This window comes from Colossoma macropomum, unplaced genomic scaffold, assembly GCF_904425465.1.
Source record: "Colossoma macropomum unplaced genomic scaffold, Colossoma_macropomum, whole genome shotgun sequence".
Classification (NCBI taxonomy): domain Eukaryota; kingdom Metazoa; phylum Chordata; class Actinopteri; order Characiformes; family Serrasalmidae; genus Colossoma; species Colossoma macropomum.
In genome coordinates, this window is record NW_023494792.1 from 33,339,203 (window position 1) to 33,405,077 (window position 65,875).

At 39.3% G+C, this 65,875-nt stretch overlaps 2 protein-coding genes across 2 annotated transcripts; one reads left to right on the forward strand and one right to left on the reverse strand.

Annotated features, from left to right (window-relative positions):
- Positions 1-38,071: 38,071 nt before the first annotated feature.
- Positions 38,072-41,833, reverse strand: LOC118811173. The gene is made up of 5 exons (XM_036575343.1): positions 41,728-41,833; positions 40,974-41,635; positions 39,507-39,882; positions 39,120-39,299; positions 38,072-38,629 (listed from the first exon to the last, which is right to left on the reverse strand). The coding sequence occupies exons 1-5, from the start codon at positions 41,831-41,833 to the stop codon at positions 38,355-38,357; spliced, it is 1,599 nt and encodes a 532-aa protein (XP_036431236.1). The 3' UTR covers positions 38,072-38,354.
- Positions 41,834-54,930: 13,097 nt separating this feature from the next.
- Positions 54,931-60,249, forward strand: LOC118811353 (tumor necrosis factor receptor superfamily member 11B-like). Its single transcript, XM_036575513.1, has 4 exons — positions 54,931-54,968; positions 58,289-58,622; positions 59,012-59,155; positions 60,196-60,249. Exons 1-4 carry the CDS (start codon positions 54,954-54,956, stop codon positions 60,198-60,200), a joined length of 498 nt encoding a protein of 165 aa, XP_036431406.1. The 5' UTR covers positions 54,931-54,953; the 3' UTR covers positions 60,201-60,249.
- The last annotated feature ends 5,626 nt before the right edge of the window (positions 60,250-65,875 follow it).

Sequence of the window (65,875 nt, forward strand, 5' to 3'; positions counted from 1 at the left end):
TATTTACATTGTTGACCCTTCTTTTTTTAAAAAAACTTCTGCAATTCGCCCTGGCATGCTGGACATCAGCTTCTGGGCCAAATCCTGACTGATGGCAACCCATTCTTGCCTAATCAGTGCTGGGAATTGATCATAATTTCTGTGTTTTTGATTGACCACAGGTTCTCAAAGGGATTGAGGATCTGGGGAGTTTCCTGACCATGGAAAATTTCAATGTTTTGTTTACTGAGTCACTTCTATCACTTTTGTCTTGTGACATTATGCTCCATCATCCTGGAAAAAGCATCGTTCATCACCAGATTGCTCCTGGATCATTGGGAGAAGTTGCTCTTGGAGGATGTTTTGATACCATTCTTTATTCATGGCAGTGTTCTTAGGCAAAATTGCGAGTGAGCCCACTCCATTGGATGAGAAACAACCCCACACATGAATGGTCTCAGGGTGCTTTACTGTTCGCAAGACGCCTGACTCATAGTAGCGCTCACCTTTTCTTCTCCAGACCATCGTTTTTCCAAATGTCCCAAACAGTGTGAGGGGAGTTTCATCAGAGAAAGTAACTTTAACTCATTCCTCTGCAGTCCAATCCCTGCACTTCCTGCAGAATCTCAGTCTGTCTTTGATGTTTTTCTCAAAGAGAAGTGGCTGCTTTGCTGCCCTTCTTGACACCAGGCCATCCTCCAAAAGCCTTCGCCTCACTGTGCATGCAGAGGCACTCACACCTGCCGGGCCATTCCTGAGCAAGCTCTGCGCTAGTAGTGACCCGATCCCGTAGCTGAATCCACTTTAGGAGATGGTTCTGGCACTTGCTGGACTTTCTTGGGTGCCCTGAAACCTTCTTCACAGCAATTGAACATCTCTCCTTGAAGTTCTTGATGATCTTATACATGATTGATTTAGGTGCAGGTTTACAAGCAGCAAAGTCCCTGCCTGTGAAACCCCTTTGATGCAAAGCAATGATGACTGCACATGTTTCCTTGGAGGTAACCATGGTTAACGAAGAAGACAGTGATTTCAAGCAGCACCACCCTTTTAAAGCAATCAGTCTGCTCTTCTAATTCAATCAGCATGACAGAGTGATATCAGCTGCCTGATACTTTCTCCTGAGCTAAAGATAACTGAAATGCTACTAAGCAGATAATTTTGTGGCAGGGCTGAAATGCAGTGGAAATGGGAAGCTAATTTTGTAGCCTGCTCTCACCCACACTTTCAAACCCCAGAGTTTTGTTTTGTTTTGTTTTTTGGGGGATGTACTGCTTGATGGACAGGTGGCCCTTAAAGAGAATAATCTGCTCATCAACTGACTGAAATTGAAATGTATCTAACCCTGTTTGAAGAGCTTATCAGTATTTCCTGGCTGCTAAGAGTAATTATCCACAAAGTAAAGGTACCTCAGAATCTGTTCAAATCGGATAACAGGCACGGCGTTTGCAATCAAATCTAGACAGAATCTAGGCTGAGCAGTTTTAGGTATTCACCTTAAACTCGCGGGCACCCTGAGATCATATATAATCGGATGGCTTTCTAGCAAGAATCATTAAAAAAGCTGAGGTCTGCTTTTCATGTTTACACAGTATTTTAAACGTGTCATGCATCACTGAGCTCCTCAGCTGATCTGTCGTCATGTGACTTAGATGACAATCACACGCCTCATCTTAACATCTTAACAGCACTTGTTTGTAAACTGTTTTCTAGTTTCAAAGAGTTGCACAGGAGGGTACTGCTACTGCTGTCCCAAGACCACGCGCTAGCACAGAGCAAACGCCCGACGCGCTGTGCGTCTTTTTCCATCCAGAGCGCGGAGTCAGAGGGAGAACGCAGAGGCCCAAAGGGGAGAGAGAGAGTCGAGACAGCAAAGCAGAGAGATGGAGAGAGAGAGAGATCAGCACAGCGGCCATCACCGAGATAAGAGATGCCGCTGCTGCTGATTCGCTCTCAGTCTGTTTTACGGTAAACGGTACTGGGGGATTTAATAATAATAATAATAATAATAATAATAATAATAATAATATTCAATTTCAATTACAATTATATTTATTTTACAACAAAAAAACAACAATAATAACCTATTGTAATGAGTATATTATTTATCTATTTGTAATAATAATAATAATAATAATTATTATTATTATTATTATTATTATGTTGTAGAACTAGCTATTTCACAAATTTCTAAAGCTTAGAAAAATCTACAACCAAAACTAAGGCCACCAAACCACGAAGGCCTTCTCTAATCCACAGATTAATACAATACAATACAATATAACTAAAATATTCTAATTTCAGGTACAAAATCCAAATCAGAGACATAAAGCAGCTTTAGACCTCTCACTGACTGACTGGGCGAAACTATCAAACTTATTTGGCCTAGGTGGTTTTTATTGCCCTCCCTTTGTTAAAGAAATTAAACTGTCACTGGATTTGTAAGCTCTCCACACTGGAATTGTTCCAGAGTCTGCTGCTATGTGGCTGTTGATTCTGAGCCATTTAAAACTAGTCAAAGACAATTTACCACCAGCCTACAACCGCCCATCATGACCGGCCTACGCATTTAAAATACACTACTGGACTTCTTCAAATATATATTCTACAACACTGATCATGGCAGAATGACAGTGTTACGACCCGGTCTAGGGTCAGGCCATAACAGAGAGTGAGAGTGGGCTCTCTCCCCAGACCTGCTGCCAGACCAGACACCGGACACCATTTAAACCAGAAAATGACAGGTTTATTTTCTTTAAAGCTCAGACAAGTTGAGGTGATGTCTTCAGGGACGAGCACTCGCCAAAATAACAAACGAAACAACTAATGATTTCATACTTACTAAACTAAAAACAAAAGAAACGAAAGACATATAGGCTACCCTAACTCCCTACCTTAAACAGGAGAAAAGGTAACCAAAACAATATGGCACCCGTCCCCTACTTTCCCCAAGCTCTCAAAGCATAAGCAAACAGTCACAAAGCAAAGCGGACAGAAGTGATGAATGCCGGGCTGGTCTGGACAGGTGTTCTTCCAGATCAGGTCAAAGGGGAAAGAGCCCTGAACGTCTCTCAAGATGGTGGCTCGGCGACCTCTTATACCTTTGTGCGCCCCCATCTGGCCAATCATGTACCTGCACATAAGGGGACACACAAGGCACATAAAAGGTATATTACAACCAGGGGTCGTAACAACAGTAAAAACTGCAGATGTCAGTAAAAAAGAGAATTTTTAAATGGGAGCACATCTGAACCTTGATGATTATGATAACGAATGTACAGGATAGAGTTAAACAGAACTATATTTTTACCTGTAAAAATCTTGACCATAGTCAGGATTTATATCTCAGGTGTATCTGTTTCTTACAGGTTATACACATCTTACACATCTTTCTTACAGACATAATAACCAATGGCAGCTGTAACTACAACCCCATTTCCCAATTTCCAAAAACGTTGGGGCAGGGGCAGGTTTATATGGGAGGCAAATTAAAATTAAAACAATAAAATGCAAACCTCTTTTTGCCATTTCTTTGTCCAAAAATAAAAATAAATTTAAAACGGCTATTTTTCATTTCATTTTAGTCGTTATTCTGGTTTTTCATGGCCAAATCTAAAATGAAAAAGCTAACAGAGAAAAGAAAATCCAAGCTTCACTTTGGCTTTGGATTTTCTTCATGAAATGCAGAATACGTGTCAAAACTAAAATCAAAATGCAGTGTTTACGCTCTTATTTCTTTTTCACAGCAATCGGCTGCAGATCTGACGAAATGAAAATGAAAATGCAAAACTGATAAATCAACAGTAAAGAGACAGTTTGTGATTCAGTTTTCGGTGTGGATGCGCTTTAGGTGTCAGAATGAAAAGACAAATGCAAACGAACATCAGCGCCACCTGCTGGACATTTACTTTACATTTTCCACTTTTCGATTTCGTTTTCAAACTGACTAACATGCAAATATATGTTAATTAGCACTGGGCGGGACTACGGGGTACATTTTAGGACATCCTCAGACCTCCGAGTCAGAACGTCATCATTCCTCAAGGTAAACGTTTTCGAGTCTCGAGAAAATCGTCATCGGCACTTCATGAAGAAAATCCAAAGTCAAAGTTAAGCTTGGATTTTCTTTTCTCTATTAGCTTTTTCATTTTAGATATGGCCATGAAATACCAGGATAATGACTAAAATGAAATGACAAATAGCCGTTTTAATTTTGTCACAAATGGCTCGTGCTTATGTGAAAAATGAAATTGCAAATGTAGATATTTCATTTCATTTTCAATTTTGGCAGGATATTTTCGCAGATATTTGGACAAAGAAATGGCAAAAAGAGGTTTGCATTTACATTTTATTGTTTTAATTTTATTTTGATTTGCCTCATAGATTTACCACTGTGTTTCATCACCTCTTCTTTTATCAACACTCTGTAAGCGTTTGGGAACTGAAGAGACGCTGCTGTAGTTTTGAAAGTGAAATGTTTTCCTGTTCTTGTTTGATACAGGATTTCAGCTGCTCAACAGTTCAGGGTCTCCATTGTCTTACTTTTTATTTCATAATGTGCCAAATGTTTTCAGTGGGTGACAGGTCTGGACAGCAGGCAGGTCAGTTTAGCACCCAGACTCTAAATACAGAGCCATGCTGTTGCAATACATGCAGAATGTGGTTTAGCACTGTCTTGCTGAAATAATCAAGACCTTCCCTGAAAAAGACGTTGTCTGGATGGCAGCATACGTTGCCAAAACATGTATCATTCAGCATTAATGGTGCCTTCACAGATGTGCAGGTCACCCATGCCATGTGCACTAATGCACCCCTATACCATCATGAATACTGGCTTTTGAACTGTGCACTGATAACAAGCTGAGTGGTCTGAAATATTTAAGAAATAAATTTTAAATGTTAAAATTAATCATAAAGGTAGTCTGTGCAGTTTTAAAGGAAGGCCCCCCACCTTATGATCTGGTAAAGAATGATGAATGCTGTTCAGTTTTCAAACTAACAGAATTTGGAAATGCCTTAGGAGTTCAGGACACCTCTTTTACCCCATCATAATCCAAATTATAACAGCTTTTCTCTCTCATTTTTTTTGTGAACATATGACATCAAAACATTAGATTCAAGACAGGCATTTAGAAGAGTTAAATTCATTCTGGGATATTAATCTTGGCATCGACCTGGTGAGTTTATCCTTTTATCAGGCTCATCCTTAACATTTGTAAGCGAAGTGGTGTGCCTTCCCGTTTTAAACTGCAAAATCTGTCTAAGATGTAATCAAGATGAAATGTCTGTTAATTTCCCTGTCACTCTTTTTTCACTCTTAAATTATGTTGGCAAAGGTAAAAATGAGTTGGCCATGCAAAAGATGCAGTGAGATTTTACCTACCAGAAGTGACATTTTGAAACATTATAGACTGCATCATGGGACCTTTGGCCATAACCATTCTTTACCCTGTATATACTTGGAATGCCCATGCTCCTTCAAAACTTGGAGTAGTCTGCATACGCATTTGTCTCGATGCCATGTGGAAAGTCAGTTACAAAGACCTGAGGCTATCCTGTCTTTTACATGCCTGGTGTGTAGGACACCAGGGTTTCCAACAGAGAGAGAATATTTTGAACATGTTGGCCATCACCTTAAAAGTAATGAGACTGTTGAATGTATGTTTAAAGGATGCAATTTTCAAACCAGTATTTATGGAACATTTAAAGCACACAAAAACAGAAAGCACACACCTCATACAGTTAGTGATTTTACAGGAACTGTTCTCCTGGAAAATGATGAACCAACTGTTGAACCTGATAACTCCAAAGCTGCTCAAGACGAAAATATTGATAATGATAGTGTGGAAGGGACCAGCTCAGATGCCCATTCTTTGAAAAAGGACGAAAGGCACTTAATTGTAGACCATATTGCTTCCTTCCTGCTTAAACTGGAAAGTGTGCATAATGTTTCTAAAAGGTGTATTGATGAATTAGTAGATGAGCTACAGTTTGTGTCATCAGCATCCATGCCAATTGTCAGAGACACTGTTGAATCACACTTAAAGAAGAAGAATCTTGCCATTGATGACACCATTGTCACATCTTTAGTTGAGGAATTAAACAACTCCAGCCCTATAAGCATGGCTTTTGATAAGACTGGTACTCTGTCATCAGCTTTCAAGAGAAGACAGTATTTCATACAAAGGTTTAATGTTGTGGAGCCAGTTGAATATGTTCTTGATCCAAATGAAAAGAAGAGTTTTCATTATGTTCCAATTCTTGAATCCTTGAAACAAATTTTGAGCAATGATGATATCAGGGAAAAGTTCCTCACAGATGATGGATGCACAAGTATTCCCACACAGTACAGATCATTCCGGGATGGTGCCATTTATAGAGAGAGTGATTTTTATTCTGAAGATTGTAGAATCTCTATATTCCTATATGTAGATGATTTTGAGGTATGTAATCCGTTAGGAACATCTAGAAAAAAACATAAGATAACGTCTGTATACTGGATATTGGCAGATATCCCGTCCTGTTTTTGGTCATCACTCACTTCAGTGTATCTTGCACTTTTGTGCAAAGCTAATGATATTAAAAGATTTGGCTAAACAGAGGTTCTTAAGCCACTCTTAGATGACATAGCTAAACTGGAACAAGATGGTATTTTGTTTCCTGGCCTTGGGAAAACTGTCAGAGGGACTGTTTTTTGTGTAGTTGCTGACAATCTTGGTGCACATTCAATTTCTGGCCTTGTTGAAAATTTCTCAGGACCATACATATGTAGGTTCTGTCTTGGGGAGCGCTCTGAATTTCAAGAAAAGGAAGTGAGATTAGGTGCTTTCCGCATGCGAACAAAAGAGGATTATTCTGTTCATGTTCAGACATTACAGGAAAACCCTGCACTAACTCATTGCTTTGGTGTGAAAAGGCCTTGCCCACTTTCACATGGTTGAAGGCTATCCACCTGATATTTTGCATGACCTTTTTGAGGGGATTATTCCCATGGAATTGGCACTGTGCTTTAGTGATTTCATTGCCAAAAAATGTCACACTTGAAGAGCTTAACAACACAATCAAATCGTTTCCCTACAAGTGGGGAGATAAGACAGACTGTCCACAGGCCATTCCCATCACATTCTCCACACGAATAACTATTGGAGGAAATGCCCATGAAAACTGGACCCTCATTAGGCTGCTCCCACTAATGTTAGGACACAAGATACCATTGAATGATCCAGGATGGAATGTAATCATGTGTCTTAAAGACATAGTTGAACTTGTGGTAGCTCCAACCCATACTGAAGCAAGTATGTCATATCTTGACACAAAGATTTCTGAGCACCGACTCAGGCTACAGGAAGCGTTTCCTCAGGTGAAGTTGATCCCCAAACACCACTTCCTGGAGCACTATCCAGCCCTCATTAAAGTGTTTGGACCTCTCATTGGATTTTGGACGATGAGATTCGAGGCAAAACATCGTTATTTCAAACAAATTGTCAGGCATACAGGAAATTTCAGAAATGTAACATTTTCCCTTGCAACCAAGCATCAGTTGATGATTGCACACCACTTGCATGCAACTACAACAGTTCACACTTTCAATGCTGCCGGAATATCTGTAGTGCCTGTAGCGGTTTTGCATTCAAATGTACAAGAAGCAATAAGAAGTGTCTCTCCAGGTCAGACCAGTGTACATCTTTCCAGCACTGTGACACTGTATGGGACGACTTACTCAAAAGGCATGATTTTGGCCTATGGGTCTACTGCAGGACTCCCAGACTTTGTTGAAGTTCTTCAGATAGTAATTCTGAGAGACAAGGTTCATTTTATTGCTAAAGTATTCATTTCCTGGTATGATGAACACTTTTGAGGATTTGAGCTGGAGAGTACAGAGCTTGTAGTTTTTGTGGAACAGAAGAATCTCACAGATGTATGTCCACTGTCAGACTACCAGGTTGCAGGAAGGCGTATAGTGGTGCTGAAGCGCCATATCTGTCTGGAATAGTAGGTAAATGTTTGGTGTACTAATTCAAGTGGTATTGATGTACATCTTCTTTCAATTCTTTAATTCTCACCTTTAAAACTGAATACAATTTCACAAACATAAAGGACAGATAACACTAAACGATGTATGACTCTGTGCAAAAATAACTAATTTCATTGTTTTCTCATCTTTTTAAGGATACATCATTAATATGGATGCAGCTGTGAAGTTTAGAGTAATCCTGGATCATGAAATAAAGAAACTTTGTCTTCCTGGAATACCACGTACAGTGCAAGAGTTGGAAGCAGCAGTAAAGCAAGCATTTGGGATCTCAGTGGACATAAGCCTTCAGCACAAAGACCCAGATTTCGATGACTTCATTACATTAAGCTCGACTGATGACCTGAAAGATAAGGACACACTGAAGATAGTGTATGCACCGTCTGCCGTAATATTAACAAATGTTGACTTTACTGAGCTCTCAACAGCAGATTGCTCTTTCTCCAGATCAGTGTCAGAAAATGACTCTGTCTCTCAAACATCAAGTGACACCATCTCTGCAGAATCTGATGACACTATAGAACTCAGTCCCCGTAACCCTGGAATGCATAAGCCATGGCCTACTGAGTTTCCTATTCCAAAGTTTTCATACAACTCTGAAGTAGTGCTTCAAAAAGGGCATGAAAATTACCTCAGAGATGGTTCCCTTTTGTGCAAAGAGAGGTTTTACCCTGGTGTTAAGTCCAACATTCTGGAATGTTTAGCTGAGGTAATCTTTTCTTACACTCCCTACCCAAATGATGCACAGCGGTGTGCAGTTGCAGAGGCTCTCATAAAACAGCACCCATGTTTGAAGGAACCAGACTCTTTCAGTGGTCTCTACGGATGGCAACAGAGCCTGAAGTATAAAGTAGGAAATTACAGAAGCAAACTTCGAATGCATGGGATTCCAGAAGTATTGGTTAATTCTGTAAAGCACAAACCTTCTGAAGACAAGAAACCAGCGAAGAATGTAAAAAAAGCACGGAAAGGCGAGCTGAACTACCTCCCCTCTCATCCTATTGGGGAAACTGAAAATTCTCTTGAGAGTGTTAGGCTGGAATTGATCTCTGAGACAAAGAAGAAGAATAATGGCAGAGCTGTAAATGAGATGATGACAAGAACCTTCAGTTTAAGAAGACAGGAGATTGTAGGTCAAGCCCCAAGTACTGCAGATCTCCTAGAGAGATGGCCTGCTCTCTTTGAACAATCACATGTAAGCAGAAATCAGCACAGCTAAAGAGCTAAAATAATATCCATGGTCATCTACAGGTTTGGCCAAACAATATAGTGCATAATGCATTTAGTGAAAAATGTTTTTCAAATTTTACTTCTCAAACCTTCATAACCAGATTCTGCTGTTTTATGCTGTATCTTGTTCAGGTGTTAGAATTTTACATTGCTTGAAGTGCTTTATATTTGCCTCCCGTTCACACACATCAGAGGAACCAACTACAGAAACTCTGATCAGGTTTGTAATAAATAGCATATCATTCAAACTGTCAGTGTTTTATCTTAACAAATCCTATAGTTTTTTTTTTAAATAAAATCAACCTGAGCTGGTACATCTACACCTTAACACTAAGTTCATCAGGTTAAGAGAAGAGAGGAGGACACGAGGGGAGAGGAGTAGGGAGAGAACGTGAGGAAATAGGGGAGAGGGCAAGAGGAACAGAGAGAGCAGAGGACAGCCAGCATTGAACGTGGTGTTTACTTACACCAGCAGACAAATCCTGCATAGTATAGCTTTAAAATCTTCTCTTAAACTCCCGTATGTTGTTTAACATACGATAGGTGGAATAAAAACCTGTCCCTTTTAATAAGTAACCAAAATGACATACTTATGCTTACAGATCAATGAAGAGTTTTTGAGAATCAATGGCATATCACTTGAGCCAAGATTTATGTCACAGCTGGACAAACACACTCCAAAGATGTTGTCCCTATTCAATGCAAAGGGAGGAGCCGTCGGTCAAAGAATCAAGTCCCAGATGTTGGCACTCATCCAGGTAAGAGGAAAACATGGTGTTTTGTAAAACATTTTTCATCCAAAAGCTATTTATTGTCTATCATGTACTTGGTCCTCAGCGTTATAATGTGTTTCTATCGAAAAGGATGACGATGTCTGTCTGTCCATCTGTTCAATACTCATCTCCAGCGCAGCTTATCTTGAAATTATAGCTGCACCAATCCACTTTTTTTTCAGTTCCAATCTGAATTTGGATTTGGATACCCAGATTTGGTATATCTGCCGATACCAATACTGGAGCTTGTTATTAATCATTATTATTACTTGTTGTTGTTGTTGTTGGCATTATGTGTAAAGTTATGTGAGGCTGTAGTAAACCACACAAAACTTAATATTAGCAAATCATCCATTCAGATATACCCCAAAGAAACTTATTTGAACTGTAGGTTCAAATAAACACACAGAGGAGCAGCCTGTCACTAAAAACAGCTGGTCCATCTTAAAGGTCAGTTTACCGTAAGTGAGCCTGAGCCAAAGGTGCCGCTAACTTCAGGGTTAATTCCCTTCACTTAAACCAGCAGCTGGCAAGCAAGATACAAAACTTGGCTTGGGTCTTAAGGAGTTGTAACGTTTTTTTCACCGGTAGTATAAACTGTACCCACACTGCACTGCTACATTTACAGCTCTAATATTACTGCTAACTTCGTACTCACTGGCACACATGCTCTCTCAGTCGCTAGCTACCGTTTTTTCTTGGACTTGCTTGCTCTGTCTCTTGTTGTCTCTCTCTCGCTGTCACTCGCTAACATTACACAGACAAGCTATGCGCTTAGTTATAAAGGAGTATGTTACTTGTTACAACACATTTTATTTATGTTCCCATTTCTTATGGGGCAGGCAACTCCTTTTACAACACATTGGTTCGCCTGCATAGTTTAAATACAGAGGCTGTGGGGTTTGTTCTGGTGTAATCAGGCTGTGAATTTTGATCAGGTTTTACTTTTTGATAGGATCCATCTGCCTCTGTGGAGAAAAGGAGAGAAGTGGTCCTGAGATGTCTGATCGAATACATGGGGGAGAGACAAGAAGAACTCATCAGTGACCACCATGTATGTGTTTGGTTTAAAGCTGCTTTTCTGAACTTTTCAGGCACATTTAGAAGTGAAGGTAAAATTTTGACTTTGTCTGATCTGTCTTTTAACCTGTTGATATGTTTGTGTGATTGTTCTTTGTCTCCACCAATAGAGTCGTGATGAAACAGAGGTACATGCCGAACTCAGCAGGTGCCTGATGAAAATTTATGTGTGCCATCGGCCTGATGCCATTGGCATCATCATAGAAGGACATCCAGTGATAAGAGGTCTGACCACCCTATCAAAAGCATGCTGCCTGCTCTTTGGACTTACCTATGCCCTGGAACTTAAGTATCCACCGAAACTTGTGCACACTTTTGAGACATATCAGAGACTTTTTGTTGGAATGGATCACATGTGCCCTAAACCATCATCTAAATGCACAAATCTCCTCACTTAGTTGTCTTAGATTACTTCTCAAATCCTTTCTGCCATTATTGGAAAAAATACAAGTTCTCTCACCTTGATAGCCTTAAAACTGCCTTGACAGTTGACTGTTTTCAGTTTGGTGTGTTACATGTGTTGTCTTTTGGCAAGTTACTCATGTAACAGGATTACAATTAGCATTTTGTTTTTGGGTTCATTCAAATGTGATTTAAATGAAAATGGACTTCGGACTGTGTTCTGTACCAGTCATTACCTCATGAGGTAAATAGACAACAATACTGTGTGTGCAATTCAGGAGTTCGTTAAAAATTAAGTTTGTTCGAAATACGGCTAAAAACATAGTCAGAAAGCCATATTTGATGCATTTTTTTGACATACTGCAATTTCAGTGTGAGTTGATGTAATATTGTGTCTGGCATTTACCTTTAGCAGAACACTGCAGATTTAGCAATTTGGATATTTTGTGCCTAATTGTTCATCCCTACTTCAAAATCCACATACACTTGTCTCATTGACAGTTTTTGATTTGTTTTTATGTATGAATTTCCTTTACATTTATGGCCACATTTATGGCCTGTTTTCAAGTCATTGTTAGAAGTGAAACTGGTTGCTAAACATTAAACACATGTTATAGTGTTAAATCGGTATCTTGTTCTTCTTAATTTGAAATAGTGAATGTTATATAATTTATTTACCAGATTTTGTAGCCTGGACTCAATTTAATGGAGTGCATACACATGTGTGATTAGTTTCATTTTGCTAAGAAAAATTAAGTTACTAAAACTTCTACATAGGTTGCTACAAGTAACCTGTACTCATTTTAATTAAGTTACCTTTACCAAGAAAATCATGTTTACCTAACTAAGTTATATCAGTAGTGTTAGTTATCTCAGCTTGACTTTTCTGAGTTCATTTTAAGTAATATTACTGAGTTCATTCTACTTAAAAAAGCCTTGAAGTTGACTCAAAAGGTCCAATGCAACCACTTACCTCACTTTTTTAAGTTAGATAAAGGTATTACTTTTTACAGTGTGTCTGTGACTGTGTATGTCTGTCTGCCCTGCGATGGACTGGCAACCTGTCCAGGGTGTATCCTGCCTTCTGCCCAATGACAGCTGGATGTAGTCTCTACAGCATGTAATCACAGCAGAATCGCACTCAGCTTTCTCTGTACTGATTTTTGATCAGTATTGATCGGCATGAATCACAAAAGTTTATAAATGTAGTCGACATAAGCGAAGGTAGGCTGGGGAGAATGGCAAAACACAGACTGTGAAGAGACACGCCCAATATGTAAATATATGGAAATAAGAGCCAATAGGAATGATGTGAGTTTTACTCCAGAAGGCTGCACTGACCAAATTGACCACACATGTATCAAGTAAAGCTGAGAGTCTAAACTAAATTGTAATATATTTATTCAACTCAAAGATTCCGTGTGATGGGAAATCATCAAAATAAAGTTATGAAAAAAGCAGGAAAGTCCAAATCATTTAAATGTAAACATTTATGCTGTCTATCACATTACGCCACACTAAATTCAACAGTCTTCAAAAACAACCCATTATTTGGTTGTTAACCCATTATTTGCATGTTAAGTCAAGTTAAATGAAAATAGTGATTAACACATTTAAATAAAGTTACCTTAACTCAAAACATCCTGGAAAAAAAAATCTCAACAATTCATTCTTGAGTTAATTTGATTTTTTTCAGATTAGGTTACTCCAACTTTCTGTATTATTTAAGTTGTGTTAACTCATTTTTTTCATCAAGATGTGCAGTGAGTTTTACAGTGCAGCAAAGCCATAGCCATCCATAAGTGCATGCCGAAGAGGAAAAAACGTCTAGCAGGATTGTGTGATGGAAAGAGGCCTGGCTGGTGGGGAAGTTGAGTATAAAAACAAGTTCACTTTATTTACCAAACTGAGACGCAGAACTAAAAAATTAAAAGAACTTTTGACTCAACTAAGAAGTTTGAGTTGTGTCCACAAGTTGAGTCAAATCAAGAAAAGCCATGAAATCAGTTGTTATATCAATTTGAGTTAAGCTGACTTCTCATTGAGTTCATTACCCTAGCTGTTGTACAACCATAGCAGGTGGAGAGGCAGAGGTTTACAGACTGGTGCGGCTGCACATGTCTTTTGTAAGCTAAAGATGACATGACTCACATGACTCACATGCTTTGTCATTCTTGTCAAATAACAATAATAGTAAGAACCCTCACCACACCTTTATTTGTCTGAGTGGTTTTCCACTGATAAGCAATAATCAGCATTAGATAAATAGGCAGTATAATAGACGTAGACCAGCAGTGATCTGATATTTCCCTTGGCTCAGTGGTGGACTGTACCTCCTTTAACAGTAATGTGTCTGGTAAATGTTTCCTGTCAATCATGCTGTGATTTCAGGCTCATTCATCTAAGGATGTTTGTTTTAACAGTGAATTTGTAAGGGTTCAGCCTGCACCGCAAGCTGCCAGCAGAGGGCGACGGCGGCAGGGTGTCCAGCCTGCACCGCCAGTTGCCAGCAAAGGGCGATGGCGGCATGGGGCCATAACTTCAAGGAACTCCAATTCCCAGAAGTCCGTGGGCTGACCAGTGGTGTTTGTCACACCTTTGTAGAGGGGTGACCGGGTACATAGTATTGTTAAAAAGAAAAGAAAAGAGGGCTGAGAAAAGAAATTGCCCCAATACTAAAGAAAGAAGAAAAGAGGGCTACAAAGAATACTGCCCCAAAGTGGCTTAAAGCCTAAATAAATAAATAAATACATACATACATACATACATACATACATACATACATAAGTGTTTGCTCCACCAAGAGCAAACACCTCAAACAAAGTCTACCTTCCCTTCATTTTTACAGGGGAGGTGTATTTCGTTTTCTCTTTCTTTTGTTTCACCTTTCTAGTTCAACCTTTGTCTGAGCACTGTGGTTTCAGCGTTTCTTTTGTTTGACGTTTCCCGCCTTTTCATTTTCTCCTTCCTTTTAGGTGCTTTACCAGTTGTCACTTGTGTGTCCCGGTGGAATCTGAAGCAGATCTAAAAGTCTAAAAGAGGTTATGACAAGGAAAATGAAGAAGAAATATTCAAGACTCTGCACTATTTTTAGGTAAATATTCAAATTCAAGCTAATATGTGACGCTGACCATGTGAGGCCTTTGTACAAAAGGAAGAAAAGGAAGGTCTTATCTCTTGAAGTAAAGCTCATGATCAGACAACTCTCAGGAGCATTTGGTCTGCTCTTCAGAGGCTTTTACACAAACTTGTGGAGTCCAGCTCAAGTGCATGCTGTCATTAAAGCAAAAGAAGGACATTTCAAATACTAAGAAATTCTTTAATGTTAAATTTCGAAGATTCTCATCTTCAAATTATTATGCCGATATTAGAATTGTTAATGAAAGTGTGTGTGTGTGTGTGTGCGTGTGTGTGTGTGTGTGTATAATATTTGCAGCTATAACAGCTTCAACTCTTCTGGGAAGGCTTTCCACAAGGTTTAGGAGTGTGTTTATGCGTTTTTGACCATTCTTCCAGAAGCGCATTTGTGAGGTCAGACACTGATGTTGGACGAGAAGGCCTGGCTTGCAATCTCCGCTCTAATTCATCCCTAAGGTGCTCTGTCGGGCTGAGGTCAGGACTCCGTGCAGGCCAGTCAAGTTCTTCCACACCAAACTTGCTCATCCATGTCTTTATGGACCTTGCTTTGTGCACTGGTGCGCAGTCATGTTGGAACAGGAAGGGGCCGTCCCCAAACTGTTCCCACAAGGTTGGGAGTATGAAATTGTCCAGAATCTCTTGGTCTGCTGAAGAATTAAGAGTTGCTTTCACTGGAACTAAGCGGTCAAGCCCAACTCCTGAAAAACAACCCCACACCATAATCCCCCCTCCACCAAACTTTACACTTGACACAATGCAGTCAGACAAGTACCGTTCTCCTGGCAACTGCCAAACCGCGAATTGCCTGACAGAGAATGCTCTGTCATTTTACGTGGCCTACCACTTTGTGGCTGAGTTGCTGTCGTTCCCAATCGCTTCCACTTTGTTATAATACCACTGACAGTTGACTGTGAAATTTAGTCGCGAGGAAATTTCACGACAGGACTTGTTGCACAGGTGGCATCCTATCACGGTACCACACTGCAATTCACTGAGCTCCTCAGAGCGACACATTCTTTTATATATATATAAAATGTGCCTCTAAAATGGATAAAGGAGATATTTCTGAGGAGAGTAGATGTACGATAACCCACTTGCATAATGAAGGAGAAAGTTAAAGAAAAAAAAAAGGCCAGAAAAAACAGGCTAAAAGCTCAAAATAGTATTAAAAGATGTAGAGAACATGGAACTTCTAACAACCACTTGGAAGACCTGGTAGACCACCAAAACTGAACATCTGAGATGTGGAATGTTTTATAGACTAATGAGACTGAACTTATTAGTAGAATTACTTGGATCATGAGAAGACTGAACTTTCTTTCGGATTTCTTTGAAAAACACACAGCAGGTCTTTGCTACAGTAAACACACTATAATATATAATATACTATAATAATCTACCACAAAATCTAGCCCAAAAGTTAAAACCTATGTATTTTAATTGCATGTCAATTTTCCATTCAATTTAAATACATAAATACAATGTAAAAAAATGGTATTATAATTTGTTTCTCCATCATGTTCAATAAACCTGAATGAATTAAATAATGTTTAAATTAGAAGTACTTGTAGGATTTTTGCAATTCTTTTACCAAACATTTATGTACTTCTAAAGAGTTACTAGTACCTTCTGTATTCACAGCACAATTACTTAGACAGTGTAAATGTACTAAATGACAATACATGTTAAATTCACAAACATTTATTGTAGTACAAACTGTATTAAACAGTATTTACTGAGTCACATTACGAGACACATGTCAACTTAAGTCTAATGTGAAAGAAATAAACATAACTTTATATGTTTCAGCTGTGTTCAAATTCCTTGGTTTAGAATTTCTATTCATTCGCAACTGAACTACTAATTAAAGCAAAGGTTTGTGCACAACATTCCTCTTGAGGTGCAGCTCTCATGCTAACCATCATGTTAGCTATCTAATACTATGTCACTTCATGCCATGCTAATGTCAAGGTCACCTACAGTTACAAAAACCATGAACTGTTGATTTGAATATTAATGGAATACATCTGTATATACTACACTTCACAATAAGTCACTCCCATTGTTTATTTAATCTACCTTATGTTAACATGACAGCAGACCGAGCAAGGATGCTAGCTAGCTAGTTCGCTGGTGTTGTCTAGAGTATCTCTCAAAATAAGCAAAATGAAACATTAATATATGGTCAAAAACATTAAAAACATAAGTTAATGCGCATCACTAGTCCATTGCAGTTGCACTGTATAACAAAGGAGGCAGGAGATTGTAAAAATAAAAAGAGCCATTTCATGTCCACCATGCCAGCTGAAGCAATTTTCTGGTTGATGATGCGTTTCCTGATACTATTGCACATGTGCAGTGCCTCCTAATAAGATTTAGTGGAAAAATCTAAAAGGTCTTATACAATTCAATTAAATCAGTTTTGGACTTATCCAAATTGGGTTGCTTCTAATGAAGTAAAGCATATTTTTCTGTTTTTTTAAATAAGTTTTATGTAAAATATTTGCTTAATGTTTATGATGGCCATAAATCATTTCTATGGTCTAAGGTAAAGTGATTCCTCACCTTTAAGACGCACAGAATAATTATTTCCTTATCTTATGATGTTAACTTTTTATGTCTCAAGACAAAGACAGAACTATAGGCCTTTCTGGGTCAGCTTCCTCAAAATGATGTGATGTGACTATAACTGCAACATCCTAACACATACACACATATAAGGTCAAGCAGCGTTTGCTTCTGGCATGTAAGTAATTTTTTTCAGCACAAGTTTTTTCGTTCACAAAATCCAACCTCATGTTACTTTAATCACCATCTTGTTGCCGAGAACGCAGCACCGTTTTGAAGCAGCTGACAAGCTCACAGCAAGTGCTAGCTAAGCTTAAGTCAAACCTCCGTACTGCGGGGTTAGTTGTTACATGGTGTTACAACTGAGCCAACTTTAGTAAACAAAGATGAAGTAAATCGTCTTTTTGTTCCATATTCACACAGAATTTAAGATGGAAAAAGAGAAAACATCTGAAAACAGGGATATTCTTCTGCTTTATTAGTGTCTCTCAAATGTTTGTATTTTGGTTTTAAATTAATATTAATGAAACTGACATTAACAGCTGGTAAAGCTGTAGTTATTCAGAAACAATGTTCCATATTTTACTAATAGGGTGGATTTGTTTTGCTTCACTGGACAAAAAAATTAATCAGTCATTATTTGACACTTAGTCTCATATCAGTGTTCATACATAATTTCATGTATGTGTATCAGTTGATCTGCCTGTCTTATAGATCATGCGTAATGCAGCATGAATGGAAAATATCTTTGTTTCCTACAACATAGGATTATACTGAATTAACTTTCTTTGCACTAAATCATCAGACTTTTCTAGCAGGTGTTAAACTGACCCTCTGTCTGTGACAGTGAACCTAAACAATGGGCTAAACTGTAACACTGCACTTCCCGTCATTTTCGGTGGAACTGTACATGAACGGTAGGTGCTAGAAACAAAGTTCAAGAGGTCGTCTGTAGCAGAGCTGTATATGTTGCCTGTAAAAAAAAAACAAAAAAACAAAAAAAAAAACCACGATTATTCCAAATTTTAAATATTTTACAACAATCAAAATGTGTTAGGTCGTGCCCTGCTCTCCCTGCAGTGGGCTGGACCCTAACTGTGCCTCAACACACACAGAATTTGGATGATAAAATGTCCCTCACGTCAAATGCGTCAAAAGCCACAGTCTGTATACCTCCCATCCCAAACGCACCAACCTACCCCCGCTTTTTTGAAGTCGGTGAGACTGAGGTGAATGAGATTTCCCGCCTCACTGAGAAATGACAGAAAGAGAGAATGAAGACAGACCGACATACAGACAGCCTTACTGAACCTCACCGGCCGTTGACAAGAAAAGGAGAAGAGGAAAAGAAAGAAATGCAGGCTGATAGACAGCGCTTGAACGGAGGCCGGTGACGTCACTCCGGTTCTGTCCCGTACCTTAAATGGAACGTGAGCGAAGACGCGCTGTGGGTTCCCGCTTACGTCAGGGAGAGAGATGGAGAGAGAGAATATAAGCGGCGTAGAGAGAGAGAGCAGAGGCACCAAAGCAGAGAGAGAGAGAGAGAGAGAGAGAGAGAGAGAGAGAGAGAGAGAGAGATCAGCACAGTGACCACCACCGGGGTAAGAGACGCTGCTGCTGCTGCTGATTCGCTCTCAGTCTGTAACCGGGTCTTCCTTTCAAACGTTTCGCGAACGATGTCCGCATTAACGAAATTTCGGCAGAAGAAAATGCGAATGAAGTCGTGTTTCTATCCATGGCAGCTGTGTAAGAAACTGATGAAGACGTGGGCTCTCGAGACGAGGAAGGTAGAGCGATTTAACTCGGATTTCGCTTTAAGTGGAATTATCTTTACTGCCATTTGCTTTTATATATTATTATTATTATTATTATTATTAAAACAGTAAAATTAGTAAAAACAGAAGAAAGAAGATAATCACAGTTAAAATGAACAAATAAATAGCAGAAAAGGGGATATATTAATAACGATTACAAGTAAAAAGCATAAGATGAAAGTATAACTGGTTAAACGCTGAAGTAAAGAAATTTGTTTTGAACTGTTTTTTAAACACTGACAGAAGGAGCCTGACGGATGTTTATTGTAATGTGTTCCAGATCTTTGGTGCATAAAGACAAAACGCTGCCTCTCCGCTCTTTTCAGCTTTCACAGGTTGAATATGGAGCTGGCAGCACTAGATGATCTTAAAGCTCGATTAGGAACATGAACTGTAAGCACTCAGAAATGTGTGAAGGTGCTCAACAATTAAAAGATTTAAAAACTAGCAAATGTTCACAGTCGATTCTAAAAGAGACAGGCAGCCAGTGGAGTGATGGTAGAACTGCTCTAATATGGTCGTGTTTTCTTGTCCGTGTTAATATTCTTCACTGTAAAACCTATTAAGTTCAGTAAACTTAAACGGTTTAAGGAAACTGATTGCCTTAAAGCATTTAAGTTTAGGTTACTCAAAGCATTTGACCATGAGTAATTCCCTGAACTCAATATGAACAACACATTTGTTTAATGTTGTATATACTTTAGTAAATTGAGTAAATCACTCCTTTTGATCTCAAAATGACTGAGTATTTTGGACTTATGTAATAATGGTACTAACTCAATACAATTAAGTCATTCTAACTTATATTTACTGCCTTTACACAACTCTAGCCATTCAAGTTCAGCTTAATCAGTTTCTTCCATTAAAAGCTAAACTAAGCTTTAATTTTAACAAATTTATACTGAATAGTAGAACATTTATGACTGTCTTAAACAGTTTAACTCAGTTCTGCTCTGGACCATCTCGCTCAATACTGACAGTTCAGCCCAGACTGCAGAAGAGGTCTGAAGTGTTCAGAACCACACTCAGCAGGTGGGGTCATGGCAGCTCAGCTTACTCAGCACTGATCTATAGTCAGCACTGACTGAGAGTAAATGAGCTCCCAAAATTTAAAAAACAAGTAAGCGCCTAAGGGAAGGTAGGCTGGGGAGAACGACTACACAGAGATGGTCGGTTAAACAAGGTGGAAAAACACGCTCAATATGCCTGCCACCAAGAGCCAATAGGAATGATGCAAGTTATACTCAAGGTTGCATTGACCAAGCTTTCATCAAGTAAAGCTGAGAAGTCTTAACAAACTAAACGAAAACTGCAAGAGGTTGATTCAACTCAAAGATCCAAAGTTGTCAAAAGTTACATGAAAGGCATGAGAATGTAAACCCAACCCTGTCTGTACCCACCTGTAAAGTCAACTTAAATAAAAATAGTGCACATAAAACACTTGAATAAAGTTACCTCGACTCAAAATATGCTAACAAATGATTTTACTCAAAATGACTGAGTAACTATCTCAACCATTCATTTTTGAGTTGGTTTGAATTTGTCTGATTAAATTAAATTTGTAGATTAGATTAAATTTGTAGTATTTAAGTTGTGTTAACTTAGGCAAAATACTCTTCAGTCTGTTGGAGTTATGCAAATTAATTGACCTCCACAAACTTTACCTAACTAACTAAGGATTATACAAGACATAGTATGTATCACTAGGTTTGCATTAGTAAGTGTAACAGATGCAGATTCTTTCTTGTGTTCTGATGTTTAAAAGCGAACCAGTTGGGTTCTTCTGAAAATATACTGGCTTAAAAAAAACTGCATTTAATGTTGAGGTAGCCAAGTCTGTCTGCTAACTTTGCTCAGTCCCAAAATATGTGGCACATTTAAATTCATACAATGATTTTTTTTTTTATTTTTAAGCTACTTTTATGTCTACTTCAGTTACTATTTCATTGACATTCTTATATAAATCTGCTCTAAACATTCACGTGTGGTTATATTATGTGTGGTACTTCTTCTTGGTCTCAAAAGCTGCTAGAAACAAACTGTGTAATTTAACGCTTAAACGTAACAGTTTTTCAATTGCAGTACATCTGTACAAAACCTTGGTGTCACGATAGATCCTGATCTGTCCTTCAATGCACATTAACAAATATTACTAGAACAGCCTTCCTGCATCTCCGCAATAGTGCTAAATTAAGAAATGCATTATCTCTACAGGATGCAGAAAAGTTAGTTCATGCATTTATTACCTTAAGGCCAGATTACTGTAATGCCTTGATGTCTGGATGTCCCAGCAAAAGCCTTAACAAGCTTCAGTTAGTCCAGAACGCTGCAGCCAGAGTCTCACAAGAACCAGAAAGTTTGACCATATCAGTACAGTTTTATCAACCCTACACTGGTTGCCAGTAAAATTTCGCATTGATTACAAAATTCTTTTACTGACATATAAAGCTCTAAACGGACTCGCCCCTCAGTACCTGAGTAAACTTCTCTCTTATTATGAATCATCATGCCTACTGAGATGACAAGGTGCTGGCTTACTATTAGTAGGTAGAATCAATATCAGGGGGTAGACCCTTCTCATACAAAGCCCCCATCTCTGGAATAATCTTCCAGTCAGTGTTCGGGACTCAGACACAGCCTCAGCCTCAGTCTTTAAGTCAAGGCTAAAAACCCACTTGATTGGTCGAGCCTTTTGGTAATTAGTTTTTCCTGTTAGGTAAAAGGTGGAGATCTGGTGGTTCATGGTCATAGAGTATTATGGTAAACTGGGAGTGTTGGTGCTGTTGTCCCGCTGGTCTCACACTCTCACTCAGGTTTGTTGATGGTGGAGCGGAGGGGCGCTGACATCTCAGGGAGCCTCATGTCTCTGTTACCGTTCTGGTTTTTCCCTTTTAGTTTGGCTGTAATAACTCGACCTCCTGGAGTCTCTGCTGCTCACTGTATACTGTGATCAGTCACTCTTTACAGAACTAACTCTCGGTGTGTTTTCCTTTTTCTTTGCCGAGTTCAACAGCTGCCCATCCTGTGCATCCTGTTGCTTCTTCTGCCTTTATCGGGAGCCCACTGCTCGCCAGCCTTCTGGACTGGTTTAACCACCATGGAGCTTCTCACTGTACAACACTGTGCACACCTCACCTGCATGAACTGAACCTCCTGATGATGCTGCTGCTGCTGCTACACAGATTCAAACTATCTAATTATAACTGCTGCTTTACCTGTTTTTCCCCGTTTCTGTGTTCTAATATTTTATACTAATGCTGTTTGCTATCCGGTGTTGACCAGAGCAGGATGGGTTCCCCTTTTGAGTCTTGGTTCTTCCCAAGGTTTCTTCCTCTTGCTCTTAGGGAGTGTTTCCTTGCCACTGTCGCCATTGGCGACGCTCATGGGGGCTCAAACCTGGATGTTTCTGTAAAGCTGCTTTGTGACAGCACCTGTTGTAAAAAACGCTACATGAATAAACTTTGACCTAATTTGACTTGACTTGACTTGACTTGACTTGATTTAACTCCTTTGCTGCTGTTTGGTTTAATCATCTGAACACCTTTGTTTGTTTGTTTGTTTGTCCAGCTCCTGTTCGCAGCACTGCTCCTCCTGCTCCCCGTGTTTGTGAATGAAGTGAATGTGGTCTGTGATCACTGTCCTCCAGGCACTCATCTGCGAGTGAACTGCACAGACATATGCCACACAGAGTGTCGCCCCTGCAGCACAGGATTTTACACTGATTTCTGGAACTACATCCCCGAGTGCCTGCCCTGTGACCTGTGCGCCCTCAACCAGGAGGAGACACAGCCGTGCACACCCTCCCAGAACCGTGTGTGCCAGTGCAAGGAGGGATACAAGCTATCAGACTTCTGCAAGAAGCACACGGTGTGTCCAGCTGGACATGGGATCAAAAACAAAGGTACTTTCAAAACTCACTACTCTTAATTCTGCCTTCAGAGTCTGTTCTACTATCACAGTCAAATCTACTGTAAAATTATAGTGTCACAGTCAAATCTACCATAACATTGTTCTGTCAGAGTCAAATCTACTGTACAGTTATACTGTCAATGAAATCTACTGTAAAATTCTGCTGTCACAATCAATTCTACAGTCAAAGCTTTTCTACTACTGTATTATTACTACTAAATTCTACTGTAAAATTACACTGTTGGTGAATTCTACCAGTCAGTTCTATTGAAATTCTATTGCAAAGTCAGTTCTAATCTCAAAGCTAATTCTGCTGTGTTTAAATGTGTGTGTTGTGAGTTGAAATAGTTTTTTGCTCCTGATGGACCATTCTGTGTGCAGAAACCTCATACAAAGACACAGAGTGTAGTGGTCATGGTGTAGATGGAGCTGGGGGCAGCACGCAGTGCACCCCACAAACGGCCTTGCATGTTGATGACTGGCATGACAACGTGTGTGTTACTTGCAACAGCATCACAACAGCAGGTAAGTAGACCACTCATCAGCAAAGCCCTGGGAACTTAAGCTTCAAGGAGCCTGTTCCAGTGTTGTTTAGTAGAATTCCTTAGAGTTTAGAGTTCAAATTGAATACCTATATTAGTGCTAAACCTGTGTAAGTAAGGTGGTTTTGATGGTAGAGCAGCGTTAAGGCCAGTGCACTCTACTTAGCCCAAAGTTCTTTAGTTCTTTAGTTGAGTGATTTTCATTCTCTATTTTTAAATTGCTTTTCTCACGTCTGTTTGATTTTTGCCACAGCAGCTCATGACTTTAGTAGTGTCATTATTAGCCGTGCTTCCAGTGCAGGTTTGATATGGTGGCTGTTTTGATTGTCACTGAGATGTTCTTGGTCTCCTTCAAGTGCAATGTTTAGGTGTAAAAGCCAGAATTTCATAACTCTACTATCTAGGGAGCAGTGTTGCTGTTTGAGATTCAGCCATATTCAGCCATAGACTTATAGATGTTAAAAATTGCCCATTAATATTAATGTGGCTGTTTTTGTTACAGTTTCAGCCCTTTCCTTGCTTGTTTTATGTTAAAGAATGTTAAATATTCCTCTTAACAGAAACTTGTATCCATTACCTGTCTTTGTTTAACTTTGAAACATGAAATGACCATTGGAGTTATCTGAACAAAATTTAAATAAAATTTAAAAAAATTAAGTTATCTGTATTTTATCAAGTTATTTTTACTTAATTAACACAACCTGACAACAATTTGATTGATATTACCTTGAATGCCTAATAATAAAAACATGATTTATTTTCATTAAAATGGAGATAAATGTTTTTGTAAATGAGCCCTTCATGTGTTACTGAGATGTTATTGGTCTCCTTCAGGTGGCTTAATCTTACTAAGATATTTTTGGTCTGCCTTAGGCAGGTTTCATGTTTTTAACATGTCTTTGGTCTCATTCTGTTGGGTTTGATATGTTACAAAGATGTTTTTGGTCTTCTTCAGGCTGGTTTAATGTTACTCTGATGTTTGTGGTCTACTTTTAGCTGGTTTGATATGTTACTGAGGTGTTTTTGATCTCCCTCAGGCTGACCCACCCCCATCAAGCTTCTCCTCTCAGAGCTGTTCACCTAGCCGAAACAGCACAGTCTACAGCGCCTCTATTGCGTTCTTCAATTACACTGGAATGGCTCAGATGACGTGGCATTGCAGCATTGGCTCAGTACTGCAGAAAATGAAGAGATTCCAAGAAGAAGCCAAGTACTGTAGCAACAACATCATCAACAACAAAGAATCCTTTTAAAACCTCTGTATCTGGTTGCAGCCTGGATGTCTGTAGCCACTTAACTAACTAAAATTGAAGGTGGATTGAAGGCTTCCTGGAGTGACTTCATTTTTTTATGTTCTTGGCTGTTTTTGGTTGAAAACCAGATTGGCACAGATTCTTAAGACTACTACTGCACTGTCTTTGAAAAAATTCCTGTGCCTTTCAATTGTTATTTATGTTTGTTTCATTTTAATCATTTTATCTGTGTATATAGGTCATGTTTCAGATTTTATTGATTTGATGCATTTTTGGTCAAAATATTATTTTTTTTAGATTGTATTGCATATAAAACATGACCAAGCGGTCACATTTGACCACTTCAACATTTAGCTCTGAAATATATTAAATGAAATTTTTACTTTTTTAAAACTGTTGTGTTTATGTGTGTTTTTTTAATTTTCTGACAACGGCCTCATGCAACATTTATTACCTCTTTAGTTTTTCTGCAGCTCATTTCAGTTTTTTTCAAGACATTTCCTGTTCTGATGGCTAAACAGAACAATTGAATAAATTATAAAATAGGAGTGATGTACTGGGCACCACTTTCAACGACAATCAATATTAAAGATCTGATCTTTTTGATTTGAATGATAAATTGGGGAAGGTTTCTGGACACTGATTTAAGTCCTTTTTAAGGTTAAAACATGCAGGCATTGGAAAACCTCAAAGATAATGTAATATGAATCTCTGTCTGGAAAACTGTCCTGTTACCACGGTGGCGAGCGGGCATTCGCTCTTTTCAAAGCACTGTGGCGACGCCCCACCATTTTTGAGCTCTGGACGCGCACAGAAAAAAACTCCACTTTCACTAAATGGCATGAAGCGCGGAGTAAAACTGAGCGACAGAGCCAGTCAGAATCTCCATTTCAGCAGGGAGGTGTTTTCAGAGCTGCCTTGGATGGTGCGAACCTGCCGAACTTTTTCTTTAGCTGGGTTTTGACATGCGACTCCACCCGAATTCAGGCAGCACCAAACAACTAAACCACACTAATTTACGAGGGAATACAACACCAGAGCGCCTTTCTTTCCACTGCACATTTTCGCTATGCTGTCTGCACAACCTGCTGCTTTAACATTTCACTCTTTACAAACGCTCATATCGTTCCTGCACTGCCAGCTGCTGTAAATAAGGCGAGACCAGCAATAAAAAATAATAATATATGTTTGATAACCGTCTCTATTATCTGTTTTACGGTTTCCATGGTGGTGAATGTGAGAGTGACAGAGCGCTTGCATCCCTGCAAAACGTCTGATCATTAAACACCCACGAGCGTAATTTAGTCCACTTTGGCCCTTGCAGTCCACCATCTGAACCAAAGGAAAGAGATACAATATCACAAAAAAAAAAAATTTAGAAAATGAACTGGGTATGAAAACAGTCTGATGTTAGCTAACAGATATTATTAATATTAGGAATATTATAGCCTATTTTAGGCTAAAACCACTGAAGCGAAGGATCAAAACAAACACTGACACTGTTCATGATCAGGTACAGAGGTGGGTAGAGTAGCATCTCAGCATCTTGTATCTCAGCAGTAAGTGTGTACTTGCCAATAAAATTACTATATAATACTGGAATAAATACAAAAAGATATTATTAACACATAAAAAGAAGAACACAGTTTGCTGAACTCGAATTTCAGCAGTAGCACCTGATTTCATTTAATGAAGGATTGATTAGATAAACTAGGTATTGGATTTAATGCTGTTCTGTTCTAGTATTAAACTCATGATTAATAAAAAGGTCAGGAAAATTAGAACTACTCTCCTCTGCCACATTCATGAATTTAGGGATAACGTTCACAAGCAGTGTACTGAGGTCTGCATCCTAAATAGACATGATCTGCTGTGCGCACTAGATGAACAGCAGAATTAGACGGCCCTAGGTTTGTTTTTTATATTTTAAATTAGATTTTTTTTTAACTGCAAAGCTGTTCTTTGCTCAACTGTTGTTTGTATCTTATTATTATTATTATTATTATTATTATTATTGTTATACTTTTTTGTACTATGTTCACATGTTGCAGTTTTCTAGCTAGAACTGTAAAACTGTGCATGATTGTAGAGCCCATAAGAGAACAGTGCGCTTGTGCTTTTGGGACAAATCATATGTTCGGTTTTACCATCCTGAATAAGAAATAACTATACACACCTACCAATTCTGATATTGAACCTTGTGATTAAATAGAATCAACCTTTGACATGTTTACAAGGCCTATTCCCACAACCACTTTCACTTTATGCAAAGCATAGCATTTGGATATTTCGCCCACATGAAGATAAACCTACACACATGTAATCAACATTGAACATGCAAAATACACAAATACAGTCATTACATTGAGCCAAAGAACATAATTACTCAACAATGTGTTCAACGAACATGTTTTAGGAGAACAAGCATGGCAAACATTAAATTTTCCTCCAAATATTTCTTTTTTTCTCCCTCTTAACTCCCAAACTGAGGTTTACTTAGCAAACGGAGGATACAATAGTATTAGCCCAGCAACACCTTAGCAACCATCTGGATTGTCATAACAATAGCCTAGCAGCACCTTACCAATCACCAGGGACACCAAAGCAATGGCCTAGCAACACCTTAGCAACCACCTGGGATACCATAGCAATGACCTATCAACACCTTAGCAATCACCTGGGATACCATAGTATTAGCCCAGCAACACCTTACCAACAACCTGAAATACCATAACAATAGCCTACTAACACCCTACCGATCACCAGGAATACCATAGTAACAGCTTGGCAACCACTGTGGGTACAATATCAACTGCTTAGCAACACCTTTCATGCCTCCCAGGATATCACAGCAATGACCTAGCTTATCTTATCTATCTTAGCAACCTCTTAGTATACCATAGCAATGACCAAGCAACAACTTAGTAACTACTTGGGATACTACAACAATGGCTTAGCAACACCTTAGCAACCACTTGGGAGAGCATAGCAAAGGCCTAGTAACACCTAAGCAACCACCTAAAATGACATAGCAATGGTCTAGCAACAACTTTGCAACCCCTTGTGATAGCTTAGCAAAGGCCTAGCAACACCTTAGCAACCACCTGGGATAGCATAACAATGGCTTTTTTAAGCCAACTTAAATCAGCAGTGCTTAGTTGCTTAAATGAACAAGTTGCCTCCGGTGCCACAGATGTACAACATGATTAACTGTTGCTAGGGCAGCCACAGAGAGCGGATTTTTTTCCCCTGAGCTGCCAGAACGTGCACAGAATTGTGGCAATTAATATAAAAAAGGACTTAAAAATCAACCACACTTAAATACTAACTAAATGTACACAGTAGGTATTTGCTTGGCTCTCCTCTGGTGTCCTTTATGCATCTTTATGCAAGCAATTGTGTCCCACCCCAAAATGTCAGTACTCTCCATGTCATAATTCATATTTAACCTTTCTTAGAGTGCACCCCCCTTTTTTTAGCCCCTATTCAACCCCATCCCTCCTTCTGCTTCACACACATCAACTCTGAACATCTCACCGTCTGGTATTTTCAAATGTTTACAAAAAAGCAGTGAAATCTATGTCTTCATTTAGGCCTGGGTGTTTAGTAGCCTGTAATTTGTTTATCCAAAAGGCTTCCTGTTGATTGAGTCTCTTTTGTCTGCCACCTTTTTGTATGGAAGATGGAATGCCGTCAATGCTGAAAGACTGTAATGTGGATGGGCTGCTGTTATGGAAGTCCAGATAGTGTCTAGGGTCTTCTTGGGTTTTGGACCCGACCATGCTGTGTTTTATTTAGAATTTAATAGTAATAACAATCTTTATTTATTTAATTGCAAAATCCCAAAGCACTTTACACAGGAAGGTAAAAACTGGAAAGATAAAATATCATTGTCTACTTGAAACAACAGCATAGTAGGCCCAGTGCCTAGTATATGCTAGGCTAAACGAATATGTATTTAATCCAGATTTTTAAATGCCTATCAAGCTTGCAAACCAAATTCCCCTAAATGCTATACAAGAAGATGATTTGAATGACCAAATTAGCTATCTGTGACCCTAGGGGGGGTTGTAGTAAGCCTGCCTCAGCTGAGCAAGATAATGAGAAACACTGGAGCTTGGCCACTTTTGGATCAGCTTCCATTGCCTTTTAGTCGATGCAAAACTTAACAGGAAGCCAGCATTAGCTGAATAAGACCAGAGCAATAAGCTCAGTCCGACTTTCTTTTCCTGGCAAGCACTTGGGTGCCAAAGCAGGGGGGGCCGGATTCCTGAACAGTTTGGTGATTTTACCGCTCAAGCACACCTGAAAACATGTTTACTAACTATCAGGTTCAGTTAGCATGCAAAAGAGGAAAATCACCAAACTGCTCTGGACTCTGGCCCTCAGTTCCTCAGCCCTAATTTAGAGGGACAGCAGAGTGGCCAGTTAGAGCTATCGTTTTAACTACAAGGCTTCAGCTGGCAGTGTAAAATAACTGGGATCTCCTTGCAAAATATTATAACAAAAGTTTGCTTCACATGTTATATCAAACGTTTACTTCATATAATATGACATGCATTCTTAGAAGGATTTCTTAGATGCCCTTGCCCTCCCCTACCCCCCCACTCCTTTTAAAGATATCCCTGCCCCCCACCCCTCCTCTTCTAAGTGGCCCAGTACTTTCCCCAACACAACTATACATTTCCTTGTAACTTCTCTTTTTTAATAAAAAGGTCTCTACACTTAGAATCGAGGAAATGTAACGTAACATCTGTGTCACTAGGGAGATTTAAGTCAGGGCCTTGTTCTCACTCTACTACACAGTATATGCAAGAACTGCAGGTTTGGTGAGTGACCCAGTTGTTTGCTTTAGGCAGATGTAACAATGCCATGCTCCTGTGAGGGTAGTCAGCGTTTTCAGCCAGGTTAGCTGATTAAGCAAGATGGCTGAGATGTTTACAAATTCCTGGTACCTCTTACCTCTTTATCTGTACCGTTCAACAGCTTTGCTAGAAATGAGCAACAATTTACATCACTTCCAGAACTGTCAGAGAATCAGAAGTGCTGTACACCCTGGAGAGGTAAAACGCTTTCTGTGCCAGTAAATCAATAATGCAAGCACACACACACACGCCTCTTTCCATGCTCTGCTTTTCACCTGGCTTTCCAATAACACCGCATATGCAGTGCTTATTTACATTTCTCAGACTAAAACCTATTTGCAGCTGAAAAAGAATTATCCGGTTATCCAGCTCCATTATTTGGAACTTCATTATTTATTTTATTCAATTCCTGAGCATGGTAGAGAAATCTGTTTTGAAAATGAAGGAGGGCAGCATCATTTGAGGTTGATTTTAGAAAACATCCTTGACTATGATAATACTAATGATACTTAGACAATGTAAATGTTCAAAAAAACCCATTTTTGTTCTTTTGTGATCCAAGAATTTCAACAATACTGATAAAAAATGACCAAAAAGTGCAACCAGAGTACCACAGAACTGGATTTGATCAATTTCATCATTTCATATACTAAGATGTGATTGTATGCTTAAAAGGGACTGCAGGGGGACAGAGACCCTGAACTGAGCGATAAGAGGAAAGGTGGAAGAGTTGCACTGTTAGTGAATAATAGATTATATATAGAGTGCAATCCAGGAAGTCACTGCTGTCCAAACGCTGAACTTTAAGCTTTTGGTTTAGGTATGTCCTATCTGCCAAGGGAATTCACGATTGCATTTTTGTCATTGTTTACTGGTAGCTGACACGGAAATGGCATATGATGTCATACTCTCAGCTATCGTGAGACTTCAGAATCGGCACCTGAACTCTTTCATTGCCATCTCTGGAAATTTTAATCATGTTTCACTCGCCATCACTTTACCAAAGTTTCACCAGTTTATTAAATGTGTAAGCAGTGAGAACAGACTGCTGGATCTTCTGTACGCAAATGATAAGAATGCATAAAGTTCATCTGTCCTTCCTCCACTGGGAAGACTGGACCAAACCTGGCTCCACTAACTCCCACACACTGGCCTGTGGTCCTAAGACAACCGGTCACAAAGAAGGCAGAGGCAGAGGAAGCTCTGCGGGCCTGCTTTGAGACCACAGACTGGGGAGTCTGGTGTGAATCAGCTAGTGGAGACATCAACAAGATGACAGACTGCATCACTGATTATATCAATTTCTCCATGAACTTTTTTGTTCCGGCCAGGCAAGTGTTTTCCCAACAACAAGCCATGGATCACCATGATCCTGAAGGAATGGTTGAACAAGAAGAAGCAGGCTTTTAGGTTGAGGGATAAAGAATTTCTAAAGAGTGTACAGAGAGAGCTGAAGGTGAGATTAAGGGAGAACAAGGGGGGCCTACCTTCCCTCCAGGGAAGACTGCTGACTGGCTACAGCTGCTAAAGGAGAACCCTACGCTGACCACTTGTGATACTTTAAACATCTGGTATTTTTACATAAACTGTTATGCCTGTATGGATTAAAACAATAATATGGTGGGTCCACCAGACCCACTGAGCAGCAAAAACATGAATACCACACAAGGGTTAATAAACTCACTGCTATCCTGGACAATAAATCACACCCCCTCCATGACCTACTGGTCAGACAGCGGAGCACCTTCAGCAACAGACTCATTCAGCTCTGCTGTAGCAAGGAATGGTGCAGGGGATTGTTTGTACCAACAGCGATTGCACTGTACAACGCCTCATTACTCTGCCGGGACATTATTGTATAATAAGCCACTGACAGGACAGCTCACTGGGCTGGACATTACATTAAATTATATTTCTCTACTCACTAATATTGAACATTGCACCGTCACTTTGTTTATACATCCATAAATATTTCATTCTACACAACTGTTAACATGGGTTTACAGTACATTGCCAGCAATACTTTTGCTCCTGTTTTGCTCTTTACTGTACTTTGTACTGCTGAAATAGAAGACTTTCCCTCTGGGATAGTAATAAAGTGATCTATCTATCTATCTATCTATCTATCTATCTATCTATCTATCTATCTATCATCATTGTTCAGAAGTTTTCAGTAAAACCAAGTAAAATTAATGGCTCCACATTGCCACTGATCTCTTGTGAAGCACCACATACCCTTTCATTGTCTGAACCCAAAGCTATGGAAGATTACATAAAAGATGCCCTAGAAATAAGCCAAACTCATATCTTCATTTCTCTCACAGTTTTAGGATTTTTGTTGTGAAAAGAAGGAATGAAAGAAGCATTGTATCAATTATAGAGGATAGCCATCACCATGAAGACATTTGCTCCAGCAGCCTTAAAACAGGTCAGGGGAGCCTGAACAAACTAGGCCTGTGCAGTGTGCAAAGTATCATCTTAGTCAGAAAGGGGAATGAAGGGAAGTGAACTTTGCTCTGGCCATTACAAATACCTGGAACTGGTAAGTACCCCGTAAAATGTTTGTTAATGATGTGCTAAGGGACATGTGGAACAGATGGGTTCTATTGTACATTGATGACATCCTTGTATTTTCCTCAACCATTGAGAAACACATAAAACGCATGAGACTGGTGGCCCAGCTCTTGTTAAAAATTCCCTCTACGTCAAGTGAGAAAAGTGAGACTGTCGAATCCATAGATCCATCATTTTGGTCAAACATCTTTGACTCAGGGAGCCCAAATGGATGATGTCAAGGTCAGGGCAGTTACTAAGCAGCCCTAACCACATAAGGTTTACTACACCATTTTCTGGATCTTGCCAATTTGCTGATTAATACAAAGCTTCTGTTCGGTGGCCAAACCGCTCATATTGTTCGCAAATGGGGAAACCTCACACACTTTTCATGAAACTCAGTGGCAGAAAAGGCTTTCTCCATTGTCAAAGAAAGCACCACTATAGCCTCCCATTCACATACCCCTAGATCCCAGCCTAATATCTGTGGTTAAGGTTAATGCTTCTGACAGGCATTGCTTTCACAATATCAGGGCAATCAACCTAAACTCCACCCTTGTGCTTTCTACTCCAGAAAGCATACACCCACAGAAAGGGAAAGAGGTGTGAGTAATTGTGGGTTACTGCCATTCAAAGTTACATTAGAAGAGTGGAGGCATTGGCTAGAGGGTGATCACTTTGATACATACTGGGTCCACTGGGTGTTGTTTTTTACACTTGAGTACAAAACAGGCACTAAGACCACCAAATCAAACTCTTTTTCAGACTTTTTATTATCTTGAATCTGAACCATTCTTCCACATGCATTATAGCATCTGCCTGACATGTCCTTGAAAAAGATGGCATCTAAAAGGCAGCATATGTTGCTCTAAAAAGTGTTCAGAGTTAGTGGTGCACAGATGTGCAAGTTACCCACTAATACCCCCACCATACTGTGACAGATGTTGGTTTTTGATCTTTATGCTGGTAAGAATATGGATGGTCTTTTTCTTCTTTTGCTAAGAGAACACGACATCGGCTGTTTCCATAATCTGAATGAAAGCTTGACTAGTCAGAACACAGTACACATTTCTACTGTGCATCATCCATTTCAGATAAGCTTGAGCCCAGAGAAGTCGGTGGCGTTTCTGGATGCTGTTGACAGATGACTTTTGACATACATAGTAAAGTTCTAACTTGCATTTATGGAGGCAGCAATGAACAGTGTTTCTGGAGAATGGTTCTTCAAAGTATTCCAGAGCCCAGGCAGTGATATCCACCACAGAAACATGCCAGTTTTTAATACAGTGCCATCTGAGGGGTCGAAGGTCACGGATATTCATATATAGTTTTCAGTTCTTTCCTTTACACACTGTCATTTCCTCAGATTCTCTGAATCTTTTGATGATATTATGCACTGCAGAGGGCAAAATGAATCATTATCTTTCACTGCTTTCTGTTTTTCTGTTTCTGTCCCGACTTGCCTACTTAAAAAGTCTTAGGAAATCTTTTAGTTTAAATGTCTGGTTAGTCTGTAGTTTTATAGCACATGAACTAGCTATCTAGTGTAAAAGCTAATCCAGCTGAAACTTTTGGAACTTTTAAAGCAATGTTATCTGTAACTTCCTAAAACAAGCTGACAACTTCAGCTACAATGGCTAGTGTGCTAGTTAGTATACTTGCAGTCAAAACTACATTCAACCCAACATGTTTTATAGTTTAGCCTAACCCTCTGTTTTGGCAGATATTCATCACTGCCTCGTGTGTAAATTGTGAGAAATTATTCATTTCTGTACGTCACCCACCTTCTAATCTGATTTTGTGCTTTTGTGCCTGTTTCATGCTAATGAGAGATCTCTATCTTGTGATGTGGTTGTAATTTTGCTGTGAACGTGTCAAGTTTTGCTGATGATTCCACTACCAGACACTTTAAGGTTTTTTCAAATCTTTGGTCATTTTCCTGTAATTGAGAGCAATCATGTCCCATTTTTGCCCTGTCTGCTGCCAAAAACCCAGATGATGGGTTTTTGATATCTTTTATGATATTTTTGAGTTTGCTAAGTCAATACATAGTAATATGAGTGTGATTGAATCATTTTAATGACACTACATTCTATATTGTGTCCTATATTATATTATCTTTCAATGGCAGATTGGGGTGGTGGGAGTGAATTTGGGGTCAGCAGTTGTAGGCTTACTAAATGTTTTTTAAAGTGTATGAATATGAACCTCATTCATTCATTACCCTTTAAAACTCCTATAATGTTGGTTTTAATATTACAAACTATTCGCCAGAAGGTACTTTTAGATTTATTGTTCAATATTTCAAGAATTCTGTGAAAGTTACTAAATGATAACTAATATACTGCAATTATCTGTTTATATTTTTTGTCAAATTATCTGTCTTGAGAATTGATCTCCACTTTTGAAAGATGATAAATTGTGGATATTAATTTTATTGTAATTTTTATTTCTGATGTTAGACTGATATATTTCTCTTTAGTTTTATAATTGTTATTTTGTATAATGTAGTATTTCTTCATTTTTTGTTTTAGCTTCAGAGTTACTACTAACTATTTGAAACTAGTGATGTTTAGTTTTTTTTATTTTTGTGTGTTTTTTTTAATTACTTGTTAAAAACCACTTCTGAATTTTTATGAAGATTCTGGCATTCCTTTGATGGAAATTTCACAGTAATTCCACATCTTTGAATGCTTGTCTATAGATCAATGGGTTCAAAGCCAGAGTTGAAAACACATTTGGGACTTTTAACTGACTTGAACTTTATACTACAATTGTTTTGTTTTAAGTGACCCTAAACCTTAATTATGCTTATTTTATTACAACAAATGATTGAACATTCCATTTTGGCACTAACAAAAGAAGCATAACGCTACACTCTTAAAAGATGAATCTCCAAGGGTTCTTTAGTAAAGACAATGGTTGTGAGCCATGAATGTACATGCTTAAATGATTTTTTGCATTGCAAAGTGGTTCTTAAGACTGATGGACTGATGGTTCTATATAAAACCTTTTTGAAAATGGCTTTTTATAACATCAAAAAGTGTTCTTCTGTTGTTACAAGCTTGCCATCACAACAATAGCAGAACGCTTTTTGGTGCTATATAGAGCCATTCTCAAAAAGGTTCTATAAACAACCAAATACAACATGTATGCAAAATCACCAGCACTATTTATTCAACATTTCAAAAATGTCAAGAATCTGCAACCAAATTGGTTTTATGATTTTGAAAACATTGATTCCAAACTGTTGGACAGTGATTCCCGAATCTTTGAACGCAAGTGTATATGGATCATTCCATCAAATTTTTCTTCAGATGGACTCTCCATCGATCCGAAGAACCATTTCACCATGCAATGAACCATATAAGCGTGCATATGGTTTTGACTGTTCATGGTTCTGTATAGAACCCCTGTCTATACTGAAGAATCCTTTAAGAACTATTTTTTTTTCAGAGTGTAGTTTAAAGTTGGTTTAATGTATGTTTTAGTTCATTGTCCTGTAATAGTCAGCCTCTTTTCTTCTTCTTCAGAATTTGCTGATATTTAATGGAATCCTTTCTTTCTTCTATCCCCACATTTCCTCAACCAGATGATGTTTGTCCACAGACACTGCACAGTGTGCCACTGAATCACTATTCATGTGCCAGCCAAATCCTTCTGTAGGTCCATGGCAGTGATGTGAGTGTTCTGCTTTGCATACCTAACCAATCTACAAGAATATTTTTTCAGAGATTATTGTTGGTTTTCCTGATCTTGCCTTGATTCCATAGTTCTTCTTAACTTCCATTTCTTATTGCCATTTCAGACAGTGAAAATTACAGGCAGAAAGTGTTTAGACATCTTTTATTATCTTCTCCTGCTTTGTAAGAGTCAATTGTCTTTAGTTTCAGATCCTCAGTGAGCCTGTTAGATTAGCCCATAGCTGTTGAGTGTAAGCATTACATCTTGAGAGGTTTGAAGCGAATTGTTTATATCTGAGTGAAATTAATGCCCTAATGAGTCAAATAAGCTTTGAGAACTTAAAATATATATATATATTTATATATACATATATCAATAGTAGATTGACCAAAAGGGTGTCCAAACTTGTTTGTTAAAGGTTCTATATATGACATTGTAAACAATAATATGGCAGCAAACAACTATTTTCTATGTAAAGATATAGTGGAGTAGAGGCGCCCTGATCAGAGAACGGTCACACTGCCTCTGTGTGTGTGTCGTAATCTGAGCTTCTCTGTATTTTGTTTCGGTCATGCGTTCATGTTAGTCCTGCCCTGTGAAAACTTTGTCCCTCCCCACATTTTGCTTTGTTCCTCCCAAAGAGACAAAGACAGTGAGCGCCCACACAGCATTGTGCATGCAAGATTGTGGAGTGCAATAGGAAACGTTCATATTCCTCCTCTGAATATTCCTCAAAGCTGATGAGGCAGAAGTTGGCTTCCTATGCACATTTTACTATTCTGCCTTAAATCGTGCAGCAGTTCCTTTCTGCGCCCGAGGTGCCCGAATATAACTGCTGCACCATTTAAGGAGGAACAGGAAAATTCGAACAAGAAACTGGTGAATAGGGAGCTGACTTCAGCTTCATCAAAAGAGTTAAAAGGCATGAAAAGGGATGAGGAGGATGCTCTGTTTCTGTTTGATATGTGGGTAACATTAACTTATTTTGCTGTTTAACAGAACCAATACATAAGTAAGTTTTATCCCGTTCGCTGATGTTTGTGATAGCAACTGGTTAGCCTCACAAAGCAGCAACTGTAGTGACAGTTTGCTAACCTACAACCTAGTTAACATTAGTTACATTACTGCGTCTTTGTTCACTCTAACGTTATGTCAGCGTGTTTGTCTGTACAACATTTGCAAGGTACTTTAAGGCCCCAAATCTAAAAAACAGGTGTCATTTGACCAGGGGTGCCCTATTTTTGGCATACAACTGTATGTGTTTTGCAAAACCAGAATTCAGCAACCACCCAGAGTCCCCAGGTTTTCAGTACAGGTAATTATTGTGGAAATAATTGTAATTGTAATTGACTTGTTACGAATGTGTAGGTTAGACTGAAAACAGTGGAGTATACTTTTAATGGGACAGTTTTTCACTCGCAGATGAAATCTTATTACATTGTCTTTGAGATTCTCCATTGAGTGTGTGTTTTAACCGTGAACAGGACTTAAATCAGAGTCCAGAAACCTTCCCCAATTTATCATACTGATAGAATCCAAACCCTGGAGACTCGATCTGTTGTCTGGACAAGTGAAGTTTATTCGTTGCGCGCGCAGGTTCCAGACACCCAGCCAGCCCGTAAGACAATGGACTGTCACAGTTTTATAGCTGGACTGATGCCAAGATTAGACCCAGCCTATACATGACAAGTGACAGGTGTGACAGACATGACCATATAAGGAGAAACACAAAATAGGCAGCCTAAAATACAACTTCAGCACATTCACACACACTACACAGCACATTTCACAACAATAAATTCCTTCAATACAAATCAAAAAGATTAGCTCTTTAATATAGATTTTCTTTGAATTAGACTCACATAATAGAAACATGCCACCCAGTACATCAATCCTATTTTATAATTTATTAGATTGCTCTGTTTAGATATGAACAGGATATGTTTTGATAAAATAAAACTGTAATGAGCTGCAGAAAACAGAGGTAACAATGTTGCATGAGGCAGTTGTCAAAAAAAAACAAAAAAACAGCAGGTTTAAAAAAATAAAAATTTAATTTAATACGGTGCAGGACATAATGATCAAGTGAACTGCTTGCTCATGTTTCATGTGCAATACAATCTAAAAAAATAAAACTTACTTTGACCAAATCTAGAAATGCTTAAATTCAATAAAAATCTGAAACACGAAATGTATACACAGATTTATAATTTAATGAAATGGAAAACAAATAAATAACAATTGCAAGGCACAGAGTTTTTAAAAGACAGTGCAGTAGACTAACACACACTGCTACAGCCATTACTACAACACAGACATCAGTGAATTTAAGAATCAGTGCCAGTTGAGTTGTCTGTGCTTTAGGGTTTCAATTACAACCCAAAACTTTAAAAAACATTATTTAGAAGTGCTGAAGTGACTCCAGGAAGCCTTCATTCCATCTTTTATTTTAAGTGATGGGTAAAAACTCTGGAGTTAAATGACTACAGACATCCAAGCTGCAACCAAATACAGAGGTATTGAAATGATTCTTTACATTCTGGTGTTGCTACAGTACTTGGCTTCTTCTTGGAATCTCTTTATTTTCTGCTCCACTTTGTCAGCCAGGCTGTGCAGGTTTACCCTAATCAGAATGGCTGGGAGGTCAGTCAGCTGCTGTTCTGAAGCCGCACTGAGCCAACGCTGCAATGCCTCGCCATTTGGGCCATTCCCATCTGATTTAAGAATGCGATAAAGGCATTGCAGACGGCGCTGTTTCTGCTGGGCGAACAGCTCTGAGAGGAGAGGCTTGATGAGGGTGGGCCAGCCTGAGGGAGATCAAAAACATCTCAGTAACACATCAAACCAGCCTGAAGTAGACCAAAAACATTATAGGAACATCAAAACAGTCAGAGGGAGATCTTAGTAACATCAAACCACCCTGAAGGAAACCAAGAACACCTCAGCATGATATCAAACATGCCTGAAGAACATCAAAAACATACACCATATTGAACGCACACTGGAAGCACAGCTAATGATGATACTAGTAAAGATATGGGCTGCTATTACAAAAATCAAAGAGATACTAGAAAAGCAATTTAAAAAACAAAGAAAAAAATTACTCAAATGAAGAACCAAAGTACTTTTGGCTAAGTTGACTATTCTGGCATTAACTCTGCTCCACCACAAAAAGCACCTTACTTGTTCATGTTTTGTACTTGAACTCTAAACTTTAAGGAGTTCTAATAAACGACACTGGAACAGGCTCCTTGAAGCTTAGGTTTTCAGGGCGTTTCTGATCAGTGGTCTGCTTACCTTCTGTTGTGATGGTGTTGCAAGTAACACACATGCTGTCGTGCCAGTTGGTCCCGTGGATCACCAGCTTCTCATCACCCTGGCAGGCTGTGTGTGGGGTGCACTGTATGATACCTGCAGCTCCATTTGCATAGTGACCATTTCTGCATGGCTCACACTCTGTGTCTTTGTATGGGGTTCCTGCACACAAAACAGTCCATTAGGAATCCAGCAAAACTGTTCCAACTCACAACATGCACGCCTAAACAGAGTAGAATTGGCTCTGAGAGTAGAATTTGCTTCGACAGTAGAATTGACTGAAAAAGTAAGTAGAAAGTAGAGTTGATTCTGAAGGTAAAACTAGGTAGGACAGTAACCAGCTCTGACAGTTGTGAGTTTTGTAAGTACCTTCGTTTTTGATCCCGTGTCCAGTGGAACACACCGTGTGCTTCTTGCAGAAGTCTGACAGCCAATAGTATCCCTCCTTGCACTGGCACACGTGGTTCTGGGAGGGCGTGCATGACTGTGTCTCCTCCTGGTTGAGAGCACACAGGTCACAGGGCAGGCACTCGGGGATGTAGTTCCAGAAATCGGTGTAAAATCCTGTGCTGCAGGGGCGACGTTCTGTGGGGCGTGTGTCTGTGCAGTCGGCATGCAGATGAGTGCCAGGAGGACAGCGATCACAGACCACCTTTTTACCTGACGGGAGCACACGCTCGTACGTGTTGCCGTTTGCTGATACGAAGAGAAGTAGAGGCAGTGCCGCGAAAAGGAACTGCAGACAAACAAACAAAGGTGTTCAGGTGTTCAGAGCCAACTTACACCAAACACAAGCAAAAGAGCTGTTGCTATACAACCTGAAGGAGACCAAAAAGATCTCAGTTCATGCAAACTCTAGGCTACATACAGTAGCTCCAAAGACATTTGTGTGATACTTAAAAATTTATTAAGTTTAAGTAAAATAGCTTTTACTTTTAAGAGGCCATTTCAAGACTGTCACAAGTATTCCTTAAAAAGATCATTATTGTTTGAGCAGTTTCTTTGCAGGTTTGCATCCAGAATGTCTTTGTACACTTCTGAATTCATGATCTTGTCAATGAACACAAGCTCACTGACACCACTGTAAGAAAAAACAGCCCCAGACTTTGAGGTTTCCTACATTGTCCTTTACAGAACTCTTATTGCAGTCTGGTTGGAGCTCTTCTCCAAGATTTCTCTAAAATTGTCCCAATGTGCACTTTTTATACCAGCAGTAGCTCAAAGTGCTTTACAGACAGGTGTAAAAGTTAAGTTTTGTTTCTTCACAGTCTTACCGAGACTCGGGGTTTGGGTTAGTTCGGTTGGTGATAGGTAGCAAGGATGAGGAAACAATAAAGAGTGAAGGACTCGGCATTAGAGTTCGGTGGAGCCACTTTCAATGTAGAAAACACATTTGCTTCGGCTACTCGTTGCTGCAGGTCAGAGTGAAACCATAACAACTCTCCTCTGCTTCTTCTACACACACTCTCTCCTTTTTAACTCCACCCCCTTCACATATGTCACACTGATAACTTTTCATTTAACAGCAGCCTTAATGACTAAAACATTCACAGCTTATTCAAACTAACAATTATTATAATAGCAAATTATTGCTCTTACATATACTCCCTCACCCAAAAAGATATGTCCTCATTTCTATCTTTAGCAATAAAGAATCAAAAGAAGAAAAGAAAAGGTGTTGCAGAAGTATAACTAAAACAACAGATAAGTGAGGATAAAGGCTATGCTGAGGCCAATACCTAAATTAAATCAGAACAACAACAGTCCCAAACAATTAAAGGAACCAATAAACAAGTTCAATCAATACATATGAAAGTCTTTGAGGTGTGCAGGCACCCAACGCTGGCGGCGAGCTGATCCCATGGGGGCAAGGGATAGGCCGGGAGATGGGTCCTGAGGGATAAGAGAGGGGCCTGGGGGAGCATGTTTAGGTTCTTGGGGGGCAGAGGTTGTTGGTGCCCGAGGGGTGTGTGGCAAGGGGTTGGGTAAAGGTGGTTTTGAGACTTTGCTGTGCTCAGAGGGTGGGAGCATGTTTGGTGGGGCCGCAAGGGGACAGGCCGGCTCAGGAGCTACAGGTGGGTCAGGCCACAAGGGACAGATCAAAGAGGTGGGAGGGGCAGTGGAACTGGGACAGCTGTGCCGTGGGGGCCAGGGAAAAAAAGGTTTGAGGTGATTGTAGTGTAGAACTTTGGGCTTATTCAGTGGACGGGCCAAGTCACGTACCCAAAAGACAACAGGTAAAGGATTTTCTGCTGACGTAACAGGGCATAAGACCTCATAAGGGCCAATCCAGCGCGGGGCAAGCTTATTATGGTGGTGGGCTGGGTCATCCACTAAAACTAGGTCACCAGGTGCATAGGGGCTATAGTTGAAACGGCGATCATAGGACTTTCGCTGGCGCTGCTGGGCTCCGTCCCTGAAAGCCGTAGCTGATTTGTAGGTTTTCCTAAGCCGCATGCGCAGAGAAGAGGCATATGCCGCTGGAGCTGCAAGTGACCCTGAGGAGACAGAATCAGGGGTGCTGAGCAAAGTGTCCACTGGGACACAGGCTTCCGTCCATGGACCAAGAAAAAAGGAGTAAATCCGGTACTGGCATGGGCTGTGGTGTTGTAAGCCATTGCAACTTGAGGGAGATGATCATCCCACTCTTGACCCAAAGCGGCAAAAAATTTCACATCTCTGTGCCTCTGGGCCATATTGGGGAAAAGCCTCAGCCACTAAGTTAGTGAGATCAGCAGCATAAACTTCGACGGATTCCTGGTTTCTGCGAGGGCGGGCATTTAAGTGTGTTTGAAAAGTAGCCAAAAAGGAGCTTCGCCCAAAAACGGCGCTCAAGCGAGCTTTAGCTTGGTCATAGTCCGTTTTCACTCGCGGGGGTAAACTTTGCCAGTATGTAAACGCAGGGCCACCGAGTCTAGCAGCGAGCAGCTTTGCTTTTTCTAACTGTGCAGTGGAAACATCAAGAGCAACTTCAAAACGCTGAATCCATGAACTAAATGGCTCTAGTCCCTCGCCAGTGAACGGAGCGGGAAGTTCAATCCGAAACGGGAGTTGTGAATGCCCTGCGTCAGCCGAAGCTGCTGTGCGCGGCGGCAAAGGAGCAGGCTGTACATCTTCGTCCGCCATTACACAACGCAGAAAACAAGCAAAATACAAGCAGCTCGTAGCGTAAATGTTTAAGCAGATGTGGAAAAAAAAGTTCGACAGTCCACCTAGTAGCTCTAAAGTCCAACTTTCAGTTCAACTTTCCACCAAAAACACACTAAAAAAAATGTCCAATGCAGTTATCGTCGGTCACCGCTGCCAGATAATATGAGTTACAGGTGAGCGATATGGCAAAAACTGAACAATTACAAGGTGCAATACGTCGCACTTTTTATTCCTTTTCAGTCATCTGATCAGTTAGAACTGAGAAAAAAGAACCAGTAGTGCTACATTTGAAAAATATACTATCAAAAGCTGTGAATACAGTGATTTTTCTTTCTATATTAACCAAACTGTGCACTAAATCCAGTTAAACGGGACTAATTTTGCTCTCTTTCGAATGAAACATGTAGCTGATACAGATTTACACACGGCCGAGAAGCGCAGTCAGGAAAGCAGAAGCTGGTTGTTAACCTACCTTCACACAATCGCTCTCACAACAGACACAGCAAAGCGCGAGCGTCGAGCTCTCACACTAACTCACTCACTCACACACACACTGAGCGGTCTCTGTCGTAACAGACCGAGAGCCAATCAGCAGCAGGAGCGTCTCTTACCCCGGTGATGGTCATTGTGCTGATATCTCTCTCTCTCTCTCTCTCTCTCTCTCTCTCTCTCTCTCTCTCTCTCTCTCTCTCTGCTTTGGTGCCTCTGCTCTCTCTCTACGCCGCTTAAATTCTCTCTCTCTCTCTCTCTCTCTCTCTCTCTCTCTCTGAGGGAACCCACAGCTCGTCTTCTCTCACGTTCCATTTACGGTACGGGACAGAACCGGAGTGACGTCACCGGCCTCCGTTCAAGCGCTGTCTATCAGCCTGCATTAACAGCGCGGCTGTTTTTCTTTCTTTTCTTCTTCTCCTTTTCTTGTCAACGGCCGGTGAGGTTCAGTAAGGCTGTCTGTATGTCGGTCTGTCTTAATTCTCTCTTCTCTGTGTCATTTCTCAGTGAGGCGGGAAATCTCATTCACTTCAAAAGAGCGGGGTGTTTGGGATGGGGGGGTTTACAGTTTGACAGCCCGTAGCTGGACAAGCATGTGACGTGAGAGACATTTTACCATCCAAATTCTGTGTGTGTTGACACTTTCTGTCAGGTTTTTTTCCCCAAGCACTGTCAGTGGGTGTTAATCTCTAACATTAATAGAAGATTTGTAATGATGGAAAATATCTGTTTGTTTTTTTTTTCCTTTCTTTCTTTCTTTCTTTGTTTATTTTGCACTGTTCCATCTTACTGAAGAAAATTCTAATTAGAAAGGTTTTTATTACACAAATATATTATCAGTATAATAACTGAAAAGTAGAATCTTTGAAATTTCTAAATTAATTAAAGGATTTCTTAGTATTTGATATGTCCTTCTTTTGCTTTAATGACAGCATGCACTCGAGCTGGACTCAAGTTTGTGGAAAAGCCTCTGATGAGCAGACCAAACATTCCTGAGAGTTGTCTGGACACAAGCTTTATTGCAAGAGATCTGACTTATTTGTACAAAGGCCTAACATGGTCAGTGTCTCAAATTAGCTTAAATTTGAATAGTAACCAAGAAATGGTGCAGAGTCTTGAATATTTCTTCTTCATTTTGCTTGTCATAAACACTTTTAGACTTTCAGATCTGCTTCAGTTTTCTTAATTATAGAATATGTTGGCCCACATATGGACGCCTATAGGCTTTATGAGATGAATGAGTTTGATACCATTGAAACCAGTCATTCACTGAGCTGAAGCTGAAACAGCACCGTGTCATGAAGTGAGAAGTGAGTAAGGCCGCATCAGAGCAGCTGATGGAGAAGTTTTAGAATGTCCAAGTCAAATTCACCGTTAAAACAAACACCCTTAAATGAATGAGCCTGAAATCACAGTGTCAGAGAGATTGATGGACATGTACCAGACACAGATTACAGTTAAAGGAGGTACAGTCCACTATTGAGCAAAGGGAAATATCAGATCACTGCTGGTGCACGTCTATTATAATGCCTATTTATCTAATACTGATTATTGCTTATCAAACCACAGTGGAAAACCTCTCAGACAAATAAAGGTGTGGTGAGGGTTCACCCAGCCTGTTTTTAGGGTGTTATTTGACAAGAATGACAAAGCATATATGGGGGATTCCTGAGTGCCAGTTTCTGTTTTTGACTGAATAAGATGTTGAGATAATATTTATGGAAGTCTCTGTTTGTGCACTTGTGTGTTTGTGTGCTTACCTGAGTATTTACAGTGTGACTGCGACTCAGTAACTTATGCAAGTCATTGCTGTCAGCTGTTCCATTTTCGGAGCACTGTGTGTACTTAGCACAATTTTGTGATGACTAATATGCTTTGGTTCAAAACAAGTCACTAAATGAGTTACGTTGTCTTTAGCTTACAAAAGACATGCAGCCACAAAAGTCAGTAAACATCTGCCTCTCCACCTGCTATGGTTTCATTTTTTACACAACAGGTAGAGTAAAGAACTGTGTAGTAGGTTTCGGTAGTTTCAGAGGAGTTTTATGAGATTCAGTGTGGAAACTGCTGGTACCACTACTACTACTGGTAGCTGTGCCTAGTTCTCAACTGAACGGACCACTATGTTTAACTCTGTACGAGATGATACACACACAGAGTAATTGTAACTTCTACATGTATGTAATACACACACTGTCAGGCACGTGGGAAGATGTTTCAAGAAGGATGGGCTGCCAACTGAATGGAAAATGATAACAGAGTATGCAGAGTTTCAGAGAAGATTTCGTGTAGTATGACATGAGCAAACATGTCAAGGATTTTGTTTTTTTTTCACTTTGGATTGTATCCAACATCCAATTGTCTCTGTGTAAAAGCCATTCTCTAGCTTCCAAGAGTGAGTGTGTCCTCTCCAGCATAAGCTGCCAAAGGATGCCATCTCGATGTGCCCTCTGAGCATCCCCTCTTGGCCCAGGAACTTTAATCTAAATAAAAGTTCCAACATGGTCCTGGTAGCATTTCGATCCCGATCTGCTAAATCAGAAAGTATAGCACTGATTGGAGTTGCTCCCAGTGTAGCTATCACAGAATGCAGATCTGATAAGCCTTGTTGGGCAAACTTTTCTGTTGTTTTTATCAGTTGCAAAAATCTCCCTTAGCAAAGGAACTGTCAGTGTGGAGGTGCGCTAATGCCTTTGCCACTGCCTGGTAGCAGATAAAGCAAAGAACAGTCAGTTTCGGCAATATAGTGCAACCATTGCCACTTTCAAACCATGCTTGTTGTAACGATCTAAATCCATGCTAAAGCATACCATAAGCTAACATATGACATCGCTATGATATAAATGTGAGAGTTAGTGAAGGTATTTGACAGTCTATGCCTGTAAAATGCAAACCCCATTATCCATTTCTTATTTGGATCAACTATAACATTGCTAGCTAAATCAGCATGCTTTAGCCTAGTTCCAATAGCTGCTAAGTTTATGCTACCAGCTCATATTTACGGTCAGTGATGTATTTAGAACTTCCAGAAGACCTAAAGTGATGTTTTCTACTCACAAAATTGCTCCCACCCATTAGAAAACAAAACATGTTTGGTTGATTCTTGCGTTACTTCATAATTATGCTGAGGGTTAATCTAATGTGTCAGGACTAGTGATGAAACGATATTAAAATTTCATATCACGATTATCATGACCAAAATTATCACGATTATCGGTATTATCGCGATATTGTTCAAATGTGTTGAAAAGTAAAATAAATTAAAAAATAAATACTGATACACAAACTGAAACTCGTTTCACCAACTTTTATATTAACACAAAAGCTTTTTAGTTTTAAAAGCTTTTTAAAACTAAAACATAACTTAAAATTAACGCGCATCTGAGCTGCGGCAGAAACACTCCTGAAGTTTAATCTCTGAAACTCTGCTTTTCCTAAAAGCGGCACACAGCGTTTATTCGTGCAAAGTCCCGTCTCAACTTCCCTATGTAGTGCACTTCGTGGATCATGAAATAGCAAATCCTTCACCCAGAGAGTGCAAGAAACGTTTGACTAAGTCATCTATAATCAACATTAACAACAGGTTACAAAGTCCCTATTTAAAGCTCAGCTGCTGGTTAATGATGATCGTGTTTGTTTGAACAGTAGTGCACTATGTAGGGAACATTGAGTGATTTGAGACAGTGTTATTCTCCTCTCAGACAGTAAACACTGCAAGCGAGACGAGAAAGGGGAGCTGCGCAGATTGAACTTCTGCAGCGTCTCGTTCAGGAGCTTGTGTGACTGTTAACTCAGAGCTCATTTTGGGGACACTGCTCCAGATTTGTTTTTTGTTTTGTTTTTTTTTTGTTTTTTTTTTGTTTTTTGTTTTTTTTTGAGGCTAAAAGCTTCATTTTATATTATTAACGAACCATAAACATAAGTTAAACCACACAGACATTTTTTTCTATTTCGAAGTCCCCACAGACTTCTACGTTCAAGTTAACCTTGCATTCTCTAAAAAGTAGCTGGTGGTGGTCGCGAAGATGACTCATAAGGTTTGATGTGTTGCCCCCTTTCGCCGCTATTTTCTTTCGGCCTGTTCTGCAGACAGGGTGGTCATCTTCAATTAACTTTCCTTCCATTCTTATAAAACCCAAAATATGACCAAACGTCAGACTTGGTCTTCTTAGAAGGCTGAAATATCTCCGTATCTCCGAGTTTTTCACACCGACCACGGTTTTAACGATACTTTAAAGTTCAAACGGTACTACTAACTGTACCGCGGTTTACCGTGAAACCGGTAACCGTTTCATCTCTACTCCAAACACACATGAAGCATAGTTAATGTGAGTTGATTAGAACAGCACAAGTTTGGTGCCTGACTTCTCCTTGATGCCCACTAGCCATCGCATGTATTTGTTCAAATCTGCCGGCAGCACACCTGTTGTAATTTAATGAAAAATTGATTAGCGAAACCAATGTCAGATTTTTCAGAGCAACTAAATGTTCACTTCCCAATTAAATAGCTTTTAGAATTTAATGTCTCAGGTGCCTAAATATTTTGTGCAGCACACTATATTTTTAGGATTTGAAAGTTCATTTTTTAATTTTCTTTTCCTTTTAATTGTTTGTGTTTTTGTCTGCAGTGACAATACCATCTGAGCCATCAGCCCCACAGTCTGCTGTACTAGAGTGTAGTGCACCTGTACAATCGGTTTTACAGCCTTCTGCACTACAGCCTCCTACATTACATTCTCCTGCACCTGCCTTATCAGCCTTACAACTTTCAGCACTGCAGCCTTCAGATCTACAGCCTCCAGCAATGCAATCTCCTGCACCTACACCACCAGCCCCACAGCCTCCTGCACCTGCCTCACGTTTTGTTTTTACTACTAGCAAATGTAATATATTCAGTTTAATTTGTGCACAATCATTTCTCTCTACTCCATTTTGCATATAAAACCAGATAAAAGTTTATTTTTGTTTTTCAACCCCCTAAACGGCCAGGGCCCTCCGGCGGGCCCAAAGTTTTATTACACACTCCTGTAACTAAAGAATAGCTCAGCCAGTTTGCATTGAAGTCCTTGAAGTTACACTATAAAAAGCCTTAGTGTGTATTAAGCCTGGGATTTTAAATGGTTATGTTTTTGTCCCAAGACAGTAAAAATTGTCTGTCTCATGTTTCTCTCTGATTTTTTATACCTTCTCTTAGTTAATAGTATGAAAAAATAAGGCCCTAGCTTTATCTGACAATACCTGATTATTTTTTGTTTTTTTTTGTATTTTTGGTATTCTAGTTCATACATGTTATAAGCCTCATATAAAAGTGATTGTATAGATAAAAATGTTTTATTTATCTAGACGTTTTACAATTGACTTTTATTTCTGTCCAGCAGAGAACTGTCCTGTTCATGTAAATGCAGAAACATTCCCTTATGAAAGAATTCTGAGAAGGAGAATCAGGGAGGTCAGTACAGGAGTGAGCTGCAAAAATATAGCAGATGACCTTTGTAGCAGCCTTTCTGTATAGATACTGAAGTGCATCAACATGAATCTTTGAATTGGACAGTGTAGTGGAATGTTACTGTGCCCCTTACCCTAGGTTAATGCAAACATACCCTGAATAAATTAACAAAATGCAGCATATATGCCACATAAACATGTATGTAAGTTGTAGTAATGTCTTCTTTAACTTTCTTTCAGGGCAATATGGAGGTTTTGGTTCAATGGAAACCGTGCTCTGGATGGTATGTAGTGATTTAATTAAATTTACAAGATTTTAGAGACACATGCCTAGATTGAAGAACTGGAAACTTCAGGTTCAGAAATCAAATGTCCTCCACAGGATTTAATTGCAAGTGTCTGAATTTATAAGCTATTAGGTTAAATGAATCAGCTGAGTGATGCTAAATCATGGGAGGATTTTTACTTTTCAGTTATTTCATGTCAGTTCAGGTAGGGTTGTTGTTGCGTGATTTAGATATTGTGCATTCATTTTTTTGTTATTGCTTGTGAAGTCTCCTAAAGTATTTCAGCTGAATTCTAAAATGATTATGTTTTCACTCTGCTTAAAATTTGGTATTTACTAACTAAAAAAATGTTATCTGGGACGCCATGTTTAGGGTTTATTATTTCCAGACATGGGATTTCCAGCTATGGGAAAATTGGCAAAGATAAAGGCAGACATGATTTCTCTATTTTATACATGGTCAGACATTAAAGAAGGATCAGTGTGTTCTTATGGGGTTCTCAAATTCCAAACTTGAATGATATTAGGTGCTTAAGATGCCACTGTAATAGATGCAGTTGCTAAAAGCCACAGTTTGTGCTTAAACTATTTAATTGACTTTGCATGTGCCTAGATGATGTTGATTCACTAGTAAATGTGTTCAAAATGGTTAATATGTTTAAAGTATGGTCTTGTTATGTACTGTTATGTAAGTTGCAAGATCCTTTTACATTGTCTTCATGGCCAAACTGAAGATATTAGCCAAGTGTTTTACCTCTTTAACTGTACATATACAGTACATAAAAACTGCTAGATGGGATTCCACACTTTTATTAATTCCACCTATTATTTTAGGTTAGTTATGTGAATTAACCCTTTCTAGGCTAATAAAGGTTTAAATAAAATCAAATTATGAAAATAATGGACAGAAAACAGAAGGTGAATAAAAGCAAGCCCAGGTAATTCAAGTTCTGACTTTAATACTTGCATGTTCAGTGGCATGTTTCCTTCAAGTGCCCTGCATCTGAGGACATCGGCTGAGTGCTTTTCTTTTTTTCTTTTATTTTTTTTTAATCGGACTAACATTTTAGCAATTCCTTGCAAACAGTCAGTGACAAGGAGAAGTATTATCAGTTGTCATAAACAGTTCTTGTGCCACATGCCAGCAGTGTAATAAAATAAATTATATAAATGTTTGAAAACATTGCTAATGTGCATTAACCTACACATAACATCTTTATGTAATAACAAGAATGTTTTCATGCTACTCCATAGATTAAATTGTTTTCTTTACAATTAAAATAAGAGGATTGCTGACACTATTACATTTGTATTTATTTAAATTTATAAACAGACATTTTTATGTCCTATTGTAGATTGGATCAGTCACATAGACAAAAAAACATGGCTCATATCTTGTTAGGCTTGAACATGAAGACAATATGGAAGGACTTTGTACATAAAGTGACCACACTTTAAACATATTTCACACACTTTTTCATGTTTTTACTAGTTTCACCATTCAGGCACTTCAAAGTAGCCAAAAACTGGAACCTTATTGTCGTATTCTCATTTTCATAAAATATCTTGGTTTTCCAGTTTTAATGCAAAGTCACTGAAATGTAGCAGTTCACGTCCAGTGAATAATCTGAAATGGTACAAATGTAAACGGTAAACTGCACTGTGTTTAAAAAAAAAAAAGGAAACATAATGTAAATTTTGGAGTTATAAAAATGGCCTTTTCAGGGACAAAAGTCATTGCTTAAGAACTTACAGCTATTCTGTAACAGCAGATGTAATTTAAGCTTTGAAAGTTCATGCAAATAATCCAGGTGTCCCAAAATTTGCTGTTTACTTACAATTCCACTGAGTTACTGCGCTGTCTAAGGGAGGATTTGGACAATATTGCATATGTATTTCCAGAGCGACTTACAAAAAATGCTTTGTCTATCTAGGGAAAATATCTTTGCTAGTTACAAATAGGTTAGAGAGAAAGCCAGTCCTGAGCTCAGATACTGCTAGAAACAAAAGCCCAGGTTGATACCCAGAGAAAAAGGAACAGAGTTAAACACAGAGCAGTGCAATACAATATAATACATTTCAATAAGTGCAGTGCAATGCATTACAATGAATAATTAACTCAGTGCTCAGGGAGTTTGTTCCACCACCTGGGTGCCAGCAAGAAGAAGAGTCTTGATGCATGTCTTTCACGCGTCTTGAAGGATGGTGGGTCAAGCCGAGCTGTACTTGAAGCACGAATTGCTCAAGGTACAGTTCGAGTTTTGACCATTGCCATCAGGGAGGGAGGGGCTGGTCCATTTTTGGCTTTGTAGGCATCAGGGCTTTAAATCTGATGTGTGCAGCTACAGGAAGCCAGTGAAGGGAGCGCAGCAGTGGGGTGACTGGCTGAACTCAGGAAGATTGTAGACGAGCCATGCTGCTGCATTCTGGATGAGTTGCAGAGGCTTGATGGCCCCATTGGAAGACCAGCCAAGAGCGAATTGTGGATGTTGTACAGGAGAAACCTGCATGACCGAGTTAGGTTCGCGATATGAGCTGAGAACGCTAACTGGCCATCCAGGATCACACCAAGACTTCTTACATCTTCAGATGGAACAATCAGAGAGTTCTTGAATGAGATGGTAAGATCATGATGAGGACCTGTAGTTGCAGGGATGAATAGCAGCTCAGTCTTGCTAGGATTGAGCTTCAGGTGGTGAGCTGCCATCCATGAAGAGATGTTAGTCAGACATGCCAAGATGCGACTGTAAACCTGAGTGTCAAAAGGTGGGAAGGAAAGCATTAGTTGGGTGTCATCAGCATAGCAGTGATATTCCAACCCTTAAAAATGCACCTCAGTCCTTTAGAGCAGCTGCAGGTAAAGCTGGGTTGTCTGTGAAAACAGTTTCCTAAAGCATCAAAAGGCTCTTTGGAAACTAGAGGAAAATGACAGGAAGAGGTCTGGCGGAGCCAAATCCATAACAGCTTAAGAAGACCAGTTTCTGAGAGTCAACTGCTTGTGTGACCAATAATATCTCTCTGCAGAGTCTCAGAGCCACAGTTTCATACTGGCAGTTTCATGTCAGCAGTTTCAGGCCAGTGGTATTCAATGCATGTGCCAACACTTGTTTTGGTTTTGAGTGTTAGGCTAATCAACATTGCAGTCGTTTTAGGTTGGTTTCTAATAAATTTCTGATAAATGTGCGTTGGGCTAACATTATTATTATTATTTTTTTTTACAAAAAAAACTGTTGTTTTTTGAACATGTTCCTGCTGAAAAATACATAGTTGATGGTTTTGTAATGTGTTTTGGTTTTTTAAATGGATTGATATCACAATGTAAAGGATCCTAATGGTTCAACAGGTGAACAAGGGCTGATTCTAAATGCATTTTGTGAGTTCAGACCATGCCTTCAACATGTGGTGGTTGTATGTGGGAAGACTGATTGAGGGAGGGGGGAGAACTCTGAGAACTTGAGCTGGAGTTCTGGGTGGCTTCTGCCTGTAGTTAGAAGGCCAGATCCCCCCTCATAGCTGATGCAGGACTGAGGAACAGGGAGGAGATGGGGTGGCGGTGGGGATTGCGAACATTTCATGTCAGGAATGAAAGGTGAGGATGTGAACTTATAGGGCGTTAGATTGAAAAAAGGAGGGGTTTCAGCCATGCTCCTCCCCCAAAACCTCAGTTATATCATAGCTACATTTGATGGTTTCCTAGTCGGATATAAAGGTGTTCTACAGGAAACTAGTGGTCTCCATTTGAAACCCATTCAGATATGGGTTTTAAAATTTTTTTTGTTCACCTGTAAAGTTACCATTTTGGAGATGTGTCCCGATGTGAATATGTCTAGTCACTGTCGCAACACATCTCCAAAATGTCATCTGTTGGGGGGAAAAAACATAAAATGTGGTTTGTGGAAAAGTTATAGTATAATTTCTATTTTATGTTTTTTCCAATATGTTAAACTCAGCACAACAAAAGAGTTTGAGCACTAAAATCAAAGAAAAATGTCATTTTATAAAGGATGACATTCAATGTTGTTCAGCAACTCTGAGCACTGTTTAGTTTCCTAGTGCTGCACATTACTGTGTTTAATCGAACTCAGAATCATCACACAAATCCGCAGTAAAAGACACTTGGCTTGAAATTTACACAATGAAAGACAGTAATTCAGTCATCTCACCGTGGGGGTCCTGGCCATTGAAGAACAGGGGGTTAACAAAGTATGCAGAGAAACAGATGGACCACAGTCTGTAATTGTAGAACTACAAGGTTCACCCTTAATGATAAACAGAGTTGATAAAATGGACAGTGAATGTAGAAACAACGAGGTGTTTCTACATTATTATGGCTGATTGGTGTGTATACATAACTTAGTCTTCTACTGAAAAACATGTATGCTTGTGGTGCTGTATGCAGTATACATGATATGTAGCCAATCGAGAAGCTTGGGCATGTGTTGTGTGGTTACTGTTGCCTTTACAGAATGTTCTAAGACTTCACAGACATTTGCATAGCTTTTAATTTTTCCATTGTATTGAAGCGCACATCTACTGACTCATATTTCTGCAGTAGTACATAAGGGGATGAAGTTACTTTTATAGATCAGTCAAGTTCAATCAAATTTTGATATGAGTCAGCAGCGTATGACTGATCCACTCACTGCAAAAAATATTTGGGGAAGTGAAATCTCATCTGAAATCTTCAGTGTAGTCTGTTTAATAGGTCTAAATATCTAATGTTTCTTGTTATGAGAGTGTTGTGAGAATATTCCAAGATTATTTTACTTTTCTGTGGATGTTTTTTACTTGTTGAAATCACTTGATCTAGAGAAATTATATTGTTGCTGTCCAAAGAGAAACATAAAAAACACGTTCTTAACTCTTAATGTAAGTTAATGTAAAGAGGTGTATTTTTGTTTCTGTTCTACTGGTCCATTCATCATGAAACTATCTCCCAATGTAAAGGACAGGTGTCATGTTCAAATGATGCAGGAAAATAAATCAACAAAACATAGAGATGCTTTTTATTTGGACAGCGACACTGTGCATTATGTCTTGAAACAAGCAAAATTATCTGCCAAATAAAATAATCTAATTATTTCTCTAATTAAAATGACTTAAAACAAGGACAGACATCTAAAAATGAGCTGAGTAATCTTATAATATTCTTACATTATTTTCATAATGAGATATATTAGATGTATTGGCTATATTAAAGATGTTTTCACTTGCTAAGACAGAACAGGACGTGGCTCAAATTGGCTGATCAGCTGAACTGGGTATCTTAGCTGTGGATTTCCGGCCCTGATGTGGTTTGAGGACCAGAGTTTAGTTTCAGCTCTTTCTTTTAACTTGCCCTCACCAACTATATATATATATATATATATACATACATATATATATATACATATAATATATATATATATAGAGAGAGAGAGAGAGAGAGAGAGAGAGAGAGAGAGAGAGCAGATAATTTGGGTGGTGGATCATTCTCAGCACTGCAGTAACACTGACGTGGTGGTGGTGTGTTAGTGTGTGTTGTGCTGGTCTGAGTGGATCAGACACAGCGGTGCTGCTGGAGTTTTTAAACACCTCAGTGTCACTGCTGGACTGAGAATATCACTTCCTGTGTGCTTCCTGTGTGCCAAGAACAACATTGTACATTTTCAGAAAATGTAGAAGTTCCCTATTTAAACACTAATGCAAACTGAGAAATGAGAAAAAACAAAGTGGTTTCTCACAGTTTTTTACTTTTCTTCTCCTCTGCCTCTGCCTTTCATCACTGACGACACAATTACTGACTCTGTTTAAACAGGCGTGCACCCGTGCACGCGCTCCACCTTCAGTCTGGCTGATATATGATATGTATATGATACAGGATATATGAGCTATAACCGGTTAAACATGCTGTTCTGAACGAGACGAGTGTCTCTTTTTCTGTTACGCACCGATGGGATTGTTTAAAAGAAAACAAGAGAATGAATTGTTAATTGTGGGAACAAAATAAGAAATCGTGACCACGAGTAAAAGAACACATGCGTACAAATTGCAATTAGTTTTTTTTTATTATTATTATTATTTTATTTTCACCCCCATCCCCTCCACAAAAATGAATATTACACCAAATGGCACACACACTTCTTCGCTTCCTTTTTCACCGATCCATAATTATTACGTGCCTTCACCCACCTTCTGAACTTCACCAGCCGTTTACATAAAAAAGGAGAAGAGGAAAAGAAAGAAAAACAGCCGCGCTGTTAATGTAGCCTGATGACGCCGGCGACGTCACTCCGGTTCTGTCCCGTACAGTAAATGGAACGTGAGCGAAGACGCGCTGTGGGTTCCCCCAGGGCGGGAAGAAGCGCTTACGTCAGAGAGAGAGATGGAGAGAGAGAATATAAGAGAGAGAGAGCAGAGGCACCAAAGCAGAGAAAGAGAGAGAGAGAGAGAGAGAGATCAGCACAATGACCACCACCGGGGTAAGAGACGCTGCTGCTGCTGCTGCTGCTGATTCGCTCTCAGTCTGTAACCGGGTCTTCCTTTCAAACGTTTCGCGAACGATGTCCGCATTAACGAAATTTCGGCAGAAGAAAATGCGAATGAAGTCGTGTTTCTATCCATGGCAGCTGTGTAAGAAACTGATGAAGACGTGGGCTCTCGAGACGAAGAAGGTAGAGCGATTTAACTCGGATTTCGCTTTAAGTGGAATTATCTTTACTGCCATTTGCTTTTATTATTATTATTATTATTATTATTATTATTATTATTATTATTAAAACAGTAAAATTAGTAAAAACAGAAGAAAGAAGATAATCACAGATAAAATGAACAAATAAATAGCAGAAAAGGGGATATATTAATAACGATTACAAGTAAAAAGCATAAGATGAAAGTATAACTGGTTAAACGCTGAAGTAAAGAAATTTGTTTTGAACTGTTTTTTAAACACTGACAGAAGGAGCCTGACGGATGTTTATTGTAATGTGTTCCAGATCTTTGGTGCATAAAGACAAAACGCTGCCTCTCCGCTCTTTTCAGCTTTCACAGGTTGAATATGGAGCTGGCAGCACTAGATGATCTTAAAGCTCGATTAGGAACATGAACTGTCAGCACTCAGAAATGTGTGAAGGTGCTCAACAATTAAAAGATTTAAAAACTAGTAAATGTTCACAGTCGATTCTAAAAGAGACAGGCAGCCAGTGGAGTGATGGTAGAACTGCTCTAATATGGTCGTGTTTTCTTGTCCGTGTTAATATTCTTCACTGTAAAACCTATTAAGTTCAGTAAACTTAAACGGTTTAAGGAAACTGATTTGACCATGAGTAATTCCCTGAACTCAATATGAACAACACATTTGTTTAATGTTGTATATACTGTAGTAAATTGAGTAAATCACTCCTTTTGATCTCAAAATGACTGAGTATTTTGGACTTATGTAATAATGGTACTAACTCAATACAATTAAGTCATTCTAACTTATATTTACTGCCTTTACACAACTCTAGCCATTCAAGTTCAGCTTAATCAGTTTCTTCCATTAAAAGCTAAACTAAGCTTTAATTTTAACAAATTTATACTGAATAGTAGAACATTTATGACTGTCTTAAACAGTTTAACTCAGTTCTGCTCTGGACCATCTCGCTCAATACTGACAGTTCAGCCCAGACTGCAAAAGTGGTCTGAAGTCTTCAGAACTACACTCAGCAGGTGGGGTCATGGCAGCTCAGCTTACTTGGCACTGATCTATAGTCAGCACTGACTGAGAGTAAATGAGCTCCCAAAATTTAAAAAACAAGTAAGCGCCTAAGGGAAGGTAGGCTGGGGAGAATGACTACACAGAGATGGTCGGTTAAACAAGGTGGAAAAACACGCTCAATATGCCTGCCACCAAGAGCCAATAGGAATGATGCAAGTTATACTCAAGGTTGCAGTAACTATCTCAACCATTCATTTTTGAGTTGGTTTGAATTTGTCTGATTAAATTAAATTTGTAGATTAGATTAAATTTGTAGTATTTAAGTTGTGTTAACTTAGGCAAAATACTCTTCAGTCTGTTGGACTTATGCAAATTAATTGACCTCCACAAACTTTACCTAACTAACTAAGGATTATACAAGACATAGTATGTATTACTAGGTTTGCATTAGTAAGTGTAACAGATGCAGATTCTTTCTTGTGTTCTGATGTTTAAAAGCGAACCAGTTGGGTTCTTCTGAAAATATACTGGCTTAAAAAAAACTGCATTTTATGTTGAGGTAGCCAAGTCTGTCTGCTAACTTTGCTCAGTCCAAAATATGTGGCACATTTAAATTCATACAATGTTTTTTTTTTTTATTTTTAAGCTACTTTTATGTTTACTTCAGTTACTATTTCATTGACACTTTTACATAAATCTGCTCTAAACATTCACGTGTGGTTATATTATGTGTGGTAATGTGGCTGCAGGTATATAGTACAGTGGCTTCAAAAAGTATTTGGACACTTTAACCATTCAACCATTGAATCACTGGTAAACTTGAACAAAGTTAGTTCTTTAGGTTATATCATAAAATGCTAAATGATATTTACTTCAAAGATCAGCCAAACCAGATTAAACTTCAACTTAACAAGATTGAGGACTGTATAAAAGATATAAAAGACTGGATGTCGAGTAACTTCCCCCTACTCATCTCAGATAAAACAGAGGCTCTTCTTCTTGGTCTCAAAAGCTGCTAGAAACAAACTGTGTAATTTAACGCTTAAATGTAACAGTTTCTCAATTGCAGTACATCTGTACAAAACCTTGGTGTGACGATAGATCCTGATCTGTCCTTCAATGCATATTAACAAATATTACTAGAACAGCCTTCCTGCATCAATAGTGCTAAATTAAGAAATGCATTATCTCTACAGGATGCAGAAAAGTTAGTTCATGCATTTATTACCTCAAGGCCAGGTTACTGTAATGCCTTGATGTCTGGATGTCCCAGCAAAAGCCTTAACAAGCTTCAGTTAGTCCAGAACGCTGCAGCCAGAGTCTCACAAGAACCAGAAAGTTTGACCATATCAGTCCAGTTTTATCAACCCTACACTGGTTGCCAGTTAAATTTCGCATTGATTACAAAATTCTTTTACTGACATATAAAGCTCTAAACGGACTCGCCCCTCAGTACCTGAGTGAACTTCTCTCTTATTATGAATCATCATGCCTACTGAGATGACAAGGTGCTGGCTTACTATTAGTAGGTAGAATCAATATCAGGGGGTAGACCCTTCTCATACAAAGCCCCCATCTCTGGAATAATCTTCCAGTCAGTGTTCGGGACTCAGACACAGCCTCAGTCTTTAAGTCAAGGCTAAAAACCCACTTGATTGGTCGAGCCTTTTGGTAATTAGTTTTTCCTGTTAGGTAAAAGGTGGAGATCTGGTGGTTCATGGTCATAGAGTATTATGGTAAACTGGGAGTGTTGGTGCTGTTGTCCCGCTGGTCTCACACTCTCACTCAGGTTTGTTGATGGTGGAGCGGAGGGGCGCTGACATCTCAGGGAGCCTCATGTCTCTGTTACCGTTCTGGTTTTTCCCTTTTAGTTTGGCTGTAATAACTCGACCTCCTGGAGTCTCTGCTGCTCACTGTATACTGTGATCAGTCGCTCTTTACAGAACTAACTCTGGATGTTTCTGTAAAGCTGCTTTGTGACAGCACTTGTTGTAAGAAACGCTACATGAATAAACTTTGACTTGACTTGACTTTACTTGACTTAACTCTTTTGCATGTGTTTGGCTTAATCACCTGAACACCTTTGTTTGTTTGTTTGTCCAGCTCCTGTTCGCAGCACTGCTCCTCCTGCTCCCCGTGTTTGTGAATGAAGTGAATGTGGTCTGTGATCACTGTCCTCCAGGCACTCATCTGCGAGTGAACTGCACAGACATATGCCACACAGAGTGTCGCCCCTGCAGCACAGGATTTTACACTGATTTCTGGAACTACATCCCCGAGTGCCTGCCCTGTGACCTGTGCGCCCTCAACCAGGAGGAGACACAGCCGTGCACACCCTCCCAGAACCGTGTGTGCCAGTGCAAGGAGGGATACAGGCTATCAGACTTCTGCAAGAAGCACACGGTGTGTCCAGCTGGACATGGGATCAAAAACAAAGGTACTTTCAAAACTCACCGCTCTTAATTCTGCCTTCCTAGTCTGTTCTACTATCACAGTCAAATCTACTGTAAAATTATAGTGTCACAGTCAAATCTACCATAACATTGTTCTGTCAGAGTCAAATCTACTGTACAGTTATACTGTCAATGAAATCTACTGTAAAATTCTGCTGTCACAATCAATTCTACAGTCAAAGCTTTTCTACTACTGTATTATTACTACTAAATTCTACTGTAAAATTACACTGTTGGTGAATTCTACTAGTCAGTTCCAGTTAAATTCTATTGCAAAGTCAGTTCTAATCTCAAAGCTAATTCTGCTGTGTTTAAATGTGTGTGTTGTGAGTTGAAATAGTTTTTTGCTCCTGATGGACCATTCTGTGTGCAGAAACCTCATACAAAGACACAGAGTGTAGTGGTCATGGTGTAGATGGAGCTGGGGGCAGCACACAGTGCACCCCACAAACAGCCTTGCATGTTGATGACTGGCATGACAACGTGTGTGTTACTTGCAACAGCATCACAACAGAAGGTAAGTAGACCACTGATTGGCAAAGCCCTGGAAACCTAAGCTTCAAGGAGCCTGTTCCAGTGTTGTTTAGTAGAATACCTTAGAGTTTAGAGTTCAAATTGAATACCTATATTAGTGCTAAACCTGTGTAAGTAAGGTGGTTTTGATGGTAGAGCAGCGTTAAGGCCAGTGCACTCTACTTAGCCCAAAGTTCTTTAGTTCTTTCGTTGAGTGATTTTCATTCTCTATTTTTAAATTGCTTTTCTCACGTCTGTTTGATTTTTGTCATAGCAGCTCGTGACTTTAGTAGTGACATTGTTAGCCGTGCTTCCAGTGCGGGTTTGATATGGTGGATGTTACTCAGGCTGTTTTGATTGTCACTGAGATGTTCTTGGTCTCCTTCAAGTGCAATGTTTAGGTGTAAAAGCCAGAATTTCATAACTCTACTATCTAGGGAGCAGTGTTGCTGTTTGAGATTCAGCCATAGTATTATATGGCTATAAGTCAAGGTATGACTTACAGATGTTGAACATTGCCCATTAATATTAATGTGGCTGTTTTTGTTACAGTTTCAGCCCTTTCCCTGCTTGTTTTATGTTAAAGAATGTTAAATATTGCACTTAAAAGAAAGTTGTATCCATCACATGTCTTTGTTTAACTTTGAAACATGAAATGACCATTGGAGTTATCTGCTTTGCCAAAAGACAAAATTTAAATGAAATTTTAAAAAATTATCTGTAATTTATTGAGTTATTTTTACTTAATTAACACAACCTGACAGCAATTTGATTAATATTACCTTGAATGCCTAATAAAATTTTACTATATGTTACAGAGATGTTTTTGGTCTCCTTCAGGCTGATTTAAGATTAATGTGATGTTTTTTGTCAACCTCAGACCGTTTTGACATTACAAAGATGTTTTTGGTCTTCTTCAGGCTGGTTTAATGTTACTAAGATGTTCTAGGTCTACTTTGAACTGGTTTGATATGTTAATGAGATGTTTTTGGTCTCCCTCAGGCTGGTTTAATATGTTACTGAGATATTTTTGGTCTATCACAGGCTGACCCACCCTCATCAAGCCTCTCCTCTGAGAGCTGTTCGCCCAGCAGAAACAGCTCCATCTGCAGTGCCTCTATTGCGTTCTTCAATTACACTGGAATGGCACAGATGATGTGGCATTGCAGCATTGGCTCAGTACGGCTTCAGAACAGCAGCTGACTGACCTCCCAGCCATTCTGATTAGGGCAAACCTGCACAGCCTGGCTGACAAAGTGGAGCAGAAAATTAAGATATTCCAAGAAGAAGCCAAGTAGCAACAACATGTAAATAATCTTTTTAATACCTCTGTATCTGATTGCAGCTTGGATGTCTGTAGCTACTTAGCTCCAGAGTTTTTACCCATCACTTAAAATTAAAGATGGGATGATGGCTCTCAGCACTTCCAAATCATATTTTTTTTAATTTTTGGCAGTTTTGGGCTGAAAATCTAAAATACTGACATTTCCAATGGCACTGATTCTTAAATTCATCATGTCTTGTTTGTCATAGTAATGGCTGTAGCAGTGTATGTGGACACTTTGAGTCTACTGCACTGTCTTTAAAGAACTCTGTGCCTGTTTTATTGTTATTTATTTTTGTTTCATTTAAATAATTTATAAATCTGTGTATATGTTTCATGTTTCAGATTTTATTTTATTTTTAAATTTGGTCACAGTATCAAGTTATATTTTAGAAGTTTAATTTCATTTGATCATTTTGTTCTGCACAGTATTAAATTAAATTTTCGTTTTTTTAAGCCTGTTGTGTTTGTGTTTTTTTTTTTTATTTGTTGACAACTGCCTCATGCAATATTATTACCTGTTTTTTTTCTGCAGCTCATTTCAGTTTTATTTTTTCAAGACATTTGCTGTTCTGATGGCTGAACAGAACAATCTAATAAGTTATAAAATAGGAGTGATGTACTGGGTGCCATGCTTCTACTTTAGTCTAATTCAAAGATTAATTTTAAGAGATTTTCTAAGATCCATTAAGAGCTGATCTTTATGATTTGTATGATAAAGTTTCTGGACACTGATTTAAATCCTTTTTAACGTTAAAACAAGCATTTATTGGAGAACCTTAACGACAACGTAATATGCATCTGTGTCTAAAACTGTCCTATTAAAAGTATACTCCACACTTTTCACACTAACCTGACACAGTTGTAACAATGTCAATTAGTGCAAACAATAATTTCAACAGTAATTTCCTGCACTGAAAACCTGGGGACTCTGGGCAGTTGCTGAATTCTGTTTTTGCAAAACACACACAGTTGTAAATGAAATATTTCATTTAAGCATCAATAAAGCATAACCATAAACGTGTGTCATTAATCACAGACATAAAATCCATTTGAATGGCCTCTTATGGCAGCCAAATAAACCTAAACTGTAAGGTAACATATAAAGCAGCTTTTCCACTGCTTGGTACTGGCTCAACACAATGCAACTGGACACACATTTTTTTGGTTTTCCTTTAGGCAAACCTGGTAACTGGTACTTTTTTGGTATCACCTCCATTGAGTTTTGAAGCAAGCTGTGCTGATACCAAAAGGTGATATGGAAAAACTGCAGAGTACTGACTGGTTAGCGTAGCCTCTTGCGTTGCCTTTGGGCAAACTTGCTGCCATCACCCTCATCTGAACAAAATTTGTTGGGCAAAATGTTTGCTGACCAGCTACATTGAGGGGGTACTATATCTGCAGTGGAAAACTGAAGTAGCTGGTACCAAAAGTGAGTAGAATTGAGTGTAGTCAAGTCTAGTTGATCCATACCATGCAGCATAAAAGCGCCATAAAATACTGTATATAGACCATTCTACCAAACTAGTTCAAAAGGTGAAAAAAATAGTCAAACAGTGAAAAAAAAATAAAAAACAACTAATTATTCACACCTTAGATGTTTACAAGAATCATGATTTGATTAATTTAAAACCAAGGCATTAATTGAGATGAAGCAATTAGCTAAATATATACAAAATCATCATTTACAGGGTACTTTCCTGGAAAACAGTCCATCTTCTAACCTAGTACAAAATGCAGTAGCACATGCTCTGCACCCTCTCTGGCATGCTGAAGCGTGGCTGCAATCACTGCTGTTCCTTCAAATGAACATTGCAAAGATCAACAGCTCTTTAGTGGCCTCATTAATTAGTACACTCTCCTCTTCCTCCGTGAACTCCAATGTCTTACCTAGTACCTCATTCTCTATCTGTCTTTCTGCTGTAAGTACTGTCAATTGCTCTCTTATTGCTGATTTTGTTACAGCTTCTAAAGCTTGCACCTACTCCCTTGATCTCCTGCCAACCATTTTAACTAAAGCCTGTCTACCCGCTCTGGTTCCCCATCTCACAATGCTTGTTAATCACTGCATCTTGCCCAGGTTCCTTATAGGTTCTTGGCCTATAAGCTAGCTGCAGTTACACAGATTCTCTATAAACCCGGCCGTGATCCAACTAATGTCCACCCAATTTCAAAGCTTCCATTCAAAATTCTTGAATGAGTTGTTATTCAACTGTAAGACCCCACTAAATACAAAGACGTTGAAGAACCCATGCAGTGTGATTCGTCACGTTTGTCTAAGAAGGAGAGGTTTTGACATATAAGAGAGAACCTGTGTTTGTATTGTGGCGCTGCTGGTCATGTACTCTGTGACTGCAGGACCCATCCACTTAAACGTTTGGCGCAGACCCTTGGAAAGCATGTGGAGAACACTCCACGTGCTAATGTGGTGAGTGTTCCCACAAAGGGGTTGGTTTCTAAGTCTTTTCAGTTACCGGCCATTGTCTGCTGTCATCAAGTCTCTCTTGTTGTTTCAGCCCTTATAGATTCTGGTGCTCAGAGAAACTTCATCCATTCTTGTCTCGTGGAACAACCGAAAACCCCATTAAGAGTGGCTGCCTTGGACATAGGCCCTGTAGGAGCTGGGACAATCACAAAGAAAACCCTCCACTTTACCTGCAGCTTCTGGGTTCTTCTTTGTCAAGAAAAAGGATGGAGGTCTGCGGACATGTATTGATTATTGGACTTAACCAATTACCAAATCATAACCTTATCCTCTTCCACTTATCCCCATAGCGCTAGAGCAGTTGAAGGGAGCTAAATACTTCACCAATCTAGACCTCAGAAGTGCCTACAACCTCATTAGGGTTAAACAGGGAGATGAATGGAAAACCACCCTTGTGACCACTAGGGGCACTATGAGTACTTAGTAATGCCTTTCGATCTCTCCAACGCCTGGTAACCCGAGAAAACTTACTTGGACAGAGCAGGCTGAGAAAGCTTTTCACACACTTAAAGAAGCATTTACCATAGCCCCTGTTTTAAAACATCCTGATCCTACTCAACCTTTCGTCGTAGAAGTAGATGCTTCAGAGACTGGGATGGGGCAGTTCTTTCCCAACGTTCTGGTGAGCCCGAAAAACTTCACCCTGTCACCTTCTACTCCCACAAACTCATGCCTACAGAGAAAAAACTATGGAATCGGAGATCATGAGTTGCTAGCTGGTAAAACTCACATTAGAAGAATGGAGGCACTAGTTAGAAGGTGCAACTCATCCATTTCTAGTATTAACAGACTATTAAAATCTTGAATATCTTTGCAGTGCTAAATGTCTCAACGCCCGCCAAGCTCAATGGTCCCTCTTTTTGACAATCAACTTTACATATCTGCTAAACCGAAGAGGCTCTAAATCTGAATAATCTTGAAAAATGTGTTAAAAATATCAAAAAGTGGATGACCAACAAGTTCCTTCTTCTTAATCGTAACAAAACTGAGGTCCTACTACTCGGACCCAAAGCAGAGAGATCTAATCTCTCCAGTTTTGAACTAAATTTAGATGGCCATACGGTCATTCCAAGCACGACTGTAAAAAATCTAGGCGTCATCTTTGATTCCAGTCTCTCTTTTAAAACACGTTTGCAACATTGTTAGAACCGCATTCTTTCACTTGCGTAACATACGTAATATTCTAGCCATAAATGATGCGAAAAACTTGTGCATGCATTTATAACCTCCAGGCTGGACTACTGTAACACCATTTTAGCTGGATGCTCCAATATGTTACTAAATAAGCTCCAACTGGTCCAGAATGCAGCTGCTAGAGTCCTTACAAGGACCAAAAAATTTGACCATATATTCCCAATCCTGTCGTCATTACACTGGCTACCTGTTAAATTCCATGTAGAGTATAAGATTCTTCTCTTAACGTATAAATCGTTAAATGGCCCCACAGTATCTTAGTAAATTAATTCAGTCATATGAACCCACACATACGCTCCGCTCACAAAATAACGGCCTGCTGACAGTTCCTAGAAGTAGACAAACCACAGCAGGGGGTCGAGCATTTTCCTACGTAGCCCCAAAATTGTGTAATCATCCCCCGACCTCTGTTCGGGACTCAGACACACTCTCTACATTTAAAACTAGACTCAGAACTGATCTGTTTGCCCAAGCATGTTGCTAATATCAACTGTTGCACTACTAACTCACTAATATCTCTCCATAAATGGACCTGTCCTGTTCATCAATCTCTCTCTCTCTCTCTCTCTCTCTCTCTCTCTCTCTCTCTCTCTCTCTCTCCCTCTCCCTCCCTTTATTTGAGCCCCTGAGTGACGTCTGCTTGAGTCGCCTCATGTGAGCCACCAGAGCTGCTAGAGTCACCAGAGCTCCATCTCTGTTGGCTGATCTGCACCTCACCTGCATGAACTGACCCTCCTGCTGCTGCATAAACTCAAACTATCTAATTAACCATTGCTCCACCTGTTTTTTTCCCGTGTTGTATTCTAATATTTTGTACTAACGCTGTTTGCTATCTGGTGTCGATCAGAGGAGGATGGTTTCCCCTTTTGAGTCTTGGTTCCTCCCAAGGTTTCTTCCTCTTGCTCTTAGGGAGTTTTTCCTTGCCACTGTCGTCATTGGTGACGCTCATGGGGGCTCGGACACGGATTTTTCTGTAAAGCTGCTTTGTGACAACCTGTAAAAAGCGCTACATAAATAAACTTTGACTTTGACTTTGTTGACCTCTCGTTAGTGTTACTATTAAGGCCGGGCTTGTAGGTTAGTTCAGTGCTAGTTACTGCTTCTTCTTAGAGCTACTGAGCATTCATTTCTGTGTTGTATTATCCAGTTCTGACTGATCTTCTGTAGTGTAATTTTCATTGATTTTCACGGCTTATTTCAGCGTATTTAGCTGCATGACACGCGGAAAAAATCTGTCCCGAGTCTCTTGTCTAAAAACTGCGGAGCTTCAGTGCGGTGACTGGGACCAGTTTACACTGACTGTCAAATACATTTGTTTAGTACAAATCTGTTCTTCCTCAGGCAATGTGGTGCCTGCTGCTCCCCTGCTGGTCAAATTTATGCCACCACACTCATTTTGTTTGACGGCACTCTCTCCCAAGAATCACGTTTGGGATGAGTCAGTATAGCCTGCCTTACAGTGATCAGTAAACCTCTCAGAACAGTAGCTGTAATTTACATGCTCATTTACATTTTATATCATATCATCCCCAAATGGAGTTTCTTCAGGATAGAGTTTAATCAACATTAGGGCTAGTATTAGAATTTATCCTTCTGTTACTGTTCACTACTCCTCTTTACTCCAAACCCAGTAGCAGCTCTACACGCTGAATAGCACTGCAGCTTTCTGGATGCGTTCTGGCTGAATTTGACTGATTTATTGTTTTTTCTCTATCATAAAT

Coding starts and splice junctions, on each gene's coding strand:
- LOC118811173 (XM_036575343.1), bottom strand. CDS start 41,833: ATGGCCCAGAGGCACAGAGATGTGAAATTTTTTGCCGCTTTGGGTCAA. Junction 39,883..40,973: donor CAGCTCGCCGCCAGCGTTGG/GTGCCTGCACAC, acceptor CCTTTGTTTGTT/TGTCTGCAGTTCCTTTTCGC. Junction 39,300..39,506: donor ACACGGGATCAAAAACGAAG/GTACTTACAAAA, acceptor TTTTGTGTGCAG/GAACCCCATACAAAGACACA.
- LOC118811353 (XM_036575513.1), top strand. Junction 58,623..59,011: donor ACATGGGATCAAAAACAAAG/GTACTTTCAAAA, acceptor TTCTGTGTGCAG/AAACCTCATACAAAGACACA.